Here is a 70936-nt window from a genome sequence, read left to right on the forward strand (position 1 = left end):
AACTTTAAAAAATCTATACTTAAACAGAGTGATTTGATTTAAGTGTTTTTGTCTCGCTTCAGGTGGACTCTGAGACGAATGAGTTGGTGGACGGCTCGCTTATCGACCTGTGTGGTGCCACTTTGCTCTGGCGGACAGCGGAGGGCCTGGCGCTTACCCCCACAGTCAAACACCTGGAAGCGCTGCGTCAGGAGCTGAATGCCGGGCGGCCACAGTGTCCAGTGGGCTTCAACACGCTAGCCTTCCCCAGCCTGCGGCGCAAAGACGTCCTGGATGAGAAGCAGCCCTGGGCCTACATGCGCTGCGGTCATGTGCACGGCTATCATGGCTGGGGAGGGCGCCGCGACCCAGAGGTTGAAGCAGACTTTCAGGAGAGGGAGTGCCCTATGTGCCGGGCGAGGGGGCCCTACGTGCCACTGTGGCTTGGCTGCGAGGCGGGCTTCTATGTAGACGCAGAGCCCCCAACGCACTCGTTTGTCCCCTGTGGTCACGTCTGCTCGGAGAAGACGACGGCGTACTGGAGTCAGATCCCGCTGCCGCATGGCACGCACGCCTTCCACTCTGCGTGCCCATTCTGCATCCAGCCTCTGGGCGGAGACACAGGCTACGTAAGACTCATCTTCCAAAGCCCATTGGACTAGAAGCCACACAGACTCTTCCTCTGAAGCCGTAGCCAGTTGGAAAAATGCAGAATTTAGGGGTTTCAATAAGTTAACTTAATTTTGTCCAGTATAAGTGCATTTATTGGGTTGATTCCCAGCCTTCAGTCTGATGAGGTCTGAGTTCCTTGGGACACAGCTGTAGTGGAGTTTGATTTGCCTTAAACTTTCTTATTTATTCTTTTACCGCTTCTGGAATGTTTTGTAAAACTAGTGCAGACTTTAACAGCAGTATTGTCTCCTGACAGCCTATTACTGTCTCACCCTGCCTTAAAAGGATCATTTCTCGGGTTTCAGTTTGTCTCCTTGTAGCTTTTAATCTCTTTCTGGAATACACTGGGGTTTTTAAGCAGGGAAGTGTGGAAAAAAAGATAAAATGATCTTTCTACTAAAATCAGGGAAACTCTTTTAATGTTTTATATATTCAGAATAATTCTATTTTATGATCATGAACTTAATGCAAGCTCTGGACTAGAGCATAACAAAAGTGTATGTAAGAAACGAGCTGATGTCCACAGACATGAAAAACCAACAGCTCTTCTGACCACCAAACTTTTTACCATGTTATCATTTACTTTCGGTAATATTTTAGATGAAATGTAGCTCTGAGAGAAATTGACCTTTGATCAACAGTGACTTATTTCCTATATTTATTCACCATTATCGTGTCTCATCATTCATGTTTGTTCAGCCATGCAGTCATGCTGCACACTGACTGTTTTTGTACAGCTGCAAACAATATAAACACATGGCTGTCTCTGTCTGTGTCCCTTCATTCTGTCCTCTCTGTGTGAATAACCAACTTGTCAAGCTTGTCTATACATTCGTCTCGAGCTGTCGTCCTAGCAACAGGACAAACCTGCAACTGTGGAGCCTGTTTGCTGTTAATCTAATCGGGACATTTCAAATGCCCCGTAAACACACATGACACAGTATAGAACTATATATGACTTTACGTACCGTGTAAGAATGAATGTATAAAAAATAATATATTTTATTGTATATAACTGTGTGTGTATGTATATACTGTACCAGTGTGTGTGTGTGTAGGCTGTAAAATGGAAAAGTGTAGTGTAGTGTAGTAGTGTTACTCAAGGGCTTAATAGTATCACTTGCACATAAACTCACACCAGCAGTGACAGACCTTATCTGCCATCGTTTTCAGCATCCTGTCTTATAGGCTAAGGGGCTGAGACTAGTGAAAAACCTAATCTATCACAGCTACTTAAAATGTGATAATGTGTTAAGAGTCGTGCTGACAGTTTGGTTGGTGTTCAATTTTAGCATTAACACTTTTGGTATCGGGGTTAATGTTTGGAGTTCTCCACACCAAGATGGCCATAAAGAACACAAGTTGGCACAGCTCACAGTAAAGTGTACAGTTACAACTTGTGCCAAAATATGTTCAATATGGTAACTGCTTATCCCAGTGACATCATAACATATTTTTTAAATATTTAAACTCAAGAATCTGTTTTCAACAAAGATTTAAGAAAATGATGTTACTAGAATATGTGTATTTGTGAGTTTTTAAATTTTAAAGTTTTCAAGGTCCAGGGTGCCGTAGTAATGTAGTTATAACTAGAAAACCATTTCCTGAAGAAAATGCAAGTTTGCTGCAGCTGAAGCATCGCTTTGAATGCTGATGTGAAGGATTGATCTGAACTGCTGGAGAATCAGAGCAATTCAGAGCTGTGTATGCCTCTGTGTGTCAGCCTGTCACCATGGTAACAGCAGAGGAGACCCTTAAAAACCACTTCAACTTTGAGAGCCTGGCGTGTGGAAACGATTCGGAATTAGAAAATTCTGAATACGAGTTTGATAGAGCAGCATCTTGTGAGTGTTTTAAAGGTCGGGTAGATTTCATTCTGATGCACTTTTTGTTAAATTAGTGTAACTTCTCTTTACAATCCGATAGCAACCAATTAATTCGGCAGTTTCGCTTTAAAACAAAGAATATGAATCATCTGTGGAAGCTATAAAACACTAAAAACATCAGCCAATCCTGCGAGGCGCCCCTGCACAGAGTATTGGTTGGTTGTCACTCTCTTCCTGCTCTGCGCGCACCAGAGAGGTACGTGCATGACGGCCGAAGTCACAGACTGGTTGGGAGGTGTGGCTTCAGGGTGAGCTCTGAGAGAACGGGGCGTGTGTTCACTTTCAATATCTGGCTGACTCTCACTGAGTTTTCAAGATCTCCTACCCTACCTTTAAGACTAAAATGGAGTCTGTAGCTGACCCCTGAGATGACCCTCATTGAAGGGCGCTCTCATAGACTCCCGTGTTAAAAATGACACCGAAATTGCTTAAGTTGACCCGGAATGTCCTCTGTGAGATGAACATTTTGATTACAAAAATACATAAATTTGATTGTCTTGCAACGGCAATCAAACTAATGAGGAAAGATGTGGACAGCAGGTGGCAGCAGCGAACCTTGTAGACTGAAACTGAGCTCAGCGCAGAAGAAACGGCCGCCCCTGCCCCTCCTCCAGCAGTGCATGATGGTTTCTGTACCGGTGCTACCTGCTGCTGTGTGCCCCGCTGGTTTCCTCCTGGTTCCTCCAGTGTTACTGTGATGGTGAAGAGGAGAAACGCCCGCCGCTGTGCTTCACACGACAGGTAAGGTAACAGCTGATAGCCCGCTGTCCTGGATCTCCATCTCGTTATGTAGCTGTGTGTGGCTAACTTGCTAGCAATAGCTAGTCTACGTGTAACCATCCATGACAACATTAGCTTCAGCTTTAACGTTAGCTTTAGGCACAGGCCGATGGTATTTTGCTCCGTGTCAACCGCGGACACTGAAAAAAACACGTTCCGTGTCCCTTGTTGCCCCTTACTGTCGATTTCATGTCACGTCAGTGGTTGCAGTGCTAAAAACTGCAGCCGAAGACTGCACTGGAGTTAAGCTACAGCTAGCTGGTTAGCTTCGGTCAGTCCCTGTCTTGTTGGGGGTAGACCAATGATTTGACAGTTCAAATCAGCAGAACAAAATCACGTGGAAAGTCCATGTAGGCAGTTTCGCTACCCATTAACTAAATAGTCTCATCTTCACATCTGACCACTGCTTTTGTCAGCCTGCCATAGCTAGACGTACAAACAGACCTGACACTTCAGCCTCTCTAACCTTAATACAAGTTCCATACAAAAACTGATGATTACTATTTAGCTCTGCTTATAGATAAATATTATGTTTATGCACTATATACTATATATACACGGAAGCACAAACTTACTGTTATTATTCTAAAGTAAAGTCATGTTAAAAATATGACTTTACTTTAGAATAATAACAGTAAGTTTGTGCTTCCGTGGTCTTAGTTTTTATTTGTATGGTTAAAAATAAAAACAAACTTATTCTAAGTTGCATAGCACATATGTATGTATGGTCCAGCCTTGTCTGACCAGTTCTTCTGTTGTGAATCAAGCAAAGAAAAATTAATACTGGCCTTGTTTTGTCACCCCACACTCAGCTTATAATAAATATTTTGTGTTAAATAAAAAGATATTGGGATGGGGAAGAAACTAAGGCTGTGAGGTGGTGGAGCCATTTCAGAAATATACACTTAATTAAAAATTTTGAATGGCGATCTCTGTGCAGTCGTTGTTTCTTTCTATAAATCTCCTGCCGTTTGTTATTGATATATTGTATTCTATCATATTAGAATTTGTTTTCACCTGACCAAAAGAGAGAGCGAGCAAAGGACATGAATGATTTAAAAATTTGGCTCAGCTTCTCTGTTCATCACCCCACCCTGCAGATATGTAGTCTGTGTGCCAGCATCTTCCTGCATTCTGAAGGAATCGGCTCTGAATGCAGAATCCAAACACTGACCTGTTAAATCCGGTTTGGTCATTGTAATGAATAGTAATTAGTTGCCTTCTTGCTTAAGTCAATTCTTTCACAATTTGTAGCATCTAATCCTCTAAAACAGCATCTCTCTCCAAAAATATTAAAAGGCTGATGATGTCTATTTTTGCCTCAAGTCTCAGTCGGTGGTAGAACGAGAGTTGGATTCTGACAAGTCTGAAGTTTTACCCTTTGAGATGCTGATTCTGGCTTTGAGATGATGTCATTTGAAGGCAGAAGGAGCTAGAAATAGTGCAGGTGGTAGTAACGGTTCGCCTGCAGACGTTTTCCTGTAATCCTCTCATCTGTGTGATGGGATTAGCAGCAGAGGGTCTTACATCTCCACTGTTTGAGCAGTCAGATTAGAACTGACTACCAACACGCTGCTGCTTCACATCCTGCGGTGCTCTGTCAGGCTGTACATTTAACAAGCAGTGTTTTCTGTAGTTAGGCTTGTGTTACTGTTTAAAATGATGAAATAAATTAATTTATCAAAAACGGCCATGTGGCTCCCTATGTCTAAACCTTTTTCCCCTAAATGTGAAGTCAAACAGTCACAGAAAAAGCTGCACGAATCAGTAACTATAATTTGGGAGGTGTTGCTTGTAGTAATCTTCGCCCAGCTGTGTGGAGCTTCTTGGCATCTGTCTCATGGTTGCTTTATGTCTCAGGGGCTTGTCATTGTACTGTTCAGCTGTGGAGATCTGATAAACCTGCCATACACTACCTGTCCAGCATCACAATGTAAGCAGACACAATAAGAGAAGGAAGGTAGAAACTTCAGAAGCCAAACAGTCATGGTATATGCTACATCTGTCAGGGACCATTAACAGGTGTCACATCCTGTACAGTGTTACCAATCTCAGAACTGCCAGTAGAGTTTAGAAGCAGTAGTAAATGTGTCAGTTTGAGAGACATTATTTTCGGTGTCGCTGGTTACAACAGGGCTTACGTTAATGTCCTACTAACAACTGATGTGTGTCTTTCAAAGCCTGATCTATCCTATTTAGCTGTACCACAGAGCTCATAGGGGATCAGTCAGTCACAGTGTGTAACATGTTCCATTGAGACACACACTTGTATTCTGATTACTGCCCATCCTCCTTTTGTTATTTTTGTTGACTACAGTGTTCTCATGTTTGGGAAATTACTGCAGCTGATGTTAAACTATGAAACTATATTTGTGTCTTCAGGCTGATCCCCTAAGAGCCACTTACCACAAGGCACTGACTGAGGTTATAATGTTTAGTGACAAGGCATTGTGTGATTTGCTGACAAAACAAGGGCAAACTTGATTCTTACAAGACTTAATTTAGTGTTAGCTTTGATCTACAACGTTTCTTCCTGTTAAAAGGGAGTTTTTCCTGACACTTGGTCTTAAGTGGGTTCAGGCTCCGGGTCTCTGTAAAGCGCTTTGAGACAATTCTGATTGTAAAATATGCTATATAAATAAAATGGAATTGGATTGAATCTCTTTTCTTCCACCTCTGTTTCTGTGTCGCTAGCTAGCCTCCTGAGAGGCAATTCCCAATGCCATGGCCTCCAGCCACAGCTCCTCCCCAGTGCCTCGTCCCGGCAGTGGAAGCCGAGAGGGGATCCACCACAAGGAGCGGGATCCCTCCCCACCTCGCTGCCGTCCCATGCGGTCCCTGCCTGATGTCTGCCCCAAGGAGCCCACTGGTGCGGAAAAACTCCAGTTAGCATGTGTAGACATTAGTTGTAGTTTAATACTATTTTATAGTATTACTATTAATATTACGATGTTTAACGTGTATTTTTTTGCTTTCTGAACAAAACTGTTAATTGAATTTTAGAGCTTGGAGACAAAAGCAGGACACAGAATGTTTGAATGCTGTGTTTCTACAGGTGAGGGGCGGGGCCTGTGCAATGGCCCATCTGTGGTAGCGGAGCATGACAGGTGGACTGTGTACAGCTCTAAAGTTAACCTCCCCGCCGCGCTAAACGACCCACGGCTCGCCAAACGGGAATCTGACTTTTTCACCAAAACATGGGGGCTGGACTTCGCAGAGACAGAGGTGATGCCCTCCTTCTACCTCCCCAACATCACCCGGGAAAACTTCGGGCCCTATCTGCAGGAGATGGCTCAGGTAACACCTGCACTGAATTATTCAGAGCGCCTCTGATTGGTGGAGACTGATTCACTCAGCATCACTGCAGATTAGACCTCAGTGTTGGTGATGTAGATCAAATGTTTGTGCCCAGCTTCTCCTGAAGCCGCTTTGTTGTGGGTGTGTCAGGAATCCTGTTAAAGCAGTTTCTGTGTTTAGTTGTTTTCCTTTGGCAGATTTCCAACTCATTTCTATGAAATTTCATAGAAGTTCGTTTTTAGGCATTCCTAACTTCATTTCAACACAAGTCTTTTTAGATTGGATTTTTGTCTTGACAGTCAACCAAGTGCATATCACCTGACCATAAATGTTCCCATTATCCTCACTGGGACCTGTTGAAGCATGTTCCTTCCTCTGCCCCTGTCCTAGTGTTTACTGTCCCACTGTACCATCATCACATAAAACCAAACATGAGTAAAAGTGGATGCTTGGAAGTTCATCAGTGTAGTGTAGTTATCTGATTTGGCAGTGATGTAATGCTTAATGAGATACCTGCAGTAACGTTGCACTGAATAACAAAGAACGGTCCACTTTAGGGATAGGTTTACATTTTTAAGCCTAAAGTGCTCACTCACCTTTCTATTCTGTGGGGTGTGACAGTCCACATTCCATGAAAAAGTGTGTCGAAGTTAAGTTGCCCACTTGGGTTTTACTGTCTGAGGAGTTTAGACAAAATTATGGTGGAACTACACTCAGTAGTGGAAAGTTCCCATAATGCTCTCAAAATTTGTTGTGTTAAGAAGAACGTCTTTGATGTGTACCAATGACTGTCCAGATAACTGTCACTGGATTGTGCCACAGGTCTGATGCGGGCTAGAACACAACAAAGTCACAACAAAGTGGCAAAAACACAACCCAATAATGATGACAGGGCTTTCCCAGCAGCACCGTGTTTGGTGGTCTAAACAAAACAGGAAGTGGAAGCAGGAAATTTGCTGTAAAACTCTTGGAAAATGTCCAATTGATCCATTTAGAATGCTTAAGCCTCACTTTAATGTACAATATGTTTTAAGACCTGGAAAAAAACATGATTTTACCCTCTGGCTGCAGTTGAATGAATAAATATATTGTTGTATTGGTGCACCAAAGATGGATATAATTTTAAGAAGCACTGCACTTAAATACTAATTTATGGGCTGTCTATTTTTAAAAGTTCATTAAAGACAATACATGTAGTTATTATAGCATTACATTATTTATATTTATAGTCAGACTTGATAGCAGAGGAGCATGTGAGAGCTGAGGGACTGAATGAATGGGAGTTATGTACTATTATTATTTCACTTTAGATTTTAAGATGTATTGAGGTCAGTTTTTTTTAAGAAAAAACCCTCAGTTATACTGTGTGTGGTTTCACTACCTGAGTGAGGTGTGATCTTTTTATTTTCTTTGGACTTTGTCAGTTGGACCGCCCTCTTGCTGTTCCTGTATGATACGTCTTGTTTTTAGAAATCTACCTGTGATTGTAGCACTGGTCTCATTTCCTCCTTCAGGTTTCAGAATGACATATAAGTCAGAAAAACAGCTGTCAGGCATTCCTCTACTTCCTCACTGCCACATGACCATGACCTTTGGAAGCGTTACTTATTGTTGTTCACACTACACTCAGTATTAACCCTTGCAAGAAAAATGAAAGACATTTTGTTGTCTGTTGCGTAATCATCACAGCACTCTCATTAGTAGGTTTTCTATTTTCACTCAGATCAGTGTCTTTTCATGATCTTATTTTTAGAGGGAACGAATCCATGAACGCTGCAAGACGATCTGTCCCAACAAAGACGACGTGGACGCTGTCTCCAGTATCACCACCAATCATGGTATGAATTATTAACCAGCTGCTGCAGGCCTCTCCCTGCATCCATTCTCTGTAGTACATAAGATGGCCAGTGTAAACACATTGATGCAATATACAGTGTACCACCCTGGACCCAGCAACAAACATCACTGATTTGTTTTCTTTACATTTATTTTGCTTTATTAATGTTACTGTTATGCTTGAAAATCATGTCAAATCTTTTATTTCTTCAACATGTAAAATCATAAAACACACAACTGACAAATTAAGTGATAAAATAACTGATCCAGAACTTTGGTTGCCTTTTCCAGAAAAATCCAGAGCTGAGCTGGAACAAGTTCCCAAGGTAATGCTGCCTTATTAGTTAATGTCTTAATCTTCTTTTCTTTTGCCTGCCCATGTTTCAGCCCACCTAGAATTCAGGATACTCACCAGCCAGATATATAATTAAAATGCTATGCACATGTGAATAAATAGCAGATTTTAATTGAGTGATTTCAAACCTGCATATGGTGTATGTATGTTCTCCTGTACCCTCAACATTAGAAGCATGGTTCACTGCTACTCTACAATGGGCAGAGTCTGGATTAAATATTATTTAGTCTTATACAGACATGTTTGGATTGCTGTTAGTGTCAGTTTTAGTTTAGCTTTGGCTTATAAGAATTATATCACAACAATAATAAGAGAAGGGTTACTTAATCTCACCCTATTTAATTAGCTTAATTCACAGGAGAAAGAGTCTCACTGCTGTTTTGTCTATGTTTCAAATGCACAGATTTTTATGAAGCCTGACTTTGCTCTGGAGGACCCAGCCACCTTCAACGCGGTCCTGCCTTGGTCTCACTTCAACAGTGCAGGCGGGAAGAGCAGCAGAGATGTAGCGTCCTCTAAACTGCTGCAGGAAAAGGTGATCTTTGCAGGACACACACTAATCAACTGGGAACGGCTGTTAGCAGGCATTTCAACATTAACATTTTTAAACAAATGGTACAAATGGAACTATTCTTAATGATAAAAACACTGTTGCCTTTTCAATTAGCAAAGAAAATCCACTGAAAAGACATCACACGCAGACATTGATCACACATTGTCCTCTCTCTCCAGCTGAGTCACTACCTGGATGTGGTGGAGGTGAGCATCGCTCGGCAGATCTCTCTGCGCTCTGAGGCGTTTTTTCACGCTATGTCCTCGCAGCATGAGTTGCAGGACCGCCTGCAGGAGACACAGCGGGCAGTGGCTGTCCTGCGAGGCCGCACGGCTGCTATTGATCGGGTCATGTGCCAGGGGCCACTCCAGGCTCTCCGCACTGCTCTGACTCGCAAGAACTGCGTGAAGCTGCACAACAAGCTGAAGCTGATGGCAGCAGTGCATCAGACACAGCCCACTGTTCAGCTGCTGCTCTCCACCTCTGAATTCGTTGGAGCACTGGAGCTTATCGCCACCACCAAGGAGGTGCTGCAGCAGGAGCTGCAGGGAATCCACAGCTTCAGGTGAGGAGGATTATGACCAAGAGTTTGTTTTTAGGTGCATACATGTAAAACACCACTTAGTTCTGTTTGCGTATGTGTTTGTGTTCCTCAGACATCTTGGCTCCCAGCTGTGTGAGCTGGAGAAGCTGATTGATAAGATGATGGTGGAGGACTTCAGCATGTACGCTCGCAGTGACCTGAACCGCAGTCTGAAGGACGAGCCGCAGATCCTGGAGAAGGTCTGGAGAAACTTTTCACACACAGTTAAGCAGAAAAAGAAAGTTGAAAGAATTTGGGTCAAACCAAAGAGCTGCCGTTAGTCACAGTTCACAACACATTTGAAATTTGTCGTGCAATTAATGAATGCTGTGCCCACCACAGGTCCACAAAACAAACACCGCCTCACAAAAGGTGGGCTACACTCACACGCACAAACTGCTGACATGCTACAAAATCACAGCTCCCAATCCATAAAATCATGTGGATCAGTGATCAGTCAGACCTTAGCTGCAAATGATCCTTTGAGTGTCTGTTGCTTGGAGTACCACATGGGTGAGGTGGGGTTAACAGCTTTCAGATAATTCAGTTGATGTCGTGTGTTGGTCTGCATTGGTCTGCAGAACAACATTACTAAATGCAGTTTATCTCCTTGTGATTTAATTGGAATGTGATCACATAACTTCTTCTTATATATGGTTAAATAATCATTAAAGTAGTATTTGTTTGCGTGTCATCTTTAGTCTCTATGACAAAGGCCTATATGATAAATGTTTTGCTAAATTTCTGCATGTCAAATTTGAGCATCCTTAATTGAAACACATGTTCAGTTATCTAAAACCCTGCTGCCTGCTGGGTTTGCATAAATCTGTTTCCAGCTCAGTTTGTAACTTTTTTGTGTGTATGTAGGAGCGTCTGGAGTCTCTGGTGTTTGGCCTTTTGCGTCAGAGGAAGCTCGACTTCCTGGACATATACAGCGATGAGATGATTTTAGCTGCAAAGGCCATCGTCACTCAGGTATGAGCCTGACCGCTTAAACACTCTTAAAATAAGGACATGTTCTACACTAGCGTAATGGAACCCTGTTTGTATTTGCAGTGTGTGGCAGAAAGCGTTGTGCACATTGAAGAAATTGACACTGAAGTCATCACTAAGTAAGTAGAACTTTACATGTGTTTTGGTTCCTATCTTAGATTTTGCTGCTTATACTGCTGTTGGTTTTTTAAGGCTAGTGGACCAGATGCGTCTGATGATGTTCCCTCAGTGGTTTGAGCTGCTTAAAAACGTCTTTGAGAGTTTCCTTTTGTTCCTGCAGAGAATCAAGGTGAGTCACAAAACTCAGCTACACATTCCCTGAACATTCAAACTTCAGACTGAACCAGAATGTCTATTTTTATTCTGTCAGATCAGATATCCAAGGAAAAAACCAAAAGCTTAATCTTAATATAGAACACTTCCCTTCCCCTTGTGTCTGCCTCTCAGATCACTCTGAACGTGATCAAAAATGTGGTTCTGGAGGTTCTGGATTCCAACCAGAAGAACCGGCTCCTGGAGGAGGCCAGTTCAACGGCATCAAGACAAGAGGCTGCCCAGAGCCAGTCACTCCTACAGGGGGAAGCAGAGCTGGCATACCTCACCCACGAAGGTCTCTTTATCAGTGACGCTCTGAATGAGGCCCGTCAGCAGCAGGTGGCGCTGGCAGCTCAGGAGCAGAGCTCTGCAGTAGGTTCCAGGACGCAGCAGAGCCGAATGGAGATTGTCAGCAGTGACTCCGCCTCTGGGACCACAGAGATGGCTGTCAGCAGAGAGCAGAGCTTCATGTATGTCATGTATCTTTCATCTATATATGGCTTCCTCTTACAGCCACATGCAGTAACCGATTATTGACTTGGTTAGTTGACCCTCTGGTTGTGTTAGGTCTGGTGAGAACATGATGCCCAGTGATCTGGAGCTGAACCGTGTGGTCAACAACATCCAGGAGCTGCTGTATACGGCCTCCGACGTCAGCCATGACCGCTGCGTCAAAGTTCTTACTGCACGAGCCAAAGTACGCCGCACAGGACTAAATTTGTATTTCAAGAGTTCAAGATGTAGATAAAGTGAGTTTATGTCTCCCCACCTCTAATAGGACGGCTCCCTGGAGCGTCTGAGCTCGGCGGAGTTTGTGTGTCTCTCACAGGCAGTGGAAAGTTTCGCCAAGGACACAGAGGAGCTCTGTGGCAGGCGGAGTGTTTCCCTGAGGGGGGCGCTGCAAAGCCAAGCCAACCGCTTTGTCCACCGCTTCCACGAAGAACGCAAGACTAAACTCAGGTGACCTGCAGCTCAGATGTGGAGCACAGTAGTGTGGCAGCCAGCCTTGTTTGTTGAATTCCGTGGCATCTGTGTAGCACCCCCAAAAGGCAAATAATGATGCATCCTAATGCTGATGTTCGTTGTGTCGGCGCAGCCTCCTCCTGGATAATGAGCGCTGGAAGCAGGCAGAGGTTCCTGCTGAGTTTCAGGATCTGGTGAACTCCATCGCTGATGGCAGAATAACACTACCAGAACGCAAAGCTGCAGGTATCAGCTGACACTAACATTAGACACCAGCATTGCACTGCCAGAGCCACAGCTAGAAAGTACGAGTGTTGTTGTTTGTGAAGAATTCTTTTGAGCAGGGAGGAAGTTAGATTTTATCTTGGTGTTTTTTTTGTTTTTAAAGGAAGTAAGAAACCATAAGTTCATACAGTTATAAAGACACACTTGCCTATTAATGTGTCCTTTGTCTATTACTTGTGTACTTGTGAAAATTCACTTTTTATCAAAGTAAAGCTTATAAAGGCTTATGCTGTAACACATTTGATTTCCTCCTGCAGGTCCAGATGACAGGAAACCCACAGAGTTCCTGCTGGTGAACGGGCAAAAATACGCCGTCGTTGGGTACATTTCACATTGTTTCTAGATTGTTGTGTCAATCAACAGATGTAATTTAATATATTACAAAGACTTTCATTGCCATGAACATATCACAACACCCTCATTTCAGCTGCATTTTGGCCCTGATACAACACGACCAACATCTTTTCAGCAATCCAATGATCAGAACACATGTTAACGAGTCGAAGCACAAACCACTCCATCATTCTGATTTCATAATAAATGCCATTTGAATAAATCTAAAGTGCCAAAAAAGCCCTTGAAACTTAAGAAATCCCTGTGTGAATAAACATGGTCTAAGGATACTAAAGCAGTAACTTACTAAACTTGTATGACTACAAAAAATCTATTCTATTCTTACACATACTAATAATGTCATAGACCACAGTCAGATACAGTCATAGTAATATATCAATATACATTAATGTGAGCATTTGTTTGTAAACTGTCCCCCTTCTGTAGCACGGTTCTGCTGCTGATCCGGATCTTTCTGGAATACTGTCAGTGTGTCAATGACATCCCCTCCATCGCCACCGACATGCTGACACGTCTGTCGGACCTCCTCAAGGTCAGACACCCAGCACCAAATAATCCTGAACCACTCATACGATTCTTTGAATCAATAATTATTGATATTGGTGTTTTTTTAAAATCACTGAGTGTTATATTAGTGTAGCTTAGAGTTTTAGTTGCACTGCCTGTGAGGTCTACAGCAGTGGTGTTACAAAATAATTTCCTGCGTTGTGTGTTTGTTCAGCACTTCAACTCCCGGAGCTGCCAGCTGGTTCTGGGGGCTGGAGCTCTGCAGGTCGTTGGCCTCAAGACCATCACCACCAAAAACCTCGGTACAAAACAACAAGTCAGGCTTATGATTAGATTTATCAACAAAGGAAGTTTGAATGCTTCCGTTGATCTAAAGACGAAGGCTTGTGTTTATACTGACGCTCTCTTCCTGTTGTTGTTTGTAGCATTAGCTTCCCGCTGCCTGCAGCTGGTGGTTCACTACATTCCCATCATCAGAATTCACTTTGAGACCAAACTACAGCCCAAACAGTTCAGTGTCCTCCGACACTTTGACCACATCACCAAGGTAACACACAGCAATCTGTTTACAGGGAAATTCTCCTAGAAATACTGTGAGTGTCTGACACCGTTTGTTGTCTTGCAGGACTACAATGATCACATAGCAGAGATCTCTGCCAAACTGGTGGCTATCATGGACAGTTTGTTTGAGAAGGTTTTATCAAAGGTAAGATCTGGATCTGTTTTTTAACAACTGCTAAAAAAAGTCCTACAAATCTTTTTTGTAATGGTACAAATAGCATTTATTTACAGGTCTCATTCTGTTCAGATATCATGGAAATAAAGTCATAAGTTACGATAAGACAAAGGTAAAAGCAGCTGTTGTGAGTAAGATGAGTGTCAGGTCTGTGCTTCTGAGTAGTTTCAATGTGTTTCTCGTTGCACTCAGCTGTGTCCTAGATATCACATGATGCCAGCTGTGTTGTTGCTCCTGTGTCCACAGTATGAAGTGAAGGCCCCGATGCCCTCAGCCTGCTTCCGAAACGTATGTAAGCAGATGGCAAAGATGCACGAAGCCATTTATGAACTTTTACCTGAGGAACAGACACAGGTGAGGCTCTCTTATTTGTACAGGATTTTAATGGGCCCCACAGTGCATCATTGTGAGACATGTGTCTTCCCGCACAGATGTTGTTCCTCAGGATCAACGCAAGTTATAAACTGCACCTGAAGAGGCAGCTGGCTCGGCTCGGGGTCGTTAATGACGGGGGACCACAACATGGGTAACATTGCAAAGCAGATCACTTCCTGTCACACACACGCACACTTCCTGTTCTGCTTTACATACCTATGTAGCAAAGTTATTCTACAACTTTAATTATTTAGTTGGGTTCACTCATGTTTTTGAGGAAAATTCAAATGATAAGCATAAAGTCTTGAGCCAGATGTTTTTAAACATGACCTATACACAAAAACAATCAAGTGACAGCACTGGTCTACATCCCCTCTTTTATGAGGGCTGAGCATTAATATGTTTATTCAGACAAAGCAGCAGACTGGTTGATTTGCAAATCTCACTTTTATATTTTTGAAAATTGTGACAGTTTGAGCTTTATTATGGTGTTTTTTCTTGTGTTTTGCTCAGAAATGAAAAGGAGCTTATGTTCTCTTGAAATAATATTATTTTATTAATCCTGGAGGAAATTTGGTAACCAGTACAAATATACAGTATAAATTCCAACCAGTATAACTGTACACAGTATAGGTAGCTGCGTCTGCACCTTCATCATCTGCTTTTTTTCTTTGCATGGTAGAGGTTTACCATAATTTGTTAATGCAGTGATGAGCTGTGTTCACTGACACTGATTCTCAGACATTTTCCTTTGTCCAATCAGTGATTCCCATTCAGTTCTGTTTTAATGCACAGCAGCCTGACACCTACCCAACATTCAGTAGTTTTTCTTTTGATAATTCTACACTGCCCAAAAAATAAAGGGAACACTAAAATAACATCTTCATTCATTACATAGTGGAATACGTTGAAAACAAACTAACTAAAAATGATCAATGTAAATCAAAATTATTAACCCATGGAGGTCTGGATTTGGAACCATACTCAAAATAAAAGTGGAAAATCACATCACAGGCTGATCCAACATGGAAGTTCCTCAAGACAAGTCAGCATGAGGCTCAGTAGTGTGTGTGGCCTCCATGTGCCTGTATGACCTCCCTACAACACCTGGGCATGCTCCTGATGAGGCGGAGGATGTTGTCCTCAGGGATCTCCTCCCAGACCTGGATTAAAGCATCAGTCAGCTCCTGGACACCAAAACCACCACCAAACCGGTCATGCTGGAGGATGTTACAGGCAGCAGAAGGTTCTCCGCGGCTTCTCCAGACTCTGTCACATGTGCTCAGTGTGAACCTGCTGAAGAGCACAGGGCGCCAATGGTGAATCTGCCAATCTTGTTCTCTGGCAAATGCCAATCACTCTGCATGGTGATGGACTGTAAGCAGAAGCCCCACTTGTGGACGTCAGGCTCTCATACCACCCTTATGGAGTCTGTTTCTGACAGTGTGAGCAGAAACATGCATATTAGTGGCCTGCTGCAGGTCATGTTGCAGGGCTCTGGATCTGCTCCTCCTGCTCCTCCCTGCACAAAGGAGGAGGTAGCGGTCTTGCTGCTGGGTGTTTGCCCTCCTATGGCCCCCTCCACGTCTCCTGCTGACAGACACAGCAAACCTTCTTGCCACAGCTCTCATTGATGTTCCATCCTGGATGAGCTGCACTACCTGAGCAGCTTGTGTGGGTTGTAGACACCGCCTCATGCTACCTCTAGGGCTGAGAGCACTGACAAAATGCAAAGTGATCAAACATCAGGCAGAAAGGGTGAGAGCAGAGAAATGGTCTGTGGTCCTCCTGCAGAACCTCTCCTTTATAGGGCTGTCTTGATAACTGCCTCTCATTTCCACCTGTTGTCTGTTCCATTTGCACAACAGCAGCTGAAACTGATTCACAGTCAGTGTTGATCCTAACTGGACAGGCTGATTCCACAGAACTGTGACTGACTTGGAGCTACATTGTGTTGTTTAAGTGTTCCCTTTATTTTTTGAGCGGTGTATTTTTCTGTAGATGATAAAGTCCACAAAGCAAAACATTTTTTTTTAATGGCCAATATGGCAACATAGAGAGAGATCCTCTCTCGACATTTTTAAGTGTAATCTGTGCCTGTGTTTGCAGGTTGGTGGTGGTGGACGTGGCGTTCTACACAGAGAACGTCCAGGCGCTGAAGAGCCTCGAGCGGCTCGACCTGAACATGGCTGAGATCTGGGAGCAGAAGAGGTGATAGGTGACGGAGTCTGGATTTCCAGAACCAACCAACCGACCGGCCCGGTGATTTGGGGGCTGACCTCAGGGGCCGATGACAGCCGGCTGAAGGTGGGGAAGGCCCAGAGGGACCAAATACAAAACTGGGAGAAGAAGAGCAGCAGCATGCCGGAGCCGCTCCAGCAGCTTCAAAGACTCAAGGAACACATAGAGCCTCCTACAAACTGCTGCCACCTCATCTCACTGTGTGCAATTCAACAGAAATACTAGTAAATTATTAGACAGTCTTAGTGGGAGCGCAGGGTGTGGATAATGGGGTAATTTATTTTTTTGCCTGGAATACATTCTATACTGTGCAGACCTCTTCCTCTAGCAGGCCGGGATGATGGAGCCGAAGGGATTTTTATCATTAACAACCTTTTCTGTTACTGATTTCAGACTTTTTGAAAATCTCACAGCTGAAGATTCAGGGGATAAAATGATTCACTCCTTTCTGCTCTGAAAGAATCAACAGGGTTCTTTTTCCAAACCTCTTTGATCAGCATCTCTTGGCAGGCTATCATTTTTTATACTTCGGTTGGAGGAACCCTGGCGGAGAGAGGTGTGACACTGAAGAGTTTCATTTCATTGACTCAATATCCGGAGTCTGAAAGCGGCATCCTGTTATTACCAAAGTAAAACGCTTTCTTATGGAATTCAGCTCTTCGTGCGGTCACTGTCTTTCATCTGACAGAGGCAAACTTTTTTTTTTATGACATGTAGTTAATTGATGCTGAGAGTTTGCAGAATGTGAATTCTGCATGAATATCAACCGTTGAACGTCTACTGTATTTTTAGTCTGCATGAGCGTCTTGTTTCATCTGACACAGTGGAACAGAAAATCTGAGTTTTTGAGGTTTAAAACATATATACCGTAACATATTTTTTAAATCTCCATATGAAATGCCCATAGCATTAAAGTGACAGTTCTTCCCAGAATTAAATATATAAATATGTTTTCCTCGCTGGCGCTATGTATCCATCTATGTTGTTTTGATGCAAAAGGCAATATAGATGGTAAAAGTTAATATAGAAGTATAAAAGGTCCAATATGATTTAGAAATATGACACCATAAAAACACAAAAAAACCATAGAACTACTTCTTTCTTTTTTTAACCTCTTTTGCCCATAATAAATATTACAAGCATGCCATCAATATTTGCACCCATGCTCATGCTGTCACAAGCACAATATGATGGTCACAGTCAGATTGCAGACATATGCTGGCTGGGTGTAGTTCGGGTGTAAGTAGTTCCGATTGGCAGTTGAATTTTTTTCTGAGTAACTGGGTCTGGGATGTTTAAAAAATTATGCAACTTGCGTTAAAACAGCACACATGGCAAAAGGGGAGAACTGGTAATACTTCAAACCCTGTAGGAAACATGGAGGTTTGTAGGTTCACAAAGACCTAAAGCTCCCCCTGTAGAACAAACTAGGAAGTGCAGGTTTGTCTCCTCTGGAGTTAAGCACGTCCTGGCTTGTTTTAGCATGAGCTGCGGGTGTTTGTGTGTTAATGAAGCCGAAATCACACAGGTTTCGGTTTCTAAAATGAGAAGTAAACACATTTATTTATGTCAGTGTTTACATTCCATCACACATGGCACTAAAAATGCAAAGATCAGATTTTCTCCTCCTGACTGAAGTTCAGCTGCTCTGACCAAACACTCACCTGTCCAGCTGCAGTTACATCAGGCAGGCTGTGAGCTGTTTGTATAGAAGCACTTGGCAAGATTACTACATAACCTTCATCTTCCTAAGTGCTCTTATACCATCATCCTGCCTGTGTATGTATGGAGTACTGGTGTGATGTGACTGCAGCTGTCTTACAACAAAACCAGAACCGTCATCTGCTTCAGAAGTGCCTACTTTTGATTGACCGTCAGAGATGACACATCTGAGCTCTCCACTACTGTGTGCCTACCATACCACTGTGTGTGTGTGAGAGAGAGAGAGTGTGTGTGTGAATGAGTCGACCCTGGCTCTGTTGCGTTGGGGCGGCAGCATGAGTGTGAGTTCAAATTATCTTGAATCCTTCAACCCTGCTTTGAATAAAACAGGAGGATGGAGCAAGTTGTTGTCAGTCTGTTTATGTGCTGCATTTTTAGCTAACTGCATTGATGTTGATGTAATTGATCCCCATTGATAACTTGTATTTTAACTATTGTTTAAAAAGAGTTTTTTTTTCTGAAAAACGATAGGACAAATTGCTGATCCATATTACACTTTTTTATTGACATGAGAAGAAGATGGCGAGCAGAGTGGTCAAACTTTGCTGTGTGTGTCTGCAGTAACAGTGAACATCTGCATAGTGCATCTGGACGGAGGATGAGGGTGACCTTTGACCCTTTCAGGGTCAGCCTAGCCGTTCATTAAAATAATCTCTTAAAGTCTCTTTGAAGTGCAAATGGCTTTGGTGTGTGTGTTTTTTTCCCCCCAGAAGGCCTCAGTGGTCGAGGATCCGCAGGTTCCCTGAAACAATCTTGTTCTCCAGCATGGCTCCAGCAGGAATATCAATCCGGTCGCCGTGATTGGCTATAATGATGACAGTCCCCTGGTCAAAGTGAAACAGAATCACTATGTGCTCATCATGGTCAGCAGGCAAACACTGATGATCCACACATCACAGAGGAAGTAGTGCCAAATGGTTCTGGAATGACATTGGGCTGTAGAACTAATGGTTGAAAAACAGGTCAGACCAAGATGGCAGCCCCCACTTCAATATTTTGGCAGGAACTGCCGGCACAAATGTACATTTGATCTAAATTAAATGATGGAAAGCTTAATCACTGTATTAGTCAATCACTTTTTGTAAACCTTTAAGCCAGCAAGAGCTCAGTTTTTACTGTTATATCACAAGTAAACAAACACAGGACGACAAAATCATCAATACAAAGTGGTTGTGGTGGAAATAAAACAACTTGAGCTTAGATTTGGTGCTTTAAATCGTACATCAGAATATATAATTGTCAGGAAGATCTGACAATGCTTCATGTTTCCATGCATCTTCTGGCTCCTTTTGCATGAGAATTTGGATTTCAACATCACTACAGTGTGTGAGTGAGTGTTTTATGTTTGTATGGTCACTAAAATCTTTTCCTTTTTTAGGCAAACAATAGCCTTCACAATGTCCTGAGATATTTGCTTCAGATGCACTGTGTTTTACCTTCAGAGAAACATTCTTTCCAAAGGTGACGTCTCCAGACACAGTAAGGTGATCAAGCTCCAGCATGTCTGGGATGTTTTCAAACCTGGCCAGAAACTCCTGAACCTGTAGGACAAAAAAACAACATTCAGATATAACACTAGTGGGTTTCCTCTTAACACAGAATCAACTGAACCAACATGGTGGGGGTTGCTGACCTTTGTGAAGGAGCTGCCTAGTTTAACGTGTGGTGTTGTGGGGAACTCCCTTTTCTTGCTCATCGTGAGTGAGCCAGCATCCATGCTGTACAGGTTGGACATCACCAGCAACAGGTCGGACGACGTCTTCACTGGCAGGAAGCGGCTGCGGGGAACGTTCACACCCATGGCGTTGTTAAAGCTTTTGATGGCGGCGCCCACGGCTGTTTCTAACTGGATGACGTTTAGACCTCCGTCCAATGTCTGCAGAGGGACAGAGAGATTCATGAATAACCTGCAGGTCACAGACGACATTTTACATTTTTACCTCTGACTGAGGTGTCTCACATTTCAGGGTGAGAGTGTTTGCTACCTTTGGGTTGACGATGATCTCCAGGTCCATGCTGTTCTTCTCCTGCAGTCTCTTCATGGCAGGCAGAGAGATCCACAGATTGTTGGTGTTAAAGATCTTAAACTTGGTGACGGACTTGAACTCGTCCACATGGGCTTTCGGGACCTGAGCGATCTCCAGCAGCCTCAGATGGTCCTCATAGTGGATCAGAGTACCACCCTGCAGAGAAGAAACAGGAAGCACTGAGCAACAAGTCTAAACCTTCGTGTACCTGGATGACAGCAGCACACAGTAGAAGGACTGCACTGACCTTGACATCAGCTCTGGTCTTGTCAGTGACCTCCATGATGAACTCGCAGCGTTTGTCTGCTGGCTGGCTCATCAGGTGGTGGAGGATGAAGAGGTCCACGGTGGCTCCCAGGTTGTCGATGTTGGACACAAAGATGTACTCTTTCCCCTCTGCAATGAGTTTGTCCAGCAGCCCAGAGTTGTAGAAGCTGGCGTAGATGTCTCCGTGACCTGGTGGGTACCAGGCCTCGGCGTTGTCACCGCCCAATGTCATACTCTTGGCGATTGGCAGCAGAGACTCCTTGTTGATCCTCGGATACCTGAGAGGAGACAGTCACTCATGTAGACTGCATGTTTCTGGACTTTGCAAAGTAAAGGAAGGTGTGTGTCCCTGAGCTGCACCTGCTCTGGTTGAAGGTGTGAATGTTGACCTGGTGGTGTTTGTATTTCTGCAGGATCTTGTTTGTGTCTTCATCAGTGTTGAAGGAGTTCATGAGGACGAGCGGCACACTGGCATTGTAGGTTTTGTTCAGATGCTGAAATAGTGTATGCAGAGGAGAAGGTGTGATCAGAGCGTTGGCCTTGTAGAGCAGCGTGTTGTGGTGTTTTTGTGCAAGTTCTACCTCGATCTGTTGCACCGTCAGGTCCAGGAAGGTGTTCTCATTGCGGACGCTGATAAGACTCTTTGGGCCTTTGCAGCCCATGCTGGTTCCCAGGCCACCATTCAGTTTAACTACGGCAAGCTTGTTGAGGCTGGCGGTGATGTTGTCAGGAAGACCCTTGGCCCTGATCTTCTCATAGGGCTGGATCTGAAGGGACAGCAGAGCCAGCACACAGATGCCAAATGCTGTTTCACAAACAGAGGCCGTCAAAATTTGTGTATGATATTTCTGCATTTAGCAGGTTCATTTTCAATGATTTCCCAAGAAACATGAGTTTTTTAGTTAATTATAAGCTGTGGTCCTTTGCATTTATTTTTAGTGACTGAAATATGAACTGCCTGATAGACAAGAATCAAAGCATTGGTGTGTCAGTATGTCATGGCTGAGCTCAGGCACTAAACTGTGCTACTTTGTCTATCAAAGAATGAGCTCCAGATACAGTTTGATTATGGTCATATTTCAGCTGAGGGTTTGTTTAACAGTATTCATGTATATGCTGTGGTACTGCGTTTGTCTTCAGGTTAAATCTGTGAATAAAGCAGGGGTGAAAGTGTTGACATCAGCTGCATGTGGACAGACACAGACTGAGGTTGAGGTCAGTGTCAGACTGAGCAAACGGGGGGGGGGAGACATCAGGCTGTTACACAACCAAACACACAGCCAGTGTTAGCACCAGCCACAGCAGGGTGCCCTCGTTCTACATACAGTCTACACTGATTAGCTGAGGATCGATGATCACGTTAAGTTTATTAATCAGATATAACATGATGTTACACGCCGGATGTTTGTGATTTAATTATTAAATATATGTTTTTCCACTCAGTCAGTCCATAGGAGCTGTTTTGGAACAGGCGACCCTCTGACTTTTAGATCCTCCCCAGCAGCACATAACCGCAGTGTGACACACAGGAAGGACATGTATTTATGGATGCTATGTGTGTGTATCATCTCCACTTTCATAATAACTATCTGACACTATTTGTATAGCCTTTGTTAGGAATGAAGTTAGTAACTAATCCTGATAAGCTAGAAAATATTTATCTTTAAGGAACAAGACCTTTTCACTGTTTTTTGATTGTGATTATGTGAATAAACATATTTAAATAAACATTTCTTCCTCTCAGGATACAGTGTTTAATACCAGGGTATCAGCCTTCATATGAATATTTAAGTCCTGTGGAATCACACAGTTAGTGTGGAGTGGGTGGGTGCTGCTGTGTTTATCAGAGTCAGAATTCCTTTATTTATCCCTGAGGGGAAATTCTTTTTGTTACAGACAAGAATAAAAAGACGGCATGGAATTGAAATATATATAATAAATATCTAACTAACTAAGTAGCCTTTAAATCTCTGAGTTGTATCTAAAGAAGAACATATTTACTGTTGTATAAAAACCTTCACATAGTAAAGAGCATGACGAGAATACACCAGTAATGTACAGTCTGAGTGTATCTTATAGTCCAGAGTCCCACAGGGGATAAATGCCAGCATCTGCACGGCCTTGCTGTCCTAAAACCAGACTTTCAAATGCTACGGCGGTCAGACTATTCATAGTTCCTAACCTTCACTGTGCTGGGTATTTTGGGAATAAGGTGGGGAGTGTGTGAGAGAGAGAGAGAAATGTCACCATGCTGATGAATAGACCGCCTTCGCCTGACTGTTCTCTGTCTTCAGCTCTGGTTACAGTAGCCTGTTATGGCATGACACTCTTCTCCATTCTGTGTTAGCTAAAAAGATTTAAAGGAACAGTTCCACAAATTGGGAAATCAGTAGAGACTCAGGTTGAGGGTTTGGCCTAGCTTAGCTCCATCTGAGCCCTGCAACAACACTAGGTTTACCAGAGTTGATACAATGATAACGTCTTAACAAAAGTTTCTTCCAACACCATTTTTTAATGCGAGATTAACACATTTTATAATTATCTGAGAAATCAGGAAGTGGCAGTAATATTGTGGCTGGCAAGCAGAAACAAACCTCTTTGAGCAGAATCACTGTTGCCTGCACATAGAAATGTGTCAACAAACTTCTTGTGTTGAAGGTGTAAGGTTGACCCAGAGTCAGACAGCTTCCCCTCTGCTTAACAAAGCTTGATTCAAGATGGTGTGGTAGTCTGTACTGATCTTCTGTGCTAATTACACACACAGAGTAAAGGATCCTGCCTACTCTAAGGCAAAGAAAACACTATTTTTTTGTATTTTTATGACTTTTTAAAATCTTCATCAGCATAATGAGGGCTTCAAAGGCCTTTTTCACAGTCAGGTTTGGGGACTTGGCCTCCTATGTAAGCACGGCACAGTCCAACTTTGTTGCTCTGATGTCTGAAGTGGCCCTTTGGACAAACACTCACCCTGGACTGCCCCTCAGAGGATTGCAACATCCTAAGCTCTGGTAAACAGCATGACATGCAGGTATCTGGTGCTTACCGAGTCTTCTGGTGGCCGGTTGATCTTGGTCCATTCGACTGAAGGACCTTTGACCTGCAGGAATCTGTGGAAGAGCTTTTTGAAGCCATCAAAATCTTTCCTGGAGATCTGGAAAAGAACAAATCAAACATTTTCTTCAATTACTTTTAAAAACAAAAACAATAATCTGTTCAGCTGTGGACTACAGATGTTGGCAGATGTCTGCATCCATCCAGCCGCTCTGTCCTGCAGTGCAGGGTCACGGGGGGCTGGAGCTTATCCCAGCTATCTATAGGTGAGAGGCGGGACTACACCCTGGACAGGTCGCACAAAGTACGCAATAATGAAAAACACAAATAATGAGGAATGCACCAATGGACATTTCAACTTAAAAGACGAGGCTGCTGTTTCTATAAGTCTGTGTCTCAATATTGTCCTCATTACTGAACGTGTCTCTTAGCACCTGTTGAAGACATCTTTCAATCGTCTTTTTCTTGTAGCCATGTCACGTTAAAGGTCATCGACAGAATGTAATGCTGAAACCTACAAGAATGTAAAGTGAAAGTGAGAGAGGACGGCAGCACAGAACCAAAGCAAAACTGAAGCCTAAATTACACAAAGGTAGTGTTTCCCATGTGCAAACACGAGTGCTCTGATTTGTAGTTTGTTCACCTCAGGTTCCCGTAAGTGACCCGCACTCTTACAACACAGCCTTTGTGCTAGTGGACTTTCTGTATGCAATAAGGTGCAAATATTTGTACAGCATATTTAACTGATATACCAGCCCCTGACACTAGTGACACTGTGTGTAACCATACACTGGTGTTTTTAATTCTCCAGCTTAAAAACATGTTCAGGCTGCTCAGTGAGTAAAGGATGTAGATGTGCCTGTAAAACTTTCTCCCACCTCTGCTTCAGGCTTGCTGGCTGTACCCAGCAGCGCCTCCAGCTCGCGGTGCATGGACTCCTCATGCTGCTGACGGAGCTTCTCCTGGAACTCTGTCATCACTCCTCTGGTCAGATCTGTGAACACACACAAGCATATTCATTTAACTTCACTTTCACTAGAGTATAACTATAGTCCAGGACAATCACATGGGTTTTTAGAGCAACAGGGTCTTACATCCTTTTGCATTTAGAGCCTGAATGATACAAAACTGTTGGCCTTTAATTGGCTGCTGTTGCAGAGTCTGAGAATGACCAACAAATACTCAATATTTAGACACATAGAATGTATGTGACCAAAGTGTCACACAGGAAAGTCACAAATAACACTAATGTAAATATAACAGGAAGTTGCAAAAACCTCTGTGCACTTTAAGAACTTGAAACATTTTTGCAATATTTGTATTTTTTCCAGCTGATAATTAAAGCTAATAGTTGTGTCACACACTACATCTGGCAGCAAAACTATGACCACAAAGTGACTATCAACACATATCAAACTCAAATGATCTGCTCAGCACAAACTTTATATAAGATGTGAACTTACCAGCCACAGTTAGAGACATTTCACTACAGTCTGCTAAAAGAACGACAAACAACTACGATAAGATCTGCAGAAAAGAAGCAGCTGGCAGCTACGTGTCGGCTCACACTGAATCTGTGAGTTTCTTAAAAAAATGGTCCCAATAAGAAACAAAAAAAAAAACTGTCAGCAGCTGTCAGAGAACAACAGACACCTTCCTCATCCTCAGCTCAGTGGAAGCTCACTGGTCTGCTGCTCCGACCCTGTGCTGACACAGGGCCTGCCCACAGACACACACACACCAATCGCACAAAGCCAGGGTAGTGAGACTGTGTGTGTGTAAGTGGAGCTCTGTGTGTTCTGGAGCTCTTTGAAGTTTGTAGTTGGGTTTTGTTTGTTTGTTTGTTTGTTGCAAGGCCCACTGTAAAAAATGTATTGTTAGTCATCCAATTACCACAAACTATGATGGCTCATTATGCCAGTTACATCACCTAACAGAGCGGGGGCATAAAGCCCTGTTTACTATTCGCTATAATAAAACCATATTTACAGTACACTGCTGGTCATACTGCCCAGGTATGCACTAAAATGTTCAGGGGTTATCAGTTGATGATACAAATATTTACTGTTTCTCATTTATTCATAATAAAGTGAATATTTTGGAATTTTTGAACAGCTGGTGAGATAAATCATTTGGTAACAACTTTTTTTCTTTAACTATTAAATGAAAAGGCAAAAGTATTAACTGCAGTTCTAATCATGAAAAACAATTTTATATTAATTAGTGTTTAAACCAATGGATGGACGGGTCTGAACACACCATTTAAAAGTACACTGAATTCATTTAAAGGTCATGAACACACTGATCTGCACAAGTTTTTTTTCCAAGCACTTTCAGTGCTCTGACAGACTGATCAGTGCAGCAGCACATTTTCACTTTTGAACATCCATGCATGTATTTTAAGACACCAAGCATTAACAGTCTTGGGTAACTATATATCCTATCAATGAGTCAACAGCGTGATTGTTTTATTTTATTTTGTGTGACCAAACGTTATTTTTTAAAAAAAAGTACATTTTCGTGCTGATGGCCTTCACTTACACGTGCAGTTCTCTGGAATATTATGTGCTCACATGATTCTCGGTAAGGCCTTTATAGTGGCCTTCACATTTCTACTCCTGTATGAAGGTCAAAGGTGCGAACTGCTGAGTCTGCAGAGCTGCACTCTAACAGTTAACATGTGCTGTTTGAAGCTATGTAGACTGTGAACACCATGAATATGTTTATGTTTTTAAACTATATTATTTTTGCATTTATTTAATGAAACTCCTAATCACGTGTTTATATTCCTTTTAATATAAAAGTGCGTTAACCTATCGCTGTTTTTCCTTCCGTGTGTGTGACGTCAGCAGAGCATGCCCTTATTTAGACGGGAGGTAAGTTTATTATGGCCTAAGCGCGGTGAGATATTAAAATAACTCATGATATATTGTTCCAGGCAGCACATGGACGTGCAGCTAGATACTGAGGGGTATCATCAGTGTGGGACGTCACAGTGTGACACACACACACACACACACACACACACACATGCGGAGCTGAAGCGTGTCTCGGTGCTTTTTAATATTTACTAAACCTGCAGCAGAACATGTTTTGACTTTTCGTGCACAAACAGCCGTGGCTCTGCGTGACGAAGCTCTCACCCACCTGAATACACTGTCAAAGTAACGGAAGAACCTCAAAAACACACCCGAGGAAAACACGGACAACCTCGGAGAGAGACGAGGTGTCGCTCGGATCGGGAGAACCCGGCTTTAGGAGAGTGAAAGTCGCTGTAACTTCATCCTCCTGCTGTTAGCTGCAGCCAGCCTAGCATGCTGCCTGCGGCGCGAGCCCACCAACTCTGTATAGACACGTGACGTAAAAGCACGAGGTGTAAAGCTGAGAACTTATTGGTCCAACATGGCTGCCAATCGCGTGGCTGTCAAAAGGTCCCGCCCACCCAGGAGAGTCTCACTGACACCTGTAGCTTCAGCTACAGAAGACTTGTTCAATCTGAAATACATGTTATTTATAAATAAAATAAAAAGATGGTAAGGCAAGATGAACTAATCCTTATTGTTTCCAAAATGGGATATATCGATTTTTCAATCTTCAATCGATCAGTCAATATGTCAGTGTGATATTTAACAGTATAACAACATGTTTCTGAAGTGTTTCTGCCTCACGTCCATTACAGTGCATTATGTGTCTCCACTCTCAGTTTCGTGTGATCATGTTTGATCTGACAACGTTTGAAGAAAAAAAACAAAACATTTTAAATGATACGCGGTAGTTGGATCAAAATGTATATGGAAAATACTGCCCTCATGTGGTTAAAGACATTCACTGGAGGTCACTGCAATGGTCTGTGTATTATGTTGATTTATTTATTTATTTGTTGTAAATAAATAAATAAATAAACAATCCAAAGCACAGCAGCAAATCCACATCAGAAAGACAAAAATGAAAGAATCCAGGTTTGGAATGGTCTAGTCAAAGTCCAGACCTCAACCTAGTTGAAATGCTGTGGTGTGACTTCAAGAGTAAGAGGATGACCAAAAGCCTTAAAAAAACTGAAGCAAAGTTTTAAAGAATGGACCAAAATTCCTCCACAATGATGTGAGAGACTAATAAAGCTACATAGAAAACTATTACTTACTAAGTTATTTCTGCTAATGGTGGATCTACAACATATTAAACCACTGTCATGTTGTATTTATCTTTTTGGCTTTATTTTTAGCTAAATAAAAATGGACTTGTGAAAGAAGTTATGTTCTCAGTACAACAAGAGGATTTTTATTATGTCTTTATACAAACCCAGAATTAAAAGAGGGGGTACTAACTTTTGCAGACATGATGCAGTGCCTTTGGATGTGCATTCACACAGATAAACACCGCCCTCGTGTGGTTAAAAACATTTACTAATGGAAACTGAGGGGACATTGTTCCACGCAGGTCACTCTTCTAAATTTAGAAACATGTTGCAGCTACCATCTCAACTTGACAACTGTAACATGAGTCCGCTGGTCACTTTATTGTTGTGTCCTGAGTTCAAGTCCATGTTTGTGGTTTACCTATAAAATATGTGTCATTTACTCATGTATTTTCAAATTTCATTAATGTCTACATTTATTTATCATCTGTCTGGTAGACAATGTTTTTCCCATGTCATTGGAAGAACTCTCCATCCATTCAACATCAGAGTCGTGAGTTTGGTCTGTCAGATTCCTTGTTTTATTGGTGATAACAGGTTTCATTATAGTTTCAGGACAGCTAGTGTGTGTCTATCATCCACCAACACATTCTCTTACACTCTTGCAGACGGAGGAGGCCAGGTTGTGGTAAACAGGTTTCTAAAAACCTGAAGAGGTGGCCTAGTGACACACACACGCATACGCACACTGATGCATTCAGCCACACACACAGACACACACACACAAAGAGGTGACACCGGCTCGGACATTTATAATGGTGGAGGGCTTCGTCTTCAGAGCCGAGAGCAGCGAGCCTTTGGGAGATCCACGGGCTGCTGTTGGCCTGCTGTGGGTGACAGTCACTGGGACAGGAAGTCCAGAGCAGTGTCTCGCTCCTCCACCAGCTCTGCTGCTGTGGCGTCCATCTTGGCTCGGGAAAAGTCGTTGATCGGGAGTCCATCAACTATCTTCCAGGTCTTGTTCTGCAGGGGTTGAGATGTTTGGTTATTTGACCTTCTTTGTATGTGTGCTTGGCAACCACAGAGCCTGGATGCTTCCAGACACTCACTGTGGTGTAACATTGGCTTACCTTGATCTGGATGGGGAAGGAGTAGATGAGGTCTTCTGGGATGCCGTAGGAGTTTCCACCAGCGTACACACCCATGGAGATGAACTCACCCTGTTGGTGGGCAAAAAAAGCCTCACTCAGATTGTTTTAGAAATATGGGACACAGTGAATCCTTACTGACAGACACAACATCATCCCAGAGAGCTGAACCTCTAACCACCTGCGGAGCTAGCATCTGTCACTGACCTCCTTGGTGCCGAACCAGATGTCCCTCATGTGGTCGCAGATGGCCTTGGCAGCTGACATGGCGCTAGACAGCTTCCTGGCCTTGATGACGGCTGCACCACGCAGCTGCACTGTCTGCAGAAGCGAGAGGAGAAAGTTTAAGAATTGTGGAAAATGTGAAATCTAAAATACGATAAGATTACAGACAAAAGAGCCTCAGAGGGAAGCACTCACAGAGATGAAGTCCCCTCTGAGCCAGGCATCGTTCTTGATGGCGTCATAGGCAGCCACCTCGGTGCCATGGATGTTGACCTTGGTATGATGGACGTCTGGGTACTGGGTGGAGGAGTGGTTTCCCCAGATGATGACATTCTTCACGCTGTCAGCGGACACGCCGCAGCGCATTGCCACCTGTAGGAAGAAGAACACAAAGCAGTAGTATTGTTAATACAGAAATAGAATTGTGGGTTCAATTGTTGCTTGTATGTTTGTACATAGACAAAAACGTGTGTGTACCTGGGAGCAGGCTCTGTTGTGGTCCAGTCGGGTCAGGCAGGAGAAGTTCTCTTTGGGGATGGATGGAGCGGACTTGGAAGCGATCAGACAGTTGGTGTTCGCTGGGTTTCCCACCACCAAAACCTGACAGGAAGAAAAGTAAACACCTGCATAAGACGCATATCATCTCAGACTAATAGATAATCAAGAAGGTCCTAATGCATGTTATTGTTTTGGTAACATAAATACAATTAAGAACATGTACAGAAGAAACCCTTTCATTTTAAAGTGGAAAATGTAACTGCTGAAATGCTGACACAGTAACAGTGTGAGGGTTGTTCTCTATGAGAATGCTATATTGTGTTATTCATAGTGTGAATTGTTTATGCATTTCCTAGTTGTCACAGCATGTTAGCACTGATGCCACTTGGTGTGTTGTACCAAGTGCTAATAAATGGCAGTAACTGACGAACACTTTGAGCTCCAGTGTCTATGCTGCTAGTAGTGTAAAAATATATCATTCTAATACAATATTATCTTTACTGTGCAAGGAGTTTTCCTTATTATTTGTGTTGAGATGCTTCAAATGCCTCAGTGTTGACATCATCTGCCTGTTTTCTCCACAGATTCTCAACAATCTGAACTTTGACCTCAAGAGAAATGCGCCCTCTTGTCACACTCACACCAGAACCCACAGAGGACTTTGGGATTAGAATGTACATGTTATGGACTAATGTTATTAACTAATGTTATATGCACAAACCACTCAACCTGAGGAGCTTTGAGCTCTGAAGGCCCTCCGTTCTTTTCTTGATTGAATTCACAGAAATGTTTTGCAGACACTCAGCAGAGCTAACACGACAGCAGAACAACAGCTGCCTCTCAAAAGACATGCCTTTTTTCTTGGGTAAAGGGGTGCAGTGTAAGCAACTTTCATTTCCTGAGTTCATCAGCTGCAAGTGGTTTCTTTAAAAGCCAGTAAGCAGACCCCAACAACAGACATGAGAGAAGTGTCACCTTGACGGTCTTCTTGGCGTACTTGTCCAGGGCCGCTCCCTGGGTCTTGAAGATGGCCACGTTGGCCTTCAAGAGGTCCTTCCTCTCCATGCCCTCCTTTCTGGGCATGGAACCAACCAAGATGGCGGCGTCGATGTCCTTAAAGCCCACCTCCACCTTGTCAGTGGGGATGACCTCTGTGGGGGTGAAGAGAGAGATGGTTAACCTGCAGTACAAGTTATCTGTTCTGAACAAAGGTGCCACTTGCAGGAGGACATATTGATAAGGATAAGAGGAGGTAGTAAACCACATTCACATCACACTGGACCCTCTCAATACACGACCTTCAGTCAACATAGTCATGTTGTTAATGTTTATATATTTTAACAATCTGTTATTGTTTGGGGCGTCAATGTTTAAATTCAAAGAGGTCTGTTTTTAGATAAACTGCTGCTGCCTCTGTTGATTGCGATAAGATGGATTCTGTCTACTTCTTAAACATAAACCGGCTGCTATCAGACTGGACTTCAGTCTGGGTTCACTTCTCCTCTGCTCATTGTTGTCCCACCACTGCTCTGATTGGCTAATGCGGTGCCACCACCAGCAGCCAACCAGAGGCCTTATTTTAGACCCTCCTCCTCCTCCTCCTCCTCCTCCTCCGGACAGCAGAAAGAGGGGGCTTCTATACAGAAGCTATGAAGGACAAATAACATGCATGCAGACACCATGTGTACTGCATTCCAGATGAGGCCCAAGTTGTTCTTACCATTATGGACAGCACACTGAAAGAGTTTCACATTTTGTTCTCACAGGTATGAATATATCATCAGAGATAACTTGATTTTCGGTAGCAGCATGAGCAGCCTCATAATCCTCCCACTCGTGATGGTACACTTCTTTTGTATGCATGTCTGTGGTCATCACATGACATTGCCACATATTTTATCACTGTAATACTCTTGACACATTTTTGTTATTTAAACACTGGCCTGCTGCCATATATTGATTTCACATAAACAGGTTTGTTGGGTTCTCACCCCTGAGCAGAGGGAGGGCGCAGTCCTGCAGCTCCATGACGACTCCATCCAGCACTGGGAGCATGGGAGGGATGTCCAGCAGGATCAGGATGATGGGCTTATGAGACACAAGAGAACATGGAGTCAGTAAATCACAGGTACTATATGAACAAACATGTACCCTTCAATGTGAGATACAAAGGTATTCAATGACTTCTGATATGTGATGTGGCCACATGGAGGACTCATGAATAAAGGTCATGTTTTGAGCTGTAACACGGGCATAGAACAATCAAGTACTTAAATCTATAATTCTCAACACTGACCGGTTGCATTACATTATACAAAGAGATGCATTCTTTCTTAAGACTTCAGTGTTCATTATTCAGGTTAATTCCATTACGTAACAGTGCATCGCCCAGCCTGTGCACTGATCAGCTGCAGGGGGAGAATGCTTTGCTGCGGCTCCTGAAGGTTATGTAATGGAAGCTCAGGCTGAGTCTTACCTGGTCCTTCCCAAACACATCTCCCTTAGCAATGCTGTACAGCAGGGAGTAGGCAATCTGGCCAGCAGCGCCAGTCACCACAACACGGATTGGTTCAGCCTGAAAGGACAGCAACAGTATGTGTCATTGACCTAGATACAGAAAATAACTGAGGGTGGGGGCTGAAGTGGAGATAACCAGGACTGTTGTTTTGAACTGGATCATTAATTGATTTTGAATCAAGCATATACTGAAGACCTTGGACCTTTATCTTTCTTCTGCATACAGCATGCAGATGTGGGAATCCTGACACCATTCTTCACAAAGGTCTTCATCAGGAATACAGCGTGTATTTAAGATTTTACATAATGCAGCTGAAGCAGGACAAACAAGGACAATCAATAAGTTTGGAAACCATGTTGATTGACATCATTACAAGTTGAAACTAGTCTGCTAGGCAGAGCATCTTCTAACGGACAGCTTTGTGAACTCAGATTCAATCTGCCTCGGCTCCTGCCGGGATTGGTAAGAGAAGAGGCCTGTGATGACGCTGATGCCACGCCGGAGCCTGGCTGCATTAAAATGGAGGCAGATGAATGACTGTACACTGCACTGGTGTTGTACAAAGTATGGAACTAATCTGCACTCTCCGCTCCAGATGCTAACGTTACATCTTTCATTTCAAACACGTCTCCAAAACTGCGCAACAAACTGCGTCTGTCTGCTCTGTCCTCGGCTCTTCCATTGTGAATCATGCACAACGACAACCTGTGTTTAAACATGGAATATTAGCATATTAGCATGGAGACAGGTGGGAATAAATGATGGCACTGCCGCCTTTGCCCCAATGTCAACTGTTAGTGCATTATTTGGCACAGCATTACGTTATTCAAGGATAAAAGGACGGATACTGTTTTCTTTAAACCTTCGTGCTGTCAGACGGAGCAGGAAGCGCTTCTTACCATTTCGCTAGCGGATGAAGATGCGTTGGTTCTGCGGCGCCTTCTCTCCCTGCTCGGACTCGAACTGAACCAAAGGGGTCACCTCTATCCGTGTGTTGTAAAGTCAGGCGGTGAATCGACGCGCCCCAAACGCACCACGGGACTTGTAGTCAACGCAGTTTTTTTAAAGACCGGCCCAATTAACACAAAAACACAATCTCCCATAATGCACTGCTCTGGCCAAACCGCGCCTACCTGTGCCAAATATGGTAGACTTTGTAAAAAGCGTCCTTTCTAAGGGAGCATCTGGAAGCTGTGCTGTGGCGACATCTCGTGGTCAGCAGAGGAACAACACTGCCTGTCCTTCAGCATGACAAAGCGCTTATTCACTGAACTACTGGTTAATAGAAATGACTGTCACACAAATAAATATAACTAATTTGACATTTTCATCTATTTTTTCCCACATCATGTGTTTGTTGTATTTTCACGTGTGTTGGTACTTATATTATTCTGTTTGGTTTAACCTTAAACTCGGAGGTGCCTGAGGTGATCTAAACAACATAAATGCCTTTATGTTGTTTAGCTTACTGGCCAAATATTTAGCAATAGGCAGCTACTGATACACATTACACATACAACTTTTCATTCTAAGAAAATATTTCTATGGGAATGATTGGTCTGGAACATGTATTTTTAGCATCCTCTTGTGACTGGCAACAGAACTGCATCAATTCTCCTGGACAGTAGTGAGACATATGTAATAACAATAACCAAACACAGATGCAGATCTAATGTGAAGTAGGTTTGATTGAATGAAACCTCCTCCCTAATATCTCTCAGGAAAGACTGTAAAACAGACTTCAAACACTGACTGTAGTTTGCTACTACTTTGCTACTGCTACTACAGAATGATTGACTATTAAATATAACATCAACTTTGACACGGTCAGAGAAGCAGGATTAAAATAATGACAATATTATTTACACAAAAGCCCTGCTGCACTCTTTAAGTCATGGCCCTTTAGACCCCATGGGACCTTTCAGAAGGTTGAAGCGAGGCGTCTGGACTTGTAGAGCTTTCTTGAAGAAGTCTCCCTGCTCCTCCAAGCAGCTTCATCAGTTCTCACCATTTGGTGGGGAAACATGGTTTATATGTGGTGGAGGACCTCAGTGAGTAGGTCTGTGTGAAACTCACACACAATAGCTCTAAATGTCTCCATACTTACCTGTGTTGGTCTGACTGTGTGTGTCTGGTGTCTCTAATGACTGGCTAACGACTGTGAGCCTGCCGGAGGGGGACAGGCGAACAGCCCATTGTTCTTGCTGGGCTGGTGAAGCTGCTTGGATGAGCAGCGAAATGTCTTCAAGAAAATTCAATCCAAAGTCCAGTTGCCTTGTTTCAACCTTCTGAATGAAAATGACCTGGATGAATGAGAATCTTCAGCCCCATGGGACCTTTCTGAAAAAAAAATATGAACAGCCGTCTATGGAGACAAAATATTTTTTGATCCCTTTTGAATTGCACACTGCCAATATAAAGACAATTTTACATAAGGTCAATATCTAAAGTGTGTTGTGGACTACATCTTTTATCATGCACGATAAATTTCATCTATTTAACCCTCAGGCGTCACTCTAAATCACTACCCTTTTGTATCATTCGTGGACAAAAATGTCCACTTCCAAAAAACTGCTATAAAAAATTAACAGATTAATATTTTTTCTTACTTTTTTTCTGCATAAATATGTTAAACAACTTCAGCCCTGCTAAAAACTACCAAACATTAAATCATTTTGAGGAATTTAACCCTTTAAATGCCAGTTTGATTACCCGATGTCACAGTAATTTTTTATAAAGAAAACACAAAAAATTGGTTATTTTCCACAAAACAAAAGTTAGGTGGCTGAGGCATTATATTTATATCTGTCATGGATAGGTCAAAGATTAGCCAAAATATTGAGTTTGATGCATTATTACTAAAATTGTGCCATATGCACCAACACAGATAAAATGGTGGCCAGGTAAATTTACCCAAGTGGACAAAAATGTCCCCAATGACGCCGAAGGTTAATAATTTTATTTATTTGTTTTAGATACTTTAATAATCCCAGAGGCTGCTGCTGCAGTGTCATACAATGACCAGCAAGGCACACCACACCAGTGAGTACACTGGAGACAGTGCGAGTAAAGTGTCTTGCCCAAGGACACACAACAATGACTTAGGGAGGAGTTGGGATTAAACCACCCTGCTATACCACCGAGCCACTGCTGCCCCAAAGGTGTTCTCCCCGTCGGGGAATCAAACCCCAGTCTTCTGCGTGACAGGCAGAGATACTATCCACTATACTAACGAGGAACATCACACACATTTCACAAAATCAGGACGATGGGAGAAGCATTACAGGTGAAAACCAAAGCAAACATGAAAGAGCAAAACTACACTCAACAAAAATATAAACGCAACACTTTTGTTTTTGCTCCCATGTTTCATGAGATGGACTTGAAGATCTAAACTTCATTCCAGATACACAATATTACCATTCCTCTCAAACATTGTTCACAAATCTGTCTAAATGTGTGATAGTGAGCACTTCTGCTTTGCTGAGATAATCCATCCCACCTCACAGGTGTGCCACATCAAGATGCTGATCTGACATCATGATTAGTGCACAGGTGTACCTCAAACTGCCCACAATAAAAGGCCACCCTGAAATGTGCGTTTTGTTTCTGCTTTATTGGCGGTCTGGGGACTCAGAACCAGTCAGTATCTGGTGTGACCACCATTTGCCTCATGCAGTGCAACACATCTTCTTCGCATAGAGTTTATCAGATTGTCTATTGTGGCCTGTGGAATGTTGGTCCACTCCTCTTCAATGGCTGTGCGAAGTTGCTGGATATTAGTGGGAACTGGTGCACGCTGTCGTATACGCCGGTCAAGCACATCCCAAACATGTTCAATGGGTGACATGTCCGGGGAGTATGCTGGCCATGCAAGAACTGGGACATTTTCAGCTTCCAAGAATTGTGTACAGATCCTTGCAACATGGGGCCGTGCATTATCTTGCTGAAACATGAGGTGATGTTCATGGATGTATGGCACAACAATGGGCCTCAGGATCTCATCACGGTATCTCTGTGCATTCAAAATGCCATCAATAAAATGCACCTGTGTTCTTCGTCCATAACAGATGCCTGCCCATACCATGACCCCACCACCACCATGGGCCACTTGATCCACAACATTGACATCAGCAAAGCGCTCACCCACACGACGCCACACACGCTGTCTGCCATCTGCCCTGAACAATGTAAACCGAGATTCATCCGTGAAGAGAACACCTCTCCAACGTGCTAGACGCCATCGAATGTGAGCATTTGCCCACTCAAGTCTGTTACGTCAACGATCTGGAGTCAGGTTAAGACCCCGATGAGGACGACGAGCATGCAGTTGAGCTTCCCTGAGACGGTTTCTGACAGTTTGTGCAGAAATTGTTTGGTTATGCAAACCAATTGTTTCAGCAGCTGTCTGAGTGGCTGGTCTCAGACGATCTCGGAGGTGAACCTGCTGGATGTGGAGGTCCTGGGCTGGTGTGGTTACTCGTGGTCTGCGGTTGTGAGGCCGGTTGGATGTACTGCCATATTCTCTGAAACGCCTTTGGAGACGGCTTATGGTGGAGAAATGAACATTCAATGCACGAGCAACAGATCTGGTTGACATTCCTGCTGTCAGCATGCCAATTGCACGCTCCCTCAATGCTTGTGGCATCTGTGGCATTTTGCTGTGAGACAAAACTGCACATTTCAGGGTGGCCTTTTATTGTGGGCAGTTTGAGGTACACCTGTGCACTAATCATGATGTCAGATCAGCATCTTGATGTGGCACACCTGTGAGGTGGGATGGATTATCTCAGCAAAGCAGAAGTGCTCACTATCACACATTTAGACAGATTTGTGAACAATGTTTGAGAGGAATGGTAATATTGTGTATCTGGAATGAAGTTTAGATCTTCAAGTCCATCTCATGAAACATGGGAGCAAAAACAAAAGTGTTGCGTTTATATTTTTGTTGAGTGTAGTTGGTACCATCAGAGTTAGCATGCAGAACCGGCTTCATAAACTTGACTTAATTTGTTTGTTTTCTGTTTTGAACAATGGTCCAAGGAGGTTCTTTTAATCCTTTCAATCCTGCTGCACTGACAGTGTTATTCATCTTGTACATTTTTAGATGGATAAATTATGCTAACTAACGTCAGTCTTTAAACCCCATGGATCACACATAAAAGGTTTACTTAACTACTCGAGAAACCTTTTTATCCCCTGGTACAACTCCAGAAACTCTCCAAGTTATCTCTGTGAGATATGCACATTCCTATTCTATGAATTCTATTACATACCTTCCAAGCCAAGAACCCACAAAATCATCTTGAAAAAGGAATGAGGAAATACTAAAGTTCATGTCTACATCTCTGGATTATTCTGGGTGTTGTCAAATCAGGGTCAAGGGTAAAAGGTGACTAGAGGTCCCTATCCAGACTACACAAAGTCAGAGGGTTCACTTGCCAACTGGTTAAGTCGCAGGTCAGCCAGTTATCTGCTGCCTTGCAGGAGGTAAATCTGCACAGAGCTGTCTGATCTGCTGACGTTCAAAGAGCAGAAAAACAGTCTAGCAACAGCAAGATTACCAACAGTCAGGAGGTCAAAGGTCAAAAACACAGATTCGTTTTTTTCCTACAGAATATAAACAAAAAACTCTACCCAACTTAACAGTGTGATGAAGATATGTAGAAGTAATCTCTAGGAAAATTAGGATGCTTGTGTGAGGCTGTCATGGTTCCAGAGAAAAGAACAATTAGAAATTAGAAACCGTAATAAGATCTAATGTAGCAGATTAAAACGTGGCTCCACAGGAAGAAATTCTGAGATGAATGAGCAGGGTGTTCTTTCAGAGAGACCTTCAGGTGAGGTGTTCAGTTACAGTCAGACCTCTGTCCATCCTTCAGCCTATATCAAGGACACCGGCAGCCATGTTGGAACTCTGTGCTGGGTTCAGTTTCGGTAAAGCTAACCAGAGATAAAACAGTTCCGTGCTGCTGGCAGCCAGGCAGGAACTGACCGAGGTGCTGATAATCTGCAGCCCTGACTGTTTCAACAAAGTAGCAGCAAACACATGGAAGAATACCGGAAAGACTTTTAGTCAGCTTTCAAAATAAAAGGAGCATTGCGCGTTTTTTCTGCAGTTAAAATGTATCAACATTCAAAATAACGATTAATGTCATCATGTTTTTCATTACTGTATCTTTGTCATGATCATATTTCATTCAATGTATATAATTTAGAGTCACCTTAACCCTGAGCAGATATTTCTTAAGCTGACACAACTTAAGAACAAAACTAAACCACACAGCCAGTTTTTATAATGAATATTTGGTTTTTTTTTCAGTGAAAAGTTAAAGAGAGTTAAAAGTCAAAACAAAAATACTAAAAGTCACAATTATTTTTTCTGTTTGAATTATTTTGCATGTTAAAATGTATATGTAATATTGTTTTGCTTTATTTATTTATTTCTATTTTCTAAATGTACTTTTGATGGATGCTGCAGTTGCTTGCAAAGGATAAGCTCAAAGCAGCACCTGGACTTGGAGTTAGTTAGTTAAAAGTTCTTTATCAACATAGAACTGCTTCTTTCACAAGTTCTCAGAGCAACAAAGAAGCGTGCTTTTATTTTGAAGAGGCTAAGCGGATGTTACTTTGTACACCATGGTTGCCTTCACTGTTGGCACGAACACTTGCCAAAGCTGACAAGAAGAGATGACTCTCACTGAATTAATGATGACGGGCTCAGAAAAAGACGCGTCCCTCACGGACACCAAGGTGGTGTAGGGTTTCCGGCGGCCATTTTCACACCTGAAGTCAAACAGGAAAGGCCCGGTAAAAGCTCGGGGCTGTTTCCTCACCAAGTCACCGTCCTGTTCACCCCTGCAGTGGCATAAACCATGATGATATGCGCATAATTAACGTAGACATATTAAAGGACTTAGTTTGGGAGGGAAACTGAGTAATATCGGGCTGTGACTGTGAAGTTTAACTGCAGAAACGATCACTAATGGTGCGTTCAAGGACGCGCTGTCAGCTCCGTCCCCGCGCCGGTCAAGCTAACTGGCGGCTGCGCTGCTTTCAACTCACCTGCGAGGAAACCGCCCTCACCACCAGATACATGGATGTCAGCAGCGTCAGCATCGTTCCGTCGGTGTTTTTCTTTCCTTCCACTGACAGCAGACGTCCTCTGAAACAGAAATGGCGCCTCGACCCAAACCGGTACCGAGTTGTGCACAGACAAAGAGAGGGAGACAGGTAGACACCCACAGAGGAGGAGAGGAAGACAGGCAGGTGCGACGGGATACCTCCGCGGCACCAGAGTCCACTGTCCCCGCGCTGCAGTCCGACTTTGACGGCTTCTTGTGTGTCCTATGCCCGCGAATAACTCACACCTCCAGCCCCTACCTATCCCCACACATTAACACACAAACACACGCCGCCGCTGTCAGTCTAGTCCCTTAATAAGATTTTGAGGACGCAAATAGCCGCTGATCGGACCGCTAAAGCTTTTCATGTGTGATCACAGGTGTGAATTGATAGCAGTGATGGCAGCTGTCATTCTGTTACAGTGCAGAGGGGTTTACTGTGCAGGAGTAGGTGACGTCACTGCAGGCGATATCATGGCTGCTCCAACCCAAAATGTATGTTTGAGGGTCACACGAGGACAGACAGGACTGCTGCAGAGTCACTGATGCAGTTGTTGGAGCATGCAGTCTGCAAATGTACTCCTGCAGGCTACTTTACTAAACCTGACAGGCAGTATTACTTTATGCTCCGCTACATGTAGCTGCAGCTGAATAAGTCTTTCACAAATGTTAAATGTTAAAAATGTCTGGGGATAGAATGAGTACCCCCTCTATTATTTCTTCATGTGTAATCATCTGATCATAGTGTCTTAGTTTTAGGCAAACACATCAGATGAACAACAACAAAACATTTTTGTTTTGTTTTGTGCTGTCACATTAACGATCTGTAGAACATTGAACTCCAAACAGTTTCAAATGGTTTTATAAGTCTTTCCAGGTTGATGTGCAGCAACAGCTGCTTCTCAACACCACTGTTAGTTATTAAGACAAACCTGAATGTTCAGGAGCAGCAAACATGTCCAAACAACAGAGGTCTGAACACCTGCTGATGATCAGTTCATCAAGGACTGATCATCAGCAGCACCTGCTGCAGCTCAACTAATTAAATCCAACTAATTAAATCCTATGGATACAGGAAGGAGGGGACACAGTATTGAACGTGCAAAATAAACAAACAACAATAAATGTTGTTGTCTGAGGCTGTACTTAGCTAATACAATCCTCTACAATCCATGAATTTTTATTTTTACACAAACACACACACAACCATCATTTTACATTCAGGTGACAGCACTATCTAGTGGTTGAATTTGGAAGTCAGGTGACAATGTAGAGCATGTCTCTCCAATGTTACTACAATTTCCTTGATGGCTATTTCCATTCAAATATAAGTGACTGAGGTTATGCTGAGGTCGGATCACTATTGTATTGTAAATAAAGATGGCATCATTTTCTAGTTTTCTAAAGAGTGGTTTTGAACCTGGTTCCAGCTGTTGCCACCTTGTATGGCACCGAGTAAGGATGGACCATGCTTGTGACTCAGGTCATTCTGAGCATGTGTCAGAGTGAAGTCAAACAGAGGTCACTGAGGTCATTTCTAAAGCTGAAGCTAGGGTGCAGCTTTAAAGTGAAAGCATTTGAGTGTAAGTTGAGTGTAAGTTTTATACGCATTTGAGTGTAAGTTTTATACGTTAAAGTTTTCGCAGTCAAGTTTCAACAACTAAATGTGTGCATGCCAGCATAACTTTGTATAATGTTTACTGATCCATGAACGTGTGTTTATTTTGTCATTACTGGCCAGCATAATTATGAACTGGAGGACATAAAAACACTGGCATGATGCTGAATGGGGGGACCAGCTGCTATCAGGTCCATTCTGTGAAACCTACATGGATGACCTAAGTATGGCACCAAGAATCTGATACAGGCAGATGTGGTTGGACTTCAGGCTCGGTGAGTTTATTTTTCAGTAAACAACACAAATATTGCAGCGTTGCAGTACTGTTGCAGTCAGAGTGGTGGCTCCTGCTGACTCCAGCAGAGGGAGCTATGTGCATGTGGAATGAATAGTAGGTCTCCTGTTGGCCAAATGTTTTATTTAGTGTTACTAAGTTCTTATGCTGCAACTTCAACTTATTTAACAAGTAATTCATATTTTGAAAATAATGACATTAGAAAGGATGTTGCCAATATCTTTATCTTAAATAAAAACAACTGTCAGTTAAGTTTGAAACCCAAACTTTGTTTGTGTATGTTTGTGTACCATCAACACAGATGATTTACAACAGAGCTGTAATTGTAATGAAGGTGGTTCATCCTCTGGGGAATAGAAATAAAATCTATTTCCAATATTGCTATTACTTTAGATTATTACATTGCTTCAATACAATGCTCCTCAGAGTCTCTTGTTTCTGTTGCTTTGTTCACCTTTTTGACCAAAATGTTGCAACAGATGAACAACCATGACTGTGCAGAAAGTCTGTTGGAAGGTTTCAGACACAGGAAGTGTGTGTATGGTCAGGTGACAGGATTTCTCCAACATGGGTGGTCTGTGTGAATCAAACCGCTAACCCTGTAAGTGCCTGGCTCCACCACTTCAGCCTTTTAAGAACATCGACTTTATGTTTACTTTATGTAAACAGGCCTGTGAGTTTTCCAATCCAGGTGATGACACAGAGGGGAACGGTGTAGTCCTGACCCTGACTGACCGGGCGGCCTGTCCCTGCTTGAAACTCTGGCGGTGACCGCGAGGTGAATTCTGGCATTCCTTCATGCAGCAGTCGCTGGCACAGACAATGCATGATCAGGCAGCCTTGAGAGATTTGTACAGCAGGTCCTAACCCGCCAAATAACAGCCAGTCAGTCAGTCAGTCAAATAAAGTACACATCCTGGATGGTGGAAGTCAAACACACACAACCTGATTTTTCGGTAATTTGTTTAGTGGAATTCAAGGTTGAGACAATTTTGGCAAAAGGCTGATTGCTCTGAATGTGGTACTGATACAGTCGCAATAGTCGGAGTAAGGAGGTTATGCAATGCAGTGGACTCACTCAGGACTTTGTAGTACCAGGCCCCATGACACACATTTGTTTGTTGTTTTGTTTTTGTAACCTGGTGTTAAGTTTCGTTTTCACCTGTGGTAACTTTTGTTATTAGCCATGGTGGGATTGGCAGTAAAATCCTGGTTAAACTTCGGGATTAAAAACAGGGTGAAGATTACTTTAAACCACATAAATTCATAACATTAAACACATTTGACAAGAAAAAACTGCTCTCACCGTCATATGGACATTGGGACGAGTCCTCACCCCAGTGAATATATAGAGATGGACTATTGGACAGATTGTGTTTTTAAGGCCTGACCTCATGTTACATTTTCCTGGTGAGGATGGGCTGATCTTTTTGTACACCTAATCATGTAGTTAAATCCTCTCTGTGAGTGACAACAACAGTGAAGGTAATGACACTTAAAAGCATCACAAACTCTCCAAGGAATGCCATAATGGGTCCTTTTCACTTTCTTCAAACACATGATCACCGGAAAGAGATTCTGCATTTTTTGTGACATGGTAGAGACCATTTAACATAGGTTAACCTATGTGGGTTTTTTTTACGCCTGGTCTGATTGTTGCACTGCATTTACCGCTTTAGGCAAATCATACAGTCTGAAAATAAAGCACATTTTAATCCTAAAATAAACCAACCTAACGATGACATGCTCATCAGTTGGTCCAAAGCTTTTGGTCGTGTTTGATATGATTTCTCACCAGGAGGACTGCACCAGATGACCTGGACCTAGACCACATCTTTTTAGGGGGTTCAGGTCCTCACCCGAGTGTGATTACTGTGTTGACAGAAGATGCAATGAAATGCACCAAGAACAAAAATGATTCAGACTGTATTTGGATTGTGTTTATATTTCTGTCAATGGTACGTTTGTGACAGAAGCATGCCTGGAAACAGAAAAGTGAAACATTTTTGCTGGAGGGCCTCCACTGGGCTGCTAAAGCTCCAGGTAGAGACACTAAATGCTTTTTGGAGGTAAGAATGTGATGCTAGGTTAGCAAAGGTTGTCATCACCACATCCCTACTAATAGTCTTTATAATTATGGTAGTGTACTCCACCCACTGAGGCTCAGAGCAGCTTCGGCTTCTAGAAAATATTTGTAGAAACAAAAAGAAATCCAATCAAAGCTGGTGGAGTACGCACTCAGTGTCTGCTGTGTGTTTTCCACACGAGGCTCTCATAACATCACTCAGCTGCACGTTGGAAATATTAATCATCAGCTGGTATTAATGAGTGCCTCTTTTCCACTTCAGTCCCCTCTCCAGGTTTGACAGGTGACGTGTAAACAAAGCATTGCGGCGTGGAGCTGACATGTCATGTTAGCTGCGCGGCAGCGACGGAGGCATGGCCGAGCCTGTTTACCACATCTCTCGTTACTTCGTATTGTCTGTCCTCCCTGCCCTCCGCTTTAGCTGTCACTTACTGACAGATGCCTGAGGAAGGGGATGACTCCCACACACACAAGCCTGGCACATACATGTACAACACACACACACACACTTCATGATTACTTCCTCCTCTGTTTCTGACAGAAACTTTCCAATTAAGAGGACTTTACGTGATCACCAAACTCAGCCAGTGTAGTTCCCTGCTCTACTAAAATACACAACAAGCTGCAATTATTTTACAGATAACTGCTTAATCTGAGATCACACAAAGAAAGTTAGCCTGAACTCTACTGAGGTTAAAGTCAGAATTCTGAGAAAAAAATGAACATTTAGAGGAAATTATGAAGAAAAGGAAACAAGTTTGAGAGAAAAAAAATAAAATTCAGCACATAAATTATTTAGAATTAGACTTCTAAATATTAGAATTCTCAGATTAATGTCAGGATTATGAGATTAAGAAAAATAAAAAGTCATAATTCTAGGATAAAAGATTACATTTTGAGGTTTTAGTTACCTACTCATCTTCTGTTACCTTTTGAGTAACTTTTCCAATAAAGAGAGCTGTGGCTTCATTAATTGTAGCATCCTCTCACCATTTGTCAGGACATGTGACCAATGCTGCCACAGGCAGTACATGTCAGATACAGCCTCATACATATCAGTAGCTGGATTTTTCCAGCTTTAATATGATCTATGACTTTTGTGGGAAAAAAAACACACGACAAAAACAATGTAATGAGTGATCATCGACCCAAACCTCTCCAGTGTCATTATAAGACAAGCTTGTTTGATTATTCCTCTATAGTTGTAGAAACATGGCAATGCTAAACACCTGCACAGCTTACCACATGTTGCCCTTATATTCACCACATCACACTTAGACAAGTGGATGTGCTACGTTCACTGACTTAGTGGAGGGTTGTTGGTGATAATATTTCCCATGGCTGAGTGTTGGCAGTAATTACAGCCGCCAGTGAAGCTGTCTGTCAGCAGCTCAGGTTGTCAGGAGAGGGAGGAATGTGGGGAATGCAGTTTTCTGACCGGTGAGCTGGATACAAGCTCAGGCTTTCATCGCTCCTCGGCTGAACTTATATGGACAAACGGGTCCTTTTGGTCATCTGAATCAACTGTGACTATTCTTGCCTGGCGTCAGCGCTGTAGCTTGTCACTGGTTTGTTATGTCTTGCAAAGCAACAATGCGGGGATTATGAATATTTTGGGACCTTGCAGCGCCACAACAACAGCACAGACAGCAGACAGGAAATGCGATTGCATCAGAACAACGGTTTTTCTTTGTGGCCGGGTTGGTGCTGGTGGAAATAAGGAGCGTTGTTGGAGCCTCTCCTGACCTGCAGTTGAACCCAGTGTTGGTAATCTCACCTGTGATGGCCAGTTATCTCCTCCCCCTTGCGTGACTCAGATAGCAGAGGCGGGCGGCCTGGTGTCTCCACATCGCCTCTGTCTTCCTCTTCGCCCCTATGAACCCAACACCTGTCCACCATTTTGGTGCTTCTGCTGGCAGTTACTTTGCCCTCGTGGTATCCGAACTGGTGGCGGTTGGCTTTATTTGTCAGCTCCTCGAGGCCGCTCTGCAGGCTGCATCAGGCGATGCGTATCTCAGCAAGGGCAATGTGTGCATGGTCACATTCCACTGGGGATTTGCAGAGTGGATCGGAGAAACTCATCTAAACCAAGGATTAAAACTCTGAGTCTGTTCAGATGCTCCGATAGCAGCCGGCTGCTTCTCTTTCTTTTCATGGGAAAGACTGTCAGAGTGTCTGATGGAAACAAACAGGCTGTTTGCAGAAACACATTAGTCACTTACATTTTGGTATCAGAACACACCCCTTCACCCATCACTCCTCTCTGAAACCTTGTCAGAGCGCCAGCACTTGGCAAACCTTTGAGATAATTAAGACTGGTCATGCCCTGTACCCCCCATTCCCCCACCTTACGTTCACCCCCCCTCCTGATGCTCCCTGGCAACAGTATCCTCTCTGTCTCTGCTTCTTCCACTTCTCCTGCCAATCACACTTACTCCACCATCTGCCTGGAATGGCACTGATAGAAAACGCCCTAAAGTGCTGGTGCGGGGCCAGAGACGGTTTTCTGCACGCTGATTAATGGTTAATGGTGAAGACGGAGGAGCGAAAGTGTGGCTTCTCCCTCCGTCTGCAGGCCAGAGTGATGCCGCCTCCTCTCACAGTCTGACAGTAAGGCAGCTTGGCCTTAGATGAACACAGCAATGTGAGGAATTCTCAGGCTGTCACCTCAGATCACGTCACTGTGTCAGTCAGGGTTAGAGCACTGCAGCTCACCTTTTGACTTCATCTTAAAAAAACAAAAAGTCCTCTCTTGCTGCACATGAAGCTGGTACACATAATATACCAATTAGTCTCTTAGCCTTTGTCATCTGAATTTTACACTTGTATGCAAGTGTGAAATAACTGTTTTAAGCATTATGGATATAATTTAATCTGGTAGCAAACGATCCGTTCTCTATTCATAGCAACAGTCTGCGCTTTAAAAATAGCAAACTGAATGAGAATCACAATACGATATTTCTTTGGATTTGTTCTATATAAAACTAAGTAAATCGTATTTGTTGTGGAGCTGGCACATTTACAGAAGAGGAGAAGATGTTTTTAGCACATTTTACACAGCAATGTCATCTGTACTTTTGATTTGTAAGATTTCCTATCTGGGATAAAAACTACTTAGGTTTGGAAAAAGATCATGTTTTGGGTCTCACGTAGCAGGAGAACTCCCAGGAAAGTCCCACCAAGTGACAAACTGATGCAGTGATTTTGCTAAGGGGTGCCCAAACCTTTGCATAACACTCTAAATATTCACCCCTATACAAGTTGTCACACTTCTGGAGCCAGCCTCCAGAGGCAGCAGGAGGAACTACAGTTTTGGACACCTATGATCTTCCTTTCTAAACAACCAGTGATATAAGTGGCTTATACATATTATAATAAATAAAGTTTGTTTAATTCAACTAAACTAACTAAATCAATTAAAATTTGTAATGGCAGCATTTACAATAGGCCTGAATTGAGAGATGAGATTGAATATTGATTGATTGATCAAATGAAAAATGTTCAGTCCTCAGAATACTTGCTGCCTATGTTGGATTATCCAAAATATAAATGATTGTATAAATATCCTTACATCCAGTTGAACTCTTTACATGATGCTGTTCTTGAATATAGCAAGAAGTGGAGTGTACCTGCTGGAAATGATTACTCAGCACAAAGGAAACATAAACCATCTCAGTTTACGCTGTAAAGCACTCACTGTTGTACCACCTATTATTTGTCCTCTGTCACCTTAGCCCGGTGTAATTCCGCCCCCGCACCCCCCCGTCCTGTCTTCCTGTCAGATTTTTGCATGACTGCCTCACTCACCTTTCTTCTCCCCTATGAACTTTTCAACCCTTCCACTTTGCCTTCATCCTCAGGGAAAGGATGCTAAATCCTGAAGCTTTTTTGCGTCTTTTCTGTCTGCGGGTGACCTTTCAAGGTTCATCGTCTCACTTGTCTATACTGACACACCCCTGCCGTCATGTCACCTCTTGTCTGGCTGCAGGTCCTGCGGCCATGTTGGATATACCTAGACGCGAGAAGAAGCAGGTTGATGAGGCAGCTGACAGATGCTCTCTCCTCCTCCGTCATCGACGAGTTTGCACACAGAGAAGAAGATGATTTCAGAAGAGTTCAGCCATCTGTCCATTGACAACGTGCATTCCAGGCACGTGCACTGACACATCTGTCACCCTGTGAACAGCAAAACCTCCATACATACACAACAGTTCTTTAAATATGAGGGGTCAGAAGGAAACATAGTTATGTTCAAATCCTCCTCTTTTATTTCTGTGTTTTGGCATAAAAAAAAACATATAAAACTATTTGGAGTTCAACGTTCTGCAGTGAGAAAAACCAAGTAGAAACATGACAACTGTCAATCTTTACAGGAGTGTACGTCCCAGCAAATTCACCCCAAGATCAGACCGTGCAATGATCTGAGAAACACAATAAAACCCAAGAGATCTCTGAGCACGTTGAATGTTAATGTCCTTGAACGCACAATTAGTTTGGTAAGGTTGGAGGAGAAAGATGCTTCTGTCTTAAAAGCGCATGGAAGCATGACTGAGGTTCACAAAACTGCATCTGAACAAAGAACAAGGCTTGTGGAACAATGTCCTATGAAACAATTGTCAAAACTGGGTCAAACCACAGAACAATGATCCAAAGTACAGCAGCTAATCTACATCAGAATGACTAAAAACAAAAGTATCAAGGTTTTGGAATGGTCTAGTCAAAGTCCAGACCTCAACCCAGTTGAAATGCTGTGGTGGGACTTTAGGAGGGCTGTCCATAAGAAAATGACCAAATATCTTAATGAACTGAATAAATGTTGTGAAGAAGATTGAAGCAAAATTCCTCCACACTGATGTGAGAGACTGATAAATTCATTACGAAAATCATTACTTCAAGTTATTGCTGCTAAAGGTGCTAAAAAAACTCCTTGCAATTACAGCTCCCTGCCATTTGGTGGTGTAGCAGACCCCTAGGCCCCACTACTTCCAGCGTCCCCTGATTGTGACATTAGCAACCAGCGTTCCTATGTATGTATGTAATGTTAGAAATGAGCAACTTACCTAAACGCCACTGCATATTGCAACTCCACCAGGTGTCCCTGCCCAGTACTAGACAGCTCTGCACTGCTCTCCTCCCAGCTGGCAGTGAGTGACTCTCCTACACATACACTTTATTACCATTCGTATTCACTCACCCTTTTAAACAATTGAATTCAGGAGTTCCCATCACTTCCATGACCACAGGTGTATAAAATCAAGCACCTAGGTATGCAGACTGCTTGCATTTGTGAAACAATGAGCCGCTCTCAGGAGCTCAGTGAATTCCAGTGTGGTACTGTGCTAGGATGCCACCTGTGCAACAAGTCCAGCCGGGAAATTTCCTCACTACTAAATATTCCACAGTCAACTCAGTGGTGTTATAACAAAGTGGAAGTGATTGGAAATGACAGCAACTCAGCCATGAAGTGCATTTCTGCAACTTTCTGCAGAGTCAGTCGCTACAGACCTCCAAACTTCATGTTGCCTTCAGATTAGCTCATGAACAGTGTGTAGAGACCTTCATGGAATGGCCGAGCAGCTGCACCCAAGCCATACATCACTAAGTGCACACCGCCATAGAACTCTAGAGCGGTGGAGACACATTCTCTGGAGAGATGAATCACGCTTCACCATCTGGCAATCTGTAGAATGAGTGTGGGTTTGGCGGTTGTCAGGAGGTACTTGTCTGACTGCATTGTGCCAAGTGTGAAGTTTGGTGGAGGGGGGATTATGATGTGCGGTTGTGATTCAGGAGCCGGGCTTGGGAGGAAGGATGGAAGGAATTCTGAATTCTTCAGCATACCATGAGATTTTGGAGAATTCCGTGCTGCCAACATTGTGTGAACAGTTTGGGGATGGCCCCTTCCTGTTCCAATATGACTGCACCCCAGTGCACATTGGTGAATGAGTTTGGTGTGGAAGAACTTGACTGGCCTGCACATAGTCCTGACCTCAACCCGGTAGAACACCTTTGAATGAATTAGAGTGAAGACTGCGAGCCAGGCCTTCTTGTCTAGCATCAGTGTCTGACCTCACAAACGTGCTTCTGGAAGAATGGTCAAAAATTCCTAAACGTTGTGGAAAGTCTTCCCAGAAGAGTCGAAGCTTTTATAGCTTCAAAGGGTCGGCAGATGTCACATTAAACCCTATGAATTAGGAATGGGATGTCACTTAGTTCATATGTGCAAAGGCAGATGAGTGAATACTTATGGCAATATGTTATTACTCTTCTTTGTTCAGTACCCTGAAAGCTCAGCAATAAGCTGTGGAATCTGTGATGAGCAAACATATTTGTAATTTGAGCAGACATTATCTGTTGATACAAAGCTGCTGCACAGGGTGACGATTGAAAATGTAAAGATTAAAAACAGGTTAAAAAAAATTCTCTTCTATCAATCTATCAATATATCTATATGGCCAAGTGTCAACATTTTTGTCAAGTTTTTAAAAAATGTGGTGAAATTACACTTTTTGATATATTCTTTAAAAAAAGAATTGAAAAGAGATAATGAGGAATAAGTGAGACTTTTCTGTTATTGTGCATCAGCAGCTTCAGTCCATAAACAGCCAGTTTGGCCATAAGACTTGTGCCTGGATTACCTAACGTATCACATGTTTCAGTCTGCTCGACGGGAATCTAAAGATGCCTGCGGTGTGTGTCGTTGCTGAGTCCTGGCGCCGCTCTGTCCGCCCAACGCCACGTTGCCTCCTCAGGCTCCCCGCTCTTTTATGTTGCTTTTATTCTGCGCAAGAAATGAGCCAAAAACCCTTGAGGGCCTAAAACACAGAGAGAGAGACAAAGTGAGAGAAAAGGACCAGCGAGGAGAAATCAGAGATAACAAGAGAGAGAGAGATGGAGTGCAGAGAGAAAGAGGTGTAATTTAAAACTGGGAATTAGTGTGACGCAAATTGGGGTTACATGTCAGGAGAGCAACAACATGGCCGCCAGCAGAAAACGTTTACAGTCCTGCTGTTTATAGAATTCCTGTCAGCTCTTTTTATACAAACTGTATTACATAAGAACATGCAATGTGAGACAGGTACTCACACTGCAGACAGAACACACACAGAACACACATATGCAGGTCCTGGACTGTCCAATAACACATTATGTGTTTGTCTGCAGGGGCAACTTTTTACCCAGTCTAAGGTCCAACAGTACAAAATGGAACTCAAATGTGTTTATTCCTGTTGCAGAAGGTAACACTCAGAGGCATGGCAGGCATGGGGATGAGGAGCGACTCACCTCAAAGGCTTTCACAGGGCTGAACATTCATGAAATGAATGAACTTCTACTTGTACTACCATAAACAAAATGACTAAACATAATAAAGTCATAATGATAAGTAGGCCTATGCGTAATTTCCCCATTGTGGGACTAATAAAGGTATTCTTAATAATCCCCTTTGATGCTTATAGTCACTTTTGTATCCTTTTGGTTTGCTAACACCCTGAAGTCACCTGGTGTAGTGTTCATCAAGTTTGAGGCTCATCTCCCGGGGGATCCTAGCCCATTCTTCTTTGGAGAGTCTTTCAAGCATCCAGATTTGATGGTGTCCTTCTGGCATGGTCTTTAGTTCAGTCTGCAGATCTCCAATCACTGACTAAGGCACTAAAGCATCCCACAGCATTATACTGCCACCACCATGTTAGAGAGTGGGAGCTGTGTTCTTATTGTTGTACACCTCACCTTTCTTTCTCCAAACAAAGGCAACATCTCCAATTTTGTTTCATCTGACCAAATGACACACTTCCAGTATGTATAATCTGTCTCCAGGTTGTCTCTAGCATGCTTCAGTCTGGTTAGAGCTGTCTTTTCTGCATAAGTGGATTTTTTTCTGGCTCTTCAACCCTGCAGGTGTCCTGTGTAGGACTCTAGTAACTGTATTCTTTGACGCTTCAAATCCAGACTTGACAGTTCTTCTCGGCTATTTAGACACATCTATCATTAGTTTTCTTTTCAGAACCTTCCAGATGTTTCACTTCCTACCCGTGTCAGTCTTGTTCTGCTCTGATCTTCGAAGGTCTTGATAAACCCTTACAGCAGCTCTTGGTGTGCGTATCCTTCTCCTGTTTTTTAAACAATCCTTTTTCTCCAATCTAAAATGACTTATTATGCTATGTGTGTGCCGTAAGATACCAATCCTCACTTTTAACTACAAATCAAATGCTTATAGGGTCACTCGGTGAAAGCATAGAATACATGGTGTAATTGCATAACAGTGATTTGTACTGACTAAACAAAGAGCACAGTTCTGATGGGGGGTAATAATATTGATCCTGGTAGTTTTTAGCACTCTCTTTTACTACCTTCCAAGTATATACAGAGAACATCAATGACAATAAAATAGTCACACACACATATTTTTGTCCTCGCCTGCACAATCAAAAAGAACAGGTTACAAAAAGAAATTAACCCCGTTTAATGGAGGCCAAATGATGCGGATGAATGGAAGAAAAAAGAGCGGAGCAGGGGGAGGTGGAGGCATGTATGATCTGACTGCTCATCATAATGAATACATAAAGGCGTCTCTTGGAGCCCTCAGTGTCCCATCAGAGCTGGAGGCATTATGGCGGCGGTGGTGCGTCTTTGTTCTACCCTGTAGATGGCCGACAGTGAAAGCAATCTGTCCTGTAGCGGAGCTGCATCCAGCAGCCGAGCCCTGATAAGGAGACCCCCTGGCCTCCCTGCCAGTATCTGGTCCAGCGAGCTTAGCTTCGCCTTTCTAATCCTTTCCACAGGAGGAAAAAAGTGCTTTGATTATTTGCTGACCAATAAAGGCCAAAGTGAGAGGTGGCAGTTGTTTCAGGGGTTGTAGAGAGGGTGATTGGCACATTTATTGGACAGCGTTTATCACTTCTGGTGATCTGTCCAGCTGCTTAATAACGTCCGTAGGATCAAGTGCAAAGGGCTCCTTTTTGTTCAGCTCTTTTTCATTCCGTTCTCTTTCTTCTGTATCAGTAAAAACAACTACTTAGAGGATGGAGGCGCTCTGAATGGACTAATCTCACAGTGTGTGGAGAGGCTCCGTTCAAAGGGCTACAAGGTGCCACTCAGGCTGTGAAGAAAGCTACAGAAGTTACAAGGCCCGGATGGCAGTGACGCTGTCCAGTCCAAATCTCAACCACAAAGGCCTAATTATGGCACACACACACACTTCCCCTGCAGCCCCCCCCCCCCCCCACACACACACCTCCTGCGTAAACCCTTGACGATGCAAATGAGCCACGTAGGTTTGGGTGAGATAGCACCCAAGCTTTAAGCTATGCAAAAATATTCACAATTCCAAGCTGGAGAATGAAGAGAAAAAATAATAAGATATGAAAAGTAGGAGGAAAATTATTATATTTTGCTTTGCTGGCTGTATATTTAGGCTGTCTGGAGTGTGCTGGGGATTTGTTACCGTCTATCACCTTTCCCCCTCTCCTCCTCCCTCTCCCCGCATCATCTTCCTCTAATTAAAGTGTTTGTTGTCACCCTCAGATCCAGGGTGTGAAATCAAGTTAGCAGTTTATGTAAGAGCCGTGGTGAAAATCAAACACTTTGTTCATCAGAAAGACAGGGACTTCAATCACTCCGAGCTGGGATATATGTTCCCATTGTTGACTTTGCTATCTGCATGCTAAGCCAATTTTCTACTTAAGTCTCCCAGCTTTTAAAAAATGTTATTTGGTTCCCTATGTGGTCTTAATTCTTACCCCTCGCTGATAAGCACAGCCGCAACGGGCCGGGAAAATATAGGCCCAATTATAGAGGACTTTAAATTCCAAATCATTCTTGGGAGAATGGAAGAAATCATTTTAATGAAAAAAGTAGAGGAGGAGATGTATTCTAAAGTCCAACGGTCCATTTCATGAGCTAACCAGCCCCTCACCCTCCACCCCCATTCCATAAAGAGGCACGTCCTGCTCTGATTTACCACAAACTCTGAGGGATGCACCAACAGGAGAAAGATCAGAAATGTTTACAAGTATTGTATTTTATTGTACTGTATTGTATTGTATTATATTATATTATATTTTGGCTAATGCCAGCTTGTTATCTAGCTACCATCTCAATGAACTGAGTGGCATGTTTGAAGCTAGTGAGTCTTATCTCACTGGAAAATGTGTGATGTATTGGTCCTTAGTGCCAAACACAACACATTCATGACAAACACTAAGCAAATGTGAGGTGTCTACATTTGTTTGGGAGCTATTGTTGGGAAATATTTTGTTGAAGGCTGGATTCTAACTCATTTAAACACTTGTTTCCTAAACCTAAACAAATATTTTTGTTGTCTAACCTAATCAAGCAGAAAAAAGCTGTAAGTGAAAAATAAATGTCAACTCAAAAATACAAATATATGGACCCCTTATAGCAGTAGTTTAACATCCAACTGAAGACTTTTAACATTGTGTGTAAATCAGATTACAGTTATAGAGCCTTCATTGTGAAAGGATCTGTGTTGAACTGTGGATCAATTTAATTGTGTAGGTGATGTTCTGTGACATCACCTATAAGGTTTTTAAACTCACCATCTTGGCAGCTCCTGAGTCTGCAAAACTACTGCCTAAATACAGCCAAAGAGGTGAAAAAGTACAATAGGAGGGCAGCCATGTAAGCCAGCAGCTTGTATTGAGAAATGGAAGACAATAGAAATATGGTTACTTTCCCCATATATTTTGATATTTACACATAATGTGTGTGGAGACAGACTTACTGTTTAAGCAAGCCTCAAGTGGCCACATATGGTACTGCCAGTTTTGGCACATTAACTTGCTACATGAGGGGGTAAGGATCAGTATAATTAGTACAATTCATCTTCAGAGCAAACATGCCTTCAATCATGATGGAATGAATGAATGTTGGAAATGTTGTGATCACTAAATTCTTGGTCTACACAACCAGCCCACGGTGAGATAATTTGATCTACCACTGCTGATCTAAGTAAAGGTTCATCCTGTGGAGAGCCTGGATATCTGTACACTCTGTACACTGATAATCCATGGAATATTTCAGCTGTGTAAAACTGGTAAACAGCCCAAACAGATTCAGATACATTTACTTGTAGGGGACCCTAAGTAATGGGAGACAGCCACAAGGACCAATCACCAAGGGCCAATGGAGCATTAACGATGAACTAAAGAAAGAGTAAATGTCTAACTCGGACATTTCTGAGCCAAACAACACCTGCTGCACAACAAAACAGTAATATATCTGTGATCTGTTTTATCCAGAATGCTGTGCACACTGCACATTACTTTCACACAGTGACTTCTCCACTGTTTCTCCATCATGGTGCCAGCAGAGGTTGCTAGGAGATTTGTGATGAAACTCCAAAACCTCTATTGATATCAGTCAGCAGTGTTATTGTCCAGCTGGGTGGAGGCCTGGCCAGGTGTTGCATCCTGTGAAGATAAATAAGCCGGCGTGGCGTGGAGAAGACCTCAGCCGGTTCGGAGGCTCAGACCCCCAGCTGGCTGCAGCTGCTGCCCAGACGCAGAGTCTGGGTTTGGGTGGAGGTGGGGGGGTGGGGGGGTGGGGGACAGGTGAGGCCTGATGTGGGCTCACTGAGGTGCGGTTGGTGACAGCAACCTGGCAGAGATCTAACCCCATCGTACCACCTGCAACATGCACCCCTCCCCACACCCCCACCTCGCTCTATCAGCACTACTCCCCCTTCCCCTCCCCCCTTGGGGGGAAACAGGATCTGGTCCAGAGGGATAACAGAAGAGGAAGAGAATCCAATTTCTTATCCAGCCTGGCAACTGACTTAATTCCATTTTTGGCAGCCAGCGACCAGACTGCTACTGCTGCTGCTGCTGCTGCCTCTGCTGCTCCACCGCCTGCAGCCTCCCCGAGCCGAGGAAACATTGAACTGTCTGGGAACAAGGCAAGGAAGTACAGGAGGGAAGAGGGAGGAAACAAGGGGAAACGTCTCATAAGAGGTTCTGCAAAGTTGGTTCTAATAATGAAAAAATTACAGAAAGCAAAAAATAAAACAAGCTGTTTTAGAACATTTTCCCCTTTTATAAATACAAATAAGTTATGAATCATCTCAAAGACAGGAAAACGTAATGTAGAACAAAATGGTGGAAACAGAGAAGCTTTTTATATTAAGTGCAGCAGAAGCAGAAGTAAAGATGACAACAGAGCAGAGAAATGAAATAGTCCGATGAAATTTGAGCAGGGTTCTGCAAATACTTCTCTTTTAGGCAGCACATAATAAGGACTACAGGTCGGCCATCAGAGTAATAAAAAGTAATCATTATTGAAGTGTAATATAAAGTTAAAGCAGTAAATATTGTTTGATAATATGCCAACAATATATGATATACATTCAATAACAGCACAGTATAATATTCAGTGTGTATTCAGCCGCTTAAGCAAATCTCTGTTCATGGAGACAAACTACATTTCCCAGCATTGTTGTTGTTTTTTCTCCACTGGACTTGGTTCAGGACGACAACATGGTAGCAGCATCATTCAATGAGTTTGCGACTTGTTGGTTTGGTTTCTTTTTATAAAAATGCCTCACGTCAGATGTGTCCGCCAGCTGAAACCAAAAAGTATAACAACGGCATTTATGTGTGATGTTTAGAGAGAAAATGTAAATGTAAAGGAATTAAATGAGGAGGGAAGAAAGTCAGGAAAGGAAAGAAGGAGACCCCCCCTACACCCCCCACCCTCCAAACTAGAGAGAAGGGCAACAGTTCCAGTCCGCTCGTCCTGTAAGAGTCGACCACTGAGCCGAGCAGATTGAAAAGGAGGAGCTGAGGCCACGGAGCATGAAAGAGGATAGAGGAAGAAGAAGAAGACAACAGGAGAAGAGAGAATAAGAAGAAAGGGAAGAGGAGAAGGAGGGGGGAAGATACAAGAAACAAGAGGGGAGGGTCAGTCTTCAAACAACCCCCCCTCCTCCCAATCACTTAAGAGACACTTTGGTGGGTTGGCGGGTGGGGGGGTCAAATTATTAACACTCCTACGACCACTTTAAAGATGACAAAAGAGAGTATGAGTGTGTGGTGGTGGTGGTGGTGATGTTTCACCCAGTCGGTCACTCTCTGCTTTAATTAGTCCCTAAATTAACCCACCCCCAACACACACACACACACACACACACACACACTGGCCTTAAATTCTTCTACCTAAATAAATGACATAACATTTTTTTCCATGGCTTCTGCTGCTTGTTGTGTTCTGTTCTGTTCTGTAATGAGTTCGATAAACTCTCAGTTGTGCATTCGACTCAACTTTGGAGTATACAGTAGCATACAGGACTGCAGTGGTCACAGCGAGTCACACTCTGTGTCTTCCCCTCCCTCAGCATTAACATTCCCCTGTTGTGAGGTCCAGATGTCAGCACACTTTTCCAAATTGATTCAATTTAACTGAGATCTCATCTAGATTGCCTCTTACTTAATTCTTTGTTTTATAATTTGCTCTTAATCGCCTTCCCTCTCTGCTAATGATAAGGCTGCAGCTCTGCTTAGAATAAAGCCCCTCATTGTGAGCCCCTAAAGCTCTTAAATAAATAAGATTAGTCTGCATATCCCGTGTTACATTTCACAATAAGAGCAGTGCTATCAGATCTGTTAAGTATTATCCACATCATCTTAGTCTGCTCCTCCTCTGCCATAAATCCATCCATCCATCCATCCATCCAGCTCCAAAGTCTGAACCTGAAGCTTGTTGAATCAGTATTGGAGGGCTGAGAGATGAATAAGGAGATGCACATGTACACACAATTCCAACACGTACACACAAATAAATGGCACATTGGGTTGGAACTATATGATACATGCTTAAACTCACAGTGGACAGCCATAACACCACCTCTGGGCACATGGCCTGACTTGACACGTGGCCCAGACTGCAGAAGTGTTTGGAGTGGGTGGATTTAACCCTGCTCTCAACCCTCCTCATTTCAATCCTGGCTGAGGTTAGGTATTAAAACAAATTGTTAAGGTTTAGGTGGTAAGGCAACACATGATGATGAGGAGTCTCACCACACAATAACACATATATGACAAACAAAGTGGTACATCAGCCTCATACATTTTTTTCTGCTGTGGGCAGCCTGGAAGAAGTGGAATAATAGACAGCAGGTTCTTTTGATATAATATGTTAGTTCTGGGTTAAAATGACAATTGTTACTGTTGGACTACAATAAATGGCAAAAAACCGGGGCACATAGAAGGTCTGTGATTGTCTGATAAAACAACAACGTTGTCAGAAATCCTTGACTCCTTTTTCTTTTGTTTCTTAGTGACCCAACGATGGATTCCCTTCTGTTTGTGTTCTCTGATTTAGTGTGTCTTGTCTTATTTGTTTGTTTGTAATAAATTCATTAGATGTTCCGTTTATAGATTTGATGATAAGTTTTTCATACTTCTGATGTGACCCCTTTTCCCTTTTGAAGCCACTCTTGCTGTTTGCAGTCTCGCACTCACTCAGTGCTGCAGTTAAATAACATCCCTGCAGTCTGAAGTGGGTCAGAAGCCTCTCTGCCTGCCGCTTTGCTGCTCTTTAAAACGTCACTGTTTGTTTATGCTTGGCTAAATTTAATCCCGGGTTTCTTGTGTTGCACAGGCCTGTCAGTCAAAGCGGTGACAGCAGCACCGAAGGGCACCTCAAACTGCCATGCACATGCTCTGACTCGTTACCGGCGCACCAGAGACAAAGTCAGACACAAACAAAGTGAAAATCCTCACTGGGTGAAGCTCAATTAGCCAAACACACTCAGAAGACAATGGGAATATTTGTGACAGAGAACCCGCTGTCTTTTTTGTGTTTCGTTGTTGAATGAGGTGGTTGACGATGTGAGGTCGCTCAGCACCTAAATGAAATCAAGAGTCGGAACTAATGGTGGTAGAAACAATGGACAGACCTGCCCTGCATTTACCTTCAGAAAACATCTTTTATTTGAAGTGCTGCAAAGACAAAGCAAACAAATGTACTTGTTTCCAGGGAGCGTAAAAAGTGACGGACCTTCCTCAGAGACACTTGTTGTTCTGGTGACGTTTGAAGTTTGCAGTGTTAGAAATGAGCTAAAATGTCCATCATTTAAACATCCTGGTGACACGACTCCTTTGCCTTTAGCTTACTATTAGCTTGACATGTACATGTACTGGTCTGGAAACATTTGCACATCAGCTTGTATATCTGTGTTTGTCATGTTGTGAGCACTGGATGACTTCATTCTACATTTTTACACTGAAGATGGAGTTATTTACCCTGAAATATATTTGTGATTTTGCATCCAGACCTATGCATCATATATGCATGGTTTATAACCAGTATTTACTGTAACACAAAATCAGTCATCAGTTATGATTGCCTACAATCTCTCATAATAGATTTATAGATGCAAATGAGACAACCTGCTGCCAAATTTATTGTTGTACAAAATAATAATGATGACAATACAGTCTTATATATCTTAGTATTGATAAATAGTCTGACTTTAAAGCTTGGTAGGCTACACTTGCAGAACATCAGCATTTCTTTAAAAATTAATTGACTTATAATTGGGAATAGGTATGAGCCTTTTAAATAGTATGGCAGGCCAGAACGAGAGGGCAGGCCTCATAGGCCTTAAAGTAGGCAGCCATTGCTTGGACTTGAAGAATAAAATAAAAAAAATAAAATAAAATAAAACTTTTTTTGGCGTGTGTGTGGGTGGGTATGGAACCTCCTGTATATACTAGGTTCTCAGACAGAGAACACAGCTACTGTAGAATGATGAATGTAGATGGACTTTTTCTTGCTGAATCGGGATCACACTAACCAGAAGGAACAGCTGCTGTGTTTAGTCAGAGAGAATGGCATCACAGCAGCATCTTTCTGCTGCTTTGGAAGAAGTCACAGATCAAACGTACCAGGCCAGTTTGTCCATTAGTGCTGAACCGGACCTGGATCACAGCTCAGCAGAAACACATTCCTCTCTGGCACTCCAAGACTCGACTTAATGGGGATTCCCTGGAAGGCACCTACTCTCCTTTTTCTTCCTTCTTTCCCTCTGTGCTGCTTCTTTAAGTGTTAATCCTTGGGAAACTTCCACCCGTAGCGGCTTGTTTGAAGCCAGCCAGTGGCTATCCGCTAAGTACGGCCCCCAGTCATCTGAATCATTAGATTAGGTTTAGGCATGGCCCTGACAAAGAGATTCCCTATCACCGTTTGTTTCAAGGAGAGGCCCCGCTTCAGCCAGCACGGCCTCAGAAGTGAGGGGCACTTTGGGAAGCAAATACATCAAACATAGGAACCTGAAAACAAGATGCACTCCAACTCTGCAGGGACTGAGGCTCTGCTTATTCTTATGAGCATTTTGTCAATATCAGAGGCCATTAATATGATCAATACATTTTTAACAGAGGACCACAAGGAGAACTGGTTGATTGAATTAATTTGATTATAGAGTACATAAACATCCACAGGCTTTTTACTTATAGAAGAATAATGTCATTTTTATTTCTTTAGTTTTTATATGTATGTATTTGTTTTCTTTATCTAAAATATTTCTGTATATACACATCTAAACAAATTATACATAAAAATTAATGTAGTGTGTAATTTAAAAAAGAGCAAACTATTAGAGTAAAATATAGATTTTAATCCCACCGTGACAATACATCAAATATACTCTAAAAAGTGTTTTTATTCACCAATATGTGTGGTGAGTGTGTTGGCTTGAACCTGTATTGACTCTGAGCTGTATGCCATAGCTGTACCCAGAAATGTAAGCACACAGTGCTGCAACATAGGTAGCATGGCATTTCCTCCTTATCTTTTCCAGCTGTTCTACTAAGCAAATATACACTACATGATACAATGTGACTAATCAACCAGTTTCCCTGCTGACATCCACAAATGGAACTGGCTCCTAAAATTCTGCCTCCAAAGTCTCCCCAATCATACAGTGATTTGATTGATTGTAAAGCTAACTGCTGTCTAACATTTATCACCTCCAGCATGATAGAGTCACTTTCAGTCGCCCTCTCCACACAAAAACCCTGCCGCTGTCTCACATTTGTACCTGTACACGCACATCTATTGATGCCTACACTTGCAGAGGATGCTTGTGCAGACTGTTGAGGCTGAGAAGAAGGCCTACATAACCTTAATACTGAGCCTGTTGTGGGAGAATCTCTCTACACCCGTGATTGTCAACTGTATCCCCTTGAATATTACTGAAGTCAGGATTAGCCTAGTTAGCAGGGAAAATCACTTCTACTGTCTAACTCATGGGCACATTGACATACAGACAAACTACCAACCTCGCAGCTGGCGATCACACACTCCTTCCACCTGAGTATGGCCACACCAGCTTATCCTCAGTCTAAAATGACATTACAGGTAACTCTCATTTGACACTTCTTTTTGCATGTTTTGGCTATTGTCAGGCTTATGCACAAGCAGTCCTTTAAGGACTGATTTTAGATGACAGTCGGTTCCTCTAATGCATTTTATAGTTAAGTTCATTTTTGAGAATGTAGCTCTCTCCACCTGGTCTAATAGTGACATATTTACACAGCTAGCAGCTATAGCATCATATAAGCATCATCTAATGCAAATAATGTGTGGCCTGAAATAAATTGGTCCAACATGTAGCTTATTACTGGGAGACAGAGTCATCCCTTCTTGCATTTGGGCCAATAGATCATAGTCTCCTAGAGAGGAGGGTGCAATCTGTAACCTCCCCACTAGGTGCCACTAAATCCCATTTAGAGGTCCTTTAAGTAGAGCATGTAAGTGATTATATTTATCTATTTTCATTCAAAATGTGATATGTGTCTGTCAAAAGTAATTCATGCCCTGAAATTCCTATGATGATTACATTCGTTGTAAAGTCAGAAAGTTTGAAAAACTATTTCTGTGCAGTTAAGTTGCTGGAACACGAACTGAATTCACTTCAAAGAGTCTGCTTTTGTCTCGTGCAGCATCTAATCTTCCCCGTTTGAAGATGAATGTCATTGTCTTTCCGTTGCTGACAGCCCTGATAGGAATATTCATGTTGGTGGAGGGGGTGGTGGTGGGGGTTCGTGTGAGTGTGTGTGTGTGTGTGTCGCTAGATTGGCTTCTTAAACAGTCGAGGAGCCATTTTGTGCAGAAGGAGTCCCGGACATGTCAGGGCTGTTGACAGTCTGTGCTCGGGATTAGTGGGCCAGCGGCGAGGCAATCCCTAATCCCTCACTGTATCGTAATCTATTTACCCGCCGTGCTAAAGGGATTTCCATATGAAACTATACACACATAGATGCTGGAAGTGCTCAAAATCATAACTCATCATTTGGCTTCTTACCCACTTTTCACTGTATGAGGCACTGTGCTGAACAAAGCACAAGATCAACATAAAAATATCAAAATGATCAATTGCTTAAATTCTTTATGCGTCAGACCCAAAAAGATGCTTCTTTAACCAGTTAACAGTATAACTGTTGAGATACTCTACATTTTGTTTACATGTGAAACAACTTCTCATTAACAATAACAATAACACCTGTCCAAACCACTCAGAGATTACAAGTCTGTCAAATTTTACATTTGCTACAATTAGCCTACTGAAAAATATTTTTTATTCTTTCATTCTTCTGGGTTTATCACAATCTAAGGTGTCACCTCAATACAAAAAACACATGGACTTGACTCCAGGTACGCACATGAACATCAAGTGTGTGAACTAAGCAATATAACATTATTAACCCATCATTTACTGTAAAATTAAGAAAATAAAGTGGTGAAGGTGGTGTTATGTTTGTGGGTGTTGTACCACACTGTGCACAATACTGATATAGATACAACACATGGCTACATGTATGCTGGATAGCCATAATGGAATTTATGGCTGTATAGCCATGCTAAAAGGTAGGATGGGGAAAGTGGTGGTACAGGCAGTGCGTCCCCCCAACAAACCACAGGCTTTTTTTTTTAACTCATGGTTGCAGTTGAGCATGAAAAACTACTGGTTAACTTTAGACCTTCAAAGACAGGGTAAGGGTTATAGTTAGTGTTGCTCTCATAACAATAAACACATTTTCCAAGACAAGAAAAGCTGTTCCTTTGTGCAGTCACAAATTCCTGTTACTATGGTGACAAGTCCGGTGGGACACAGATAGAGAAATGTGGCTGGAGAACTAGCACACATGAAATACCAACTTCATGTAATGTTTTCCTGGTGAGAAAACTTATTTTATGCTTTCCATAGCTGCTACAAGAACAAGAACAAGTGCTGGCTATACACACTAGATGAGTTTCAAATCGTCCAGTAAGACCAGAGTCTTGTCTCTGTGTTCATATAGGGCCGCCTGACACAAAATGGTATCATGGAAATGTTGGAAATGTTATGAGCCACAGACGAAACCAAACTACACAGTGAGTGAAAACCAAAGGTGTGGAGGCAAACCCCAAACTCCTCAGAGGTTTGTCATTTCCTGTAACCCCCCCACCCACCCCCCACCTACCAAAAAAAAAAAAAAAAACATAACCTACCTCCTTATGCTGATTATTGGAGTGAGGCATTTTTTGTAAGAAAGTAATGCATTCGATACTAAGCAGCAAGTAATAAATAAAATATAATTAAATCAAGAAATAGGCTAATTAGAAAAAAAATCGAACTCAGGACCAACCTGACTGTTCTCAATGTACTTTGTTGGTTTGGTGTGTAGGGGTTAAAACAGATAAGAACTGACTTAAAAAGGTTAAATTGAGCTAAAAGGGAGAGACATTCCCATCAAGCACTTCCTGGACCTGTCTTTCTTTGTGCCGGTAAGTATATAAAACCATTCTGAGGAGCCCCGTCTCACCTCCTGACCAAGTCAACACAAAGTTGCAGACATGATGGTTCAGCCCAGTCAGTAGGTCCAGGAAGCTGCTTTTGTTCACCGCTGACATCTCCTCTGTGAGTCATTATTTTGAGGCCACAGAGCTCTGACTTCAGGAGCACTCCAGAGGACACTTTGATGTCCTCTGAGGCGCGCTGGCATTGGGGAAAGTGGTATTATTCCTGAAAGTGTTTTTTATTCTCAGGCAGGACTAAGAAACCAAAAAGCAGAGTCAGTGACTACAAAGACAAGGAATAAATGTTGACACCCCCAGAGAGAGGCTGGCAAGATAATAAGACATCCCAAACAGCTGTTCAGGGAGAGGTGTCCCTTTTCTAAAATAAGCACCAGAGATTGCTTGAACATGGCCTAAAGATTAGTTTGTCCTAATGTGGTAAATCCCAGCTCGTGTTTGCACGAAGCAGCGGTGCGCGCTGGCAAAGCCCAGCAGGACGTAGAGCGGGCAAACACGCGGCCCCCCGACGCCATGTTTACCCGAAACTGTTTGTCCAGCTGGTGGAGGGACACAGCAAGGAAGCAGGACGGCTGTTAATTAAAATCGTGATTCATCCCTTTTTCCCTTGGATCAAATGAGTTGTATATTACTGTCGACACGGCCAAACAAACAGCGAGGATGCCAGTGCACATGTTTGCTAACCTGTCCGGCTGTGAGTCCCTCAAAGCAGGGGGTGGGGGAGGCTCCTCCGGGTGCCTGAAGTTTTTAAGCATGATCCAGATTTATGATTTAAAGGCACAATTTGTGAGGGTAAGACAGAGTAAAAACATCTACAGGGAGGTTTAAAACAAGTCAAAAACAACACAGAGCCCAACCTAATATTTTTTGTACCTTCCGCGTTAGACAATAAAAAATATTCATTATGATTAACATCAGGTTAGTTTGGAGTATATGATGTGGAAACTGAAGACTTTGCAAAACTTATACTTGATATCTTTTACTGACCTAAATTTGAAGTAACGTTAGCTGCTGACTGCGTAACAAACATCAGCTTTTATATGTAATGTGTTTCAATTATGCAACATTACATCAATTTTTGAGGATCATTACAGCCACAAGGTTGCCCTTCAGCATGGCACTTAGATGATGTTAAACAGCTAGACAGCTAGCTCCAGTGTGTTTGTGTGTTTAGACGGCTAGCTAGCTTCAACCTGTCTTTGTGTTAGACAACCAACTTGCTTGTATGTTAGCTGGTCATCTATTCAGTCATTTTCTTTACTCCCTGTTGATGTGTTAGTCTGATGTGTTCAACATTCAATAAGGTAGAAAATAAGCTCTTGAAGAAATGTGGTAATTAGGCCATCTTCCTCCAAGGTAGCAAAGTTTATTAAGCACAATGTTCCCTTTGAGTTGTGTTAATTCTGTGGGGTCAATAAAGCTTATTAGCCGTAAGATACAGCAAATAAGTACATACATTATCTTCATCCATTTGGGAGTCTCCCTGACTTCAGAAATGTCAGGACGGCTAGTATCAAAGTTCACCAACTTTAAACTGGACTTATATGTGACACAGTGGAATCCACTGAATGTTTACTATAAAATTTCAATGTAACATTTCATTGAGAAGTTGAAAATGAGACCGACTTCCAGTGCAACCATCTCTGGTGGATGAAAAATGAAATGAAATCCACTCACTCTTTATAAAGGAAAGTGGAACATGTCATTTGTCTCTGCTGTGTTTTGCATTTCTCCACTTTCCAACCTGCTGAACCAGTTTGACAATTGGCTAGTATCTGATCTGCTGACCGCCCAGCACTTGATTCTGTCATTAGAAATGATGTTTCGTTGGACTGCTCGTGTTTTAACAAGACTTTATTATAAAGACACGAATGTACATCTTTCAAATTTCAATGGAATACTGACATTGCGTGTCTAATTCACATTTTTTTATTTCTTTCCTCTGCAAAGAACAAATAGTAAAATCTTTCACCTTATAAACAAGTGCTGCAATTCAGTCTGTAAAATACAACACCCACAGGCTGGACGTTTCTGAACAAGATTCAAGTTGGAAATCAAATAGATATGAACATCAGAAACCTGAAAATCATAGCAGCATCCTGTTTTTGAAAAACAAAAACAAAAAAAATTAGTTTTATCATATTATTACTGTGTTTTACTTTAAAGAATAATCACTGAGGTGAACCAAGACTGCACAATCTTGCAGGTTTCACTGAAAAGTTCCGAAGAAAGGCCTTCAAAAGTTGGAAATGGGTCAGTTTCTCTAGAGTTCTGGAGTAGAAAAATAATCCTGGATGGGTCACTCTTGCTGCTCAGGCATCAGATATCTGTGCATCGCTTCAGTTCACAAATAAACTTTTTTTTAAAAAATGTCTCTACTATTAGTTTAAAGGATCTTCAAAAATAAACCACCAAAAATGAAAAGAACACTTCTTTAAAAGGATAGGAGAAGCATGAGAAGTCACAGCACTTGGAAACGCCATGAGGCCTGGTCTTTGTAGTCCAAACAGTCGGAGGCATTGAAGTTGAGTTTCCAGGCGGAGGCCGCCGTCTGCTCTTTGTAATCCAGACAGTCTGTGGAATTGAAGGTGAGGCTGGGCGTGCTGTATGCCTGGTGGTGGTGTGATGGGTGGTGGTGATGATGGTGGTGTCCTGACGCCTGGCTGATGTGGTGGTGTGGGTGTCCTGACATAGAGCTGCCAGTCATGGGGCTTAGCTGGTGAGGGTGGTGTGGGTGGTGGTGGGAGTGCATAGGTGCAAGGTATGAACCGCACTCCACGCCACCGAAGTAGGAACCTGACGCTGAGGCTGGGTAACCCTGGCTGTACGCTGCTGCCGTTTGGCTGTAGGACACTGGGTAAGAGGGTGTGCCTCCGGTGGTGGAGGACGACACGGCGCGCTGCATGCAGGAAGCGCTGGTAGGGGCAGCAGGGTCGGGCAGAGCTGCCGGTGCCGGGGCAGGGGAGATTGGTGCCGGGCTCCAGATGGACGACACTGGAGCAGTGACGGAGGTAGAGGTGCTGATCAGACCGGGTCCGCCAAGACCGGAGGAGACGGAGGATGAGGATGAGGAGGAAGATGAAGAGGAAGAGGTGGAGGAGGAGGAGCTGGACACCGCTGGCGGGGTGAACTGGCCGCTGCTCTCTGAACCAGTGCTCTCCCTGGTTGGAGACGACTTCTTCTTTATTGGTTTGACCTTAGCGCTGCTGCTGCTCTGCTGCTGCTGCCGGCACTTGGCTCGTCTGTTCTTAAACCAGACCTGTGGAAGGAGGCAGGGTCAAAGGGTCAGTGTCACATGTTGGCCAGCTCACAAAAAAAAATCTAATCACCTTCTACTGTTTTCGTTACACTTCCCTGCAACTTTGTGACGCACACCAATCTTTTCTACTCTGATTTCTTAGCTTGTGGTGTTTGCAGCACTTAAACCACATTTAATAATTAAAAAAATATAAAATAAATTAAAATACACAGTTCAGACTTGATGTGAACTTTTTCTTTACCATGAATGTTTGTTTTTCTTTTAAAGAAATGTGCATATATTCAATCTTTAGATAACTCGACTTCCCAGACCTTGAAGTCTGGTGCTACTTTTATGAATCCTTAATCCTTAATATCAATCAAAACCATGACATAGTTTCAGCAGACTGTGCAAGCAGAGAGTTAATTTACTGTAAACTAAGTGTATCATGTTCTGCCTAAGTTTAATAACCTTTATGTAACTAAACAAAATGAAAAAATGAGGCATCTTTTTTATTTTTTTTTTAACCAGCTAGAAAATGTAATGTGCTTCCACTAAAATAACAGCACTGTAATACTACTGATAGCTTGGCCTGTTAAGCAGCTAACCAGCGGCCTGCAGAAAGCAGAGAGGCCGCAGCCATAATTGCAGCGTTAAGCCCAACAGAGGGCTGCTAAAGCTGGCCTTGGTAAACCTCTCAGAGGCTTTTTCTAAAGAAAGCTCACCACATCAAGAGCTGGTGCCTCACTCTGCCAGAGCCGAATTATCTCCTTTCATTAAAGACTTGTCTCTACTTGATCAATAATAGCTGAACATTTTTCCCCACACTGAAAGTAATCACACAGAGGCCCGAGGTGAAAGAAAGTCACTAAAAGACCTCCCAACTAACTTCCTGCTTTCTAAAATCGAGATTTTACAACTTTCCTATCTAACAGCGTTGCCACATAAACCAGTCTGTGCGAAATGCCCACCTGGACTCTGGACTCCGGCAGGTTGATTTTCAGAGCCACCTCCTCCCTCATGAAAATATCTGGGTAGCGCGTCTTGGCGAACAACGACTCCAGGATGTCGAGCTGCGTCCGGGTGAAAGTGGTCCGCTCCCGGCGCTGTTTCCGCGGGTTGGCTGAAGAGAGAGAGGGAGAGAAAATATATCATTGTTAACTCAAGCCAAGATTGTAAAAACACAACTCCTCCAAAATGTACCACAACACGCATTCCAATCTGGATTTAAGTCAGTGACCGTGCGTCCCGTGCCCTTTTATATACACCGTGTCAGCATCGCCGTGTTAGAGATTTTAATAAAAAAACACAATCTTCACACAGAATTAGTTATAGAGCAAATTGCCGGGTGATGTTACGGTGGACAAAATTAATGTGGTTCCGAATGCGCAATAATTACGCACAGAAAGTTTAAAAGCGAATAAAACTTGCATAAATCCACTTTTCATCAATCCATTGACGCACAAATCAGATCCGATTTACGTTCAAGACATAAAAATTATTTCTTTTTACAGGAAATCTCAGGAACTGAAACTCCCATAAACACCACAGTGAACATTGATAGGATTATTCAAGCGTTCCGTTATGAGCGGTAAACTTAAATAATATTCATTTATATTATAAACATATGAGAAAGGCCTGGGGAATAAGTTTGTATCAAAGAAGCACTGTGTAACGCTGCCCTGGTCATTAAACGTCTATCATATTTGATCCGTACCGGGGTACCCCACAGACGGGTGCAGCAGGTCCATGGCGGCTCCGCTCAGGCCCAGTCCGTTCATCCCGTACGGGGCCTGTTTGAGATAAGACATCATGCTAGAAGCACGGAGGGGAGACCGGAGTCTGTGCGCAGAGGACGGGTGCAGATCTCCGGGTGGGCCAGGTGCTCAGATCGGATGGTCAGCTGCAGGAAGAGAGAGAGACGGCGCTAAATGAGTAAAAGTGATGAAAGACACTCAAATGATACATTCCCCAAAAACTGAACGAAGCTCATAAATATGTATCTTATTTACAATCATCTGTATCACTAAACTTTACATACAAGGTGTGAAGTTACACAGCAGATGCCTGTGAGTGATTCTGCAGAGCTTATATTAAAAGACATAAATACACCTCTGTAATCTGAAAATAAAGAAATAAATGATGGTGACTGAATGATTTTACATTTTGTGCGTTTGGCTTGAGGTCAGTTTCACACCACAATAAATGTAAATAACCTTGATAATAATTTTGGAACCATGTTAAAATAACATGTGCGCATAACTGGCCCGCACTTCTGCTCTGGATTCCGGTTTAGAAAGTGTGATCTGGGAAGTTTTGGGAAAGATTTTGCGAGATTAATCATGTTTGGATCTGTTGCTGTGCAACTACTTCACGCGGTATTTATCTGTATAAAAATGGACGAAACTTCAAAGAAATTTAGTGAAGTAAACTTGGAAGAAAAAAACAACAACAAAACAAAACAAAAGAAAACACACACAGAGAGTCCTGTTCACGTGGAAAGGCGTTTGACACCAGGCCTTAAATCTGTCTATGAGAGCAGATAACATCAGTTTAGAGAAGAATAATTAACATTAAAGAAAGTGTCAGCGGGCTCAGTCAGATCTCACGGGAAAAAACAAAAACACTGATCAAAAAAAAACGGTCCTCAGCCATCAGGATGTTCCAGCGGCTGTGTTATCACTCGGATCTTCATTATGCTTTAATTAATTCAATAGCTCACAGTTAAATCGACCTGCGGAGACACACGTTTAAATTACAGGCCACTTGAGACTTTTCTCACCTCTGATATCTCTATTGGAACGAGCTGTTCTGATATGACTTATTCATGCAGGGACGCAGATTTATTGTTCTTTACATTTTAATATGAATGAATAGTGCGATTATTTATTTTATTTTGTATCTAGAAACTCTGTTCCCAGAGCCTATGTATTAAAAATATAGGCTACTTGGCAGCTTTTTAATTCACTTTAGCCTAATTCAATTATATTTTCTATAGGAGGAAACTAATTAAATACAAATTAATCTGAAGTTCTACACGGATTAGGAATTAATAAATAAACGAAAAACACTTTACTAAGTACACGAACACCATCCATATGTAAAGAATAATACTTGATGATCTTGAGCAGGCATTGTTACCCCAGAGTTTTTCTGCACTTTGCATACTGTCCCTGGCTTCTTTAATAATTGTTAACAGTTAGTGTAAGACAATGTATTTAGATAAGAATTTACATAATCCACTGGGGTCCGTTTAGCAGGTAAATGTAGGACTAATGGCAGCGTTTTCTCCCCTGAAAGGTGCCCCGGGCCTCCTGATGAATCTGAACTGAGGCGTTAAGGCTCCAAATAAAGCTCTGCTTATTTCCATAACCACAGGAAGGAGCTGAATTACGCACAGAGAACTGTGTGCAAATGAACTCCATTACAATTTAGATTACATCTTCAGCGACAATTAGCAGAGTGCCTGCGAGCTGATCTACACATTAACTCCTGACAGAAAAAAGTTGGAATTATTTAGATAGTAGCAAGATTTGATTTATGGAAAATAAATCCCCCAAATCTTCTAAATATTTTTTTAGGGAAAATACGGTTTTATTTTGTGAAATAAGGTAAGCTACACTGTGATAAATATGTAGAAAAAAATACAGACAAATAAGTATAACCAAATATCCTGAATAACGACATGGAATCAGGCCGGGGTCTCACCTTTCAGGTAGCTTAAATTCCTGCTAAATGTCAAAGCACTGAGACGCAGAGTTGAAGGAAAATATCCACATGAAGGGAAAAGTGAAGCGTGTTCTCCGCCTGCAGCTTACACCTGTCCCCGCGCTACACAGCGAACATTTCAGGAAAATGAAAAAATAACCGCGTCGGTTCGGTCTCCGCGCCGTTTCTCTCTGCGGTCGGTGTTGACGGATGGAGATTGATGCTGGTCTCCGAGGCCCGTGCCTCTAAGAGTCAAGGAAGCACGCGGCTCCGACTCCTCCGAGCCAATCACGGCGCTCTGCGGCCGCACGGGTGAAGCACACAGCCAATTGGGGCGCGAGTTACACGGCAGTGCGCCCGCCCCCTGTGGAATGAAGGGCGAGCCATGTGACGCGAGTGAAAAGTTTTGGGTCGGAAAGTTGGAGGAGAGTGAACCGGCTGCATTACAGCCAGAAAATATGATTCATTTAGGCTGAAACACTGATGAACCTGGAATTATGGAGGCAGATAATGTTCTTATATTTAATATTTTATTAAAGCAAACTTTATTCTGCTGTAGAATATGGAAAAATTACATTATATATTTGGGTTCTTTTTCCTGTTACAATCAGGCTAAACCATACATTAGCTTAAATAGTTACAAAATGTTATTAGCTTGTTGTAGGCCTTAAAAAACTAATGTTTTGTTAAATGTATTTTTTTCTATTATTATTATTATTATTATTATTATTATTATTAGACATTTACTTTT

The 70936-nt window shown here is 42.7% G+C and overlaps 4 protein-coding genes and 1 pseudogene across 8 annotated transcripts; 2 read left to right on the forward strand and 3 right to left on the reverse strand.

Annotated features, from left to right (window-relative positions):
* The window catches only part of LOC114439391 (E3 ubiquitin-protein ligase pellino homolog 1-like), an 11155-nt pseudogene extending 9590 nt beyond the window's left edge, over positions 1-1565 (forward strand).
* A 1576-nt stretch (positions 1566-3141) lies between these two features.
* LOC114438761 (vacuolar protein sorting-associated protein 54-like) lies at positions 3142-17785 on the forward strand. 2 transcript variants are annotated; one of them, XM_028410297.1, is made up of 24 exons: positions 3142-3278; positions 6012-6186; positions 6373-6614; positions 8368-8452; positions 8742-8776; positions 9209-9340; positions 9538-9923; positions 10015-10141; positions 10284-10313; positions 10809-10916; positions 10998-11053; positions 11127-11223; positions 11382-11719; positions 11817-11946; positions 12028-12209; positions 12346-12458; positions 12755-12818; positions 13278-13383; positions 13573-13660; positions 13784-13905; positions 13984-14064; positions 14341-14448; positions 14526-14620; positions 16579-17785. In XM_028410297.1, the coding sequence occupies exons 2-24, from the start codon at positions 6042-6044 to the stop codon at positions 16682-16684; spliced, it is 2976 nt and encodes a 991-aa protein (XP_028266098.1). In that variant the 5' UTR covers positions 3142-3278; positions 6012-6041; the 3' UTR covers positions 16685-17785. The 2 variants fall into 2 exon arrangements, with proteins under 2 accessions (XP_028266098.1, XP_028266108.1); XM_028410307.1 differs by lacking the exon at positions 10284-10313.
* Positions 17786-19135: 1350 nt separating this feature from the next.
* On the reverse strand, positions 19136-27111 carry LOC114439294 (UTP--glucose-1-phosphate uridylyltransferase-like). 2 transcript variants are annotated; one of them, XM_028411150.1, is made up of 10 exons: positions 26925-27111; positions 24656-24771; positions 23770-23877; positions 21308-21493; positions 21087-21220; positions 20707-21004; positions 20418-20615; positions 20066-20308; positions 19869-19973; positions 19136-19256 (listed from the first exon to the last, which is right to left on the reverse strand). In XM_028411150.1, the coding sequence occupies exons 2-10, from the start codon at positions 24752-24754 to the stop codon at positions 19149-19151; spliced, it is 1479 nt and encodes a 492-aa protein (XP_028266951.1). In that variant the 5' UTR covers positions 24755-24771; positions 26925-27111; the 3' UTR covers positions 19136-19148. The 2 variants fall into 2 exon arrangements, with proteins under 2 accessions (XP_028266951.1, XP_028266943.1); XM_028411142.1 differs by lacking the exon at positions 26925-27111 and adding an exon at positions 25241-25448.
* A 1359-nt stretch (positions 27112-28470) lies between these two features.
* On the reverse strand, positions 28471-33350 carry LOC114439660 (malate dehydrogenase, cytoplasmic-like). Its single transcript, XM_028411757.1, has 9 exons — positions 33201-33350; positions 32260-32358; positions 31775-31871; positions 30759-30934; positions 29763-29885; positions 29481-29657; positions 29268-29381; positions 29043-29132; positions 28471-28935 (listed from the first exon to the last, which is right to left on the reverse strand). Exons 1-9 carry the CDS (start codon positions 33201-33203, stop codon positions 28813-28815), a joined length of 1002 nt encoding a protein of 333 aa, XP_028267558.1. The 5' UTR covers positions 33204-33350; the 3' UTR covers positions 28471-28812.
* A 32350-nt stretch (positions 33351-65700) lies between these two features.
* On the reverse strand, positions 65701-68291 carry LOC114439637 (homeobox protein OTX1 B-like). Of its 3 annotated transcripts, none has more exons than XM_028411733.1 (4): positions 68195-68291; positions 67449-67600; positions 66320-66498; positions 65701-66241 (listed from the first exon to the last, which is right to left on the reverse strand). In XM_028411733.1, the coding sequence occupies exons 1-4, from the start codon at positions 68289-68291 to the stop codon at positions 65701-65703; spliced, it is 969 nt and encodes a 322-aa protein (XP_028267534.1). The 3 variants fall into 3 exon arrangements, with proteins under 3 accessions (XP_028267534.1, XP_028267525.1, XP_028267517.1); XM_028411724.1 differs by having other exon boundaries at positions 67449-67608; positions 68179-68291; XM_028411716.1 differs by having other exon boundaries at positions 65701-66498.
* Between the last annotated feature and the right edge of the window lie 2645 nt (positions 68292-70936).

This window comes from Parambassis ranga, chromosome 1, assembly GCF_900634625.1.
Source record: "Parambassis ranga chromosome 1, fParRan2.1, whole genome shotgun sequence".
NCBI lineage: Eukaryota > Metazoa > Chordata > Actinopteri > Ambassidae > Parambassis > Parambassis ranga.

Coding starts and splice junctions, on each gene's coding strand:
- LOC114438761 (XM_028410297.1), top strand. CDS start 6,042: ATGGCCTCCAGCCACAGCTCCTCCCCAGTGCCTCGTCCCGGCAGTGGA. Junction 9,924..10,014: donor CAGGGAATCCACAGCTTCAG/GTGAGGAGGATT, acceptor TGTGTTCCTCAG/ACATCTTGGCTCCCAGCTGT. Junction 10,314..10,808: donor CAAACACCGCCTCACAAAAG/GTGGGCTACACT, acceptor GTGTGTATGTAG/GAGCGTCTGGAGTCTCTGGT.
- LOC114439294 (XM_028411142.1), bottom strand. Junction 21,221..21,307: donor TGACGGTGCAACAGATCGAG/GTAGAACTTGCA, acceptor ACACTATTTCAG/CATCTGAACAAAACCTACAA. Junction 20,309..20,417: donor AGATCATCGTCAACCCAAAG/GTAGCAAACACT, acceptor GTCCCTCTGCAG/ACATTGGACGGAGGTCTAAA.
- LOC114439660 (XM_028411757.1), bottom strand. Junction 29,382..29,480: donor TCAGAGGGGACTTCATCTCT/GTGAGTGCTTCC, acceptor TCGCTTCTGCAG/ACAGTGCAGCTGCGTGGTGC. Junction 29,133..29,267: donor TCTGGTTCGGCACCAAGGAG/GTCAGTGACAGA, acceptor GCCCACCAACAG/GGTGAGTTCATCTCCATGGG.
- LOC114439637 (XM_028411716.1), bottom strand. CDS start 68,291: ATGATGTCTTATCTCAAACAGGCCCCGTACGGGATGAACGGACTGGGC. Junction 67,601..68,194: donor CCCGTCTGTGGGGTACCCCG/GTACGGATCAAA, acceptor CTCTCTCTTCAG/CCAACCCGCGGAAACAGCGC. Junction 66,499..67,448: donor TGCCGGAGTCCAGAGTCCAG/GTGGGCATTTCG, acceptor CTCCTTCCACAG/GTCTGGTTTAAGAACAGACG.